The sequence below is a fragment of the Colias eurytheme genome, chromosome 21 (genome assembly GCF_061535395.1).
Source record: "Colias eurytheme isolate Ceu_HAF_F1 chromosome 21, ilColEury1 Martin Lab GWU primary, whole genome shotgun sequence".
NCBI lineage: Eukaryota > Metazoa > Arthropoda > Insecta > Lepidoptera > Pieridae > Colias > Colias eurytheme.
The window spans coordinates 4933988-4994295 of NC_143000.1; the positions used below are offsets into that span (position 1 = coordinate 4933988).

Sequence of the window (60308 nt, forward strand, 5' to 3'; positions counted from 1 at the left end):
GTTTCTGTAAAGATAAAAGCAAGCTTTAATTTACTATTGTCACTTTTGAATATTGTAAGTTTCATAATTTTCAAGTTATACTTATTTTCGGGAATATAAGTACTTAAATTAATTGTCATTGGTTTACCTAACATAGTATCGAAAATGTTATCCTATATAATATAAGATGATATTATATAAAATTATTTAGGTAAGTAAATTTTCTAAAGAATATCAATAAACTATAAAATATCAAGCATGCATATTGCATAACACTTTTTTGCCCACCATGCGGTCATTTATATACCCATAAGCGCTTTAATCCGCGAGATACTTCAACATTTTTACCTAACCGTAGCTCACAAGCTCTCCATCATATGTTCGGAATTAAAAAGAGTGTCCTGGTAAAATTAGGGACAATATATCCAAAATTAATTGTACATTACAATGCTTCTCCCTCAGAAGCAAAGCAACTGGCCACATTTTACGTGTGAGCACACCCTGGAGGGTATAGCGCGAACATTGCGAACAACTGTTACGATATTGATATGTTTTATATTGCGGATCAGTGTTGAATGGGACCAGCCACTCGGGTATATCATAAAGTTATCCGGACTGTGGTTTAATGGCTGTAGAGGTTGTTAATCAAGCGGTATTGGCTTCAGAACTTCTGGACTAAAAAAACTCTGTTAAGAAAACGAATAATGCTGTTTACAGCGTATTTGCATAGAAATCTATTCGATAATGTAAGATAGATTATTTAAATATTTCAGGAACTTTTAGTAAGTAGGTATAGATTCTGAAACGGCAGTAAGTATACCTACCTTTAATCGTATTCCTATGTAACATTATAATGTGACTTAGATCAATCTGTAAAAATAAGTGTAAAAGTAAGTATAGGTAGGTATGCGTTAAATGATACTCAAACATACCACAACTGCCGTGTGTTTTTTTGTGTTTCGAAAGGTGTAATATACTTCCAGCAACTCCTACCATGATTTTAAATTGAGGAAAAGTAACAAATTCAATATATAAGAATGTTCTAACCGATAACAATAAGAACGAATCAGCCAAAAAATAACACGCAATTTTTCAATCTCGTACTCTATTTGCGCGAACAAAAGCACACAACACAACACCATTACGAATATAATTTTGGCTTTCAAATTGTTCCCATTTAGTTAAGGGTTAAGAAGCCATACATTGTCACACAATGGGTGTCTTTTTAACACCGACTATTTTGATGGGACGAGTCTTTTTTGCCCCTTTCAATGGAGGGTTAGCGAACCCTAATATATATCATTTTAAAAAACGGAATTCGTAAATTGAGTTTGGATACATTGATTTAAAACTAAATAACGATTTCGTACCGTTAACTGGTAACTACGGTGATAAGTAGTGATCATCAATAAAAGAATGATTGAAAAAAGCTCAATTCTTATTTATTTTTCTGAAGCTTTCACAAAAATACCTACTGGTCAGTCATTGGTCAATTTATCAATTTAAATATATGAAGTACACTTTCATTAGATGAATACACTTCATAGGGCTTTTTTAGCAATGTATTCGAATAAAGTAAAACGAGAGACGATATGAGATTAATTTACATAATTTTGTAAATTACATTTTCGTAGATTTTTATTTCCAGACGATCTTAAAATAAATGTGTACATTTTATGAGCTATTTATTATATGGCCAAATGAATACGAGTTAAAATTGTCATTTAATTCCTCAAATCCCTCCTTGTCAAGTACTTTTGTAAACACACGGTTATTGCTTCTGTTTTGAGTCGATACAATATTATAATATGTATTTAAAACATTTTCATAAAAAGCCTATCATAAAAAGTACCTACCTTTCATAAAAAAAACCTTTCAAAAAAAGTATAATTTTATATATATGATGACAAATATGACTAACTACCTTTATTATTAATTTTATGGAAGATGTTGAAGTTTCTAGTTTGATAGAGTATTTTGCTCTACATAAAAATATTTTAATCTTACTTTTCTACCTTTGAATAAAAGTAACTATGTCTTATAGAAAGTTTACTTTTAAGTTAACAAGCTAAAAAAATAACATAATATACCTACATATAAATTTAGCAGTATAACCAAAACCAGAATCACGTGTCCGTGCACAAAATTGTTTCGAGTTTTTGCGTGATAAATATTAAGTAGGGGCAGCGTGCACCAACTGGCGCTTTGTTGATCGACAACACCGACTTTATAAATATTCGTTTGATGGCAACACAGATGCGCCAACGATGATGTATGATTAGATTTGCCGAGATTAGAGGGCACATTACAATGAAATGACAAATGCATAGTGTTTGGTAATATTTAATACCTGACTGGACTAGATACTTGTCGTGAGTTATTTGTAGCAAAAAATATGACATTCGTTGCACGGTTGATATGACGTGTGAAAAATACTCGCCAAAATGTTCCTAAGAGGTAATTCATACGCCTTTATTAATTTAAGCGCGTGAATATTGCATATTATTAGAACATATTTTATATTTATATACATGTATGTTAGTCTTAAAGGAGATCTTGTATGATAGATAGGCACCAAAATAGCCTTATGTACACTTATTACGAGTATATACTGGTATCTAACCGCACACTTCTAAATAATTAGAATAATCTGTATTTGTAAACATTCAATTTGAAGCATTTAAGGGTTTTAAATGGTTTCCAAATCGATTTTTTCCGATGATACAATTTGTCACATTGAAAGGGTCAGAATTAAATGGTTCCTTTGTGATACGACACTTGTTAGGGTGCACTCGGCTTGAATGTTTAATTGCTTGTTTACACTGACAAATGTTCAAATTTCACTATGAATAGTAGGTACTATAAATTAAATGTTTGCTCCTATCTATTTGTACGTAAACCGTGTAATGTTTTCTTATGACTTCAAATATGTGTGATTGAGTCATGCTAGCTTATGGGTGGACTGGTTGAAACTAAAGGGTATCTAAAATCTTAGTTTTTTTTTCTAAAATTAGATAGATAAGTAATTTTCTATACTGTGCCACTATATTCCACTTCTATATGCTCTGTATATATAGTGCTCTTTGAAAATGTATGTTAAATAATTTGTTTGAGACATCGTACAACTCCACGAAGACAGTGTTATCTACAAAAGCACCCTCTTAAGGAAAAGGGGAACGAAAAAGAAGTTTGTGTCCAAATTGAAAAAAAAAGTCGTACCGAAATGAATTTACTGAAAATTACATTAGAGCACATACACATGCTAACTTTTGGTAAGTATATTACTATATGTATATCATTATATTTGTCACCTTCAGGATTCAATCGCAAATTACATACTTACCACAGTATATCCAAGTTACATATTATAGTAGGTATGTAGCTGTGGTTTACCGCTAGACATAATCAATCTTTCGAATCTCGATACTCCGGAAGTGTGGACAATGGCACATCATAAGAGTGGCGACTTACGTCTTAAAATATTACTTTGAACAAAATAATCACATCAATCATCTCGCTTACGCACTGAGCAGAAAGCCGCAACTTCAGAAATTATTTTAATACGTGTACTTATTATATAGGTATAGTTATGAATGAATTTACACAATATAGTTGCTGAAATTGAGTGCGTTTTTTATTTTCTTTTATTATTTATTTTCTATGTTATTTTTTTGTAATGTTTTGTTAAAAAGGTAACATCATAAGCGTCATAAAATTACCCACATCTACTACAAAAATAGAATTGATGGGTTAGTTTAGTTATACTACTAAATCATCATTTATGTCTGCAAAGAAAATATCCTAGTTCTAATAGGAATGAATACCAATAAGCAAACATGTTATACGTCATCGCAATATTGTATTGCCACGTTTACTCGCACAGTGTGTAAACATGTCGATTTGTATCTCGTGTCCGGACGCAATGGCTTATGAAGCCTTCTTCATATAATCGCGTTTTTGTATTTAAATTCATACGATTTGAATACAATGTCGCTACCGAGATCGATCCTGCGACAATAATGGGATGGGCGAGACGCGTATTATGATGGAAATAAGGAATTTTCTTACACTGGACATTTTGTTTAAGAAATCGGAAGTTTTGGCACAAGTCTGTATTGGTGGGCCGGGCTTTGTATTGATACTTATCTTTTTATAAAATAATTGTATCGATGTATCCTGTTTATTTCTACATCTACACTTATCTACACTAATATTATAAAGAGGAAAACTTTGTTTGTTTGTTTGATTGTAATGAATAGGCTCATAAACTACTGGACCGATTTTAAAAATTCTTTCACCATTCGAAAGCTACATTATCCACGAGTAACATAGGCTAGGTTTTATCCCGGAAATCCCACGGGAACGGGAACTATGCGGGTTTTTCTTAGAAAACGCGGGTGAAGCCGCAGGCGGAAAGCTAGTACATAATATATCATATTTATATTTATTTATATGTCCTGTTTCGTGGTTTTATGAAGTAACTAATACCACAGATAATATAATATTCTAATATGTACTACCTAAGTAATACATAATATTTAAAGCTTAATTCAATCATTGCTTTTATAATAAGGTTGATAGGTAAGATTGTGCAATTTATTTGGGTAAGTATTTAACAATTATTGATAGTCTTTTTATTTTTGTTGAGTACATTCTTATTTTAATTCAAAGGAGGTTAGTAGAGAACAACAAAGCTTTAAAATGATATATGCTAAATTTAACACTAAAAAACTTACTAGAAAAAATTCAAGAATCGTCCAGTATTGATTTTATCATAATAAGTACCTATTTGTGTTTACAAAAACAACAATGTCATTCACCCTGAACATCGATAAAAACTAAAATCCTCTTCTACGACCTCACACATTTAAGGGTGTTTTCCCGAAAAACCGCGGGGTTTCGAGAAAAAATTCATTTGAATACAGTAGCCCTGGTGGAATCTGACAGTTGTTTTTTTTTTAATTTTTATACTTTTTAAAAGCGAAGGTGTCACAGATCTTTATCAAGCGGACGGGATTTAACGATGTCGTAAGGCGCAGCGCTGTCAATTTAAGGTTTTTTATGATGTTTTTTTCTCGTCAAGCCCGTCACATTGAATTAGGTAAATCCTTTTAGCTTAGTGACTGATCCGTGTGGGTGCCAGGACAAGGATCTTTCGCATAGCACGACAGGCTAATACTTAGTTTTAAGCTCTTTGAAATATTTTACATAAGTACTTGTACTTTTTAAATTGATTACAAGTTAGTTCTATTGCTATATTGATTCTTTGTAAAAATCTGATGATATTTGAAGGCGTTAGAAATCTTAGATAGGTAATATTATATTATTTCGTAAGTGCTTATTATCGATATATTTTATTGTTACATTAATCATATTCATATTTCATATAATTTTGTGTGAAGAAATTGCAAGTAGATATATAATGGAAATCTTTACTTAAATTTCATCAATACTTTATGAAGTAGGTTGGAAACGATTTTTTAAGATTCTTATTAGTCTTCATAGAGTTTCTTTCTCAAGTCTCATGTACTTACTATGAGATTACTGATTCTTGTTAATTTGCGTTTATCACTCTTATAAGAATTTTTTGAATAATGACTGATACAACCTTGGCTTTTTTTTGATAGGTATAGTGGGTTACGAGCTTATCGATAAAACTATTGTTTAAGTTGTTAAGGGTTGACAATACTTGTGAAGGCAATTATAAAAAAAAAATTAAAAGATAGATATTTTAAACAGGATGTGTGATCCATATTTCTTTGTTATTTCAGAATTGTTTATATACTTGAAGCAAAACGATCGTGCTAAAATATATTTTTATCAAATTTCTGATAAGAATCCGCGACGGAATCGTGAATAGCGTGAGATATTCGTTTGGACAGCTCCCTTGCACCTAACATTTAAAGATTTTTTGCTTAATAAATTGTGCTAATTATTTGACATACGGATTTGAGAGTAGGAGCGTTTTACAGCGTGTTTCTGCATATTATTAAGTAATTTAAAATTTCTGTGTTTATATCATTGCAAATCCTGAAATTAGGTCTTCTTTTTGAACTCTCTAGAGTCTTATAGGCAATCTTATTCATGTTCATCATGTTTACATAAATAATTTTAATATAGGCCAGAATTTCTAAATCTATTGCATTTGGCCGTCAAATGCAATCAGCAATGACATAGGTATTATATTTTCATACCACTATACTACTGCGCTCCATGGAAATCCACTTTTGATTGTCGAAGGTTGTAATATCTTGCTGTTACTGAACCGATTTTATTTTGTTTTATGATTAAGATGGTAACTGTTTAATGCTATTAACCGACTTCTTTAACACTAAAGCCTTAAAAATATTTTTCTGCTGTTTAAGATATCTTAACATATCGGCATAAGATCCTCGATAATTTCCTTACGAACTCTTTCTTTTTTTAAGTTTACTTATCAAGTGGCAACCCTATGCCTTAATCCACGTCAGTTCTAGTAAGACGGGTAGCGTGTGAGAACGTCTCTGACAGGCATTTTCCACGTCTTATTTCGAAGAAGTACATGAGATATGATGTAAATAGTACCTATGTGCTGTATGAATATTGCATATTGAATACAAAGAATGATTATTGCAAAGAAATCTAGTAATTTCGAGTCTTAAATGAGACCCCGTTCTAATAAAAGACTGTTTCAGCTACTATCAAGAGTCGTTACTCTATATTATGTAAAATGAAAAGTGCTAATGCACCTATCAAAATCAGAAATATATATTCAGTACGTATTTTTTAACTCTTTCTTCAGTCAAAAACATCTCATATTTTAAACATTGAAATTCTTGTGATAGAATATCAATGTTAATCTTAATAAATTTAAACCTACTGGATGTATGAATTTTATTACCGTCAAAAGTGTATAATATAACTTACTTTGACGGTAAAAAATTAATACTAAAGATTGTAATGTTTTAATATAGGTTACATATATTAAAACATTACAATCTTTAATTGTATTAAAAATTATTGCTTGAGTTGTAATTTTGTGTGCAATCAATAATTTTGTGCTAAACGTAATGGAAATATATCTTCTAATTATCTCAACAATTAATTAATAGGGTTAGGTCCGAAAATGGAATACAAGAGACCTTTACTAAATCAGACCGAGCTGCCTATATCAATTCATCAGTCTTTAAGGCTAACAGATAACTTTGATACCTACCTAAATTAAGATTTTTTTTTTATAAATTACCTCTATAACAATATCTATTAACATGGCAAGACCTCGCAAACCCTAAGCACAGAAATCTCACCAGACGTGCTCCTGACGTCGGCTGCCAATCAAAAGGGCTTTAACCTAATCCCGGTTTGGATTAAGGAAAAAATAAACCAACGGACCCCTTGTGTCCCGCGCAAGCGTTCATGCTTCACCGCTTACGGCTCAGCTGACAGTGTGACATGTACCTCTCATTACACACATCGCAAACCATTTTAAACTCTAACCCAAAGAAATAAGAACTTGGATAAAGTTTGCATGCGCATGAACAACATTGCAAAAGTTAGTTCAGTATTTTATGCTTGAGGTTTCGCGTAGTGTAATTGTTGTATGCGCTTGATAAAGGTGTTGTTTGTTTATTTTTTATCGTGTTCAAAATTTTAAATGCGTTTTCAACTTTTGAAATTAATGCCAAGATTTGAATAAAATTGCTCTATGAGAACGAAGCCACTGTTTTATGGTTTATTATCGTAAATGTAATCATGATTTATGTTTTCTTGGTTAGGTATTGCTTAAAAAGTTTTTATGAATTTTTATACCATGTAACTTTTAAATTTATGGTTTAAAATAATGTTATAATAAAAAGTAATATTGTCAACATTTTTATTATACTATTAGGTACTTTTTACAAATATCGTAAATAAAAACCACAATATTGAATTCACTTTCTCAGACTTGCGGTCGCTTTGAACGCGGAAAGAAAAAGGGAACGGCTTAAAATACAATTATTTACAAAGAATTGTTCTGTTGAAAGTAAAATTTTGTAGAAGCTCATTGAAATTTCCAAAAATGTCAACCGTCAATCCCAGGACCACACAAACGAATTATACGTAGATCAACTTATGTATAGGCTTACCATCCCTTCCTGTTAAGAACACCTTTATTCAATTCACGGATAAAGCAACAAAGAGGCGTCGAAATCCATACCTTTGCTAAGCCGCTAAAAAAAACAATCGCGCCAAAGTTGCCAGAGCGAAAAGTAGAGAGATGCATCCAAAAACAGATTATGACAAGCCCCTATTTTGTTTGTAAACATATCTAAGATACCCACAATAGCAGCAGTAATGTGACACCTTTACTGATTGGATGGATAAGTCATTGATACGTGAATTTTGTATTGTAGCAACACTGACGTAGTTATGGCGGCAAAAGACGCAAATTGTTGACGTTTCGGGGTATTAAATGGACACATCTGCGTAAAAGAGGCGTGTTTTTGTATAATTCGCTCGTTTATTGTTAATTGGTTTTGGGATATGGTCGGGATTCGGATGTATGGATGAATTGATGGGATTACTTCAATATTTCAGAAGCATGAATCGGATATATTTTTTGTAATCATTTGTCCAATCATTTTCCTGATATTGTAATGGTATTATGTGATATGTTAGATTTTCTAATTTGCAGTATGTATTAATTAGACATATATACAATATGAAAACATACAGCCAATGTACAGCCAGGTACCCACAATGCATTACATACCTAGGTACATACTAAATGAAACAATAATTACAATTGATATTATAAATGACAAAATTTAATACAGACTGTATGATTAAACAATAAATAATCATAAATTATTTTGTATCATAAACATAGAATTTTTATAAACGATTTTTATTTATAGTTTCTTTAATTTCCACTCGTGTTGATGCAAAAGTATATCAGGTTATTCTACCCAGGATAATGAGATTCTGTTTGTAAATTGATTTTCGGGTATATTTTTAAATACCAGTAAATTGAGTTTTCATTTTCAGCGAAGGAACGATTTTATTAGCTGTATGTAATATGGCTGTAATTAAGAAGAAAATCACGAAATAAATGATTAAAGCCTACGTCAAACAGCCCCTGTAAGTATATGAGCTGAAATGATGTGTTAACTTTATGAAACCTTAAAAAATTAATTACCTACCTACGTTCCTCATTAAAAAGTATGCAAGAGCACAGTAATAACTAGTAGCTAGCAAGAGGAAGGTTCTACGAAAAAAGAAAAAAACCAATTGTTCTTTTGATTTACAAGAACATAAGTAAAAAGCATTAATAGTGGTCATTTAAAATCGACTTTAAAACATGGAACTATAAGTACCTACATAGTACCTTTTCACTAGATACACATTAGACATGTTACAAAAAATGAATACTTTCATACTTTTATATTTCAAAATTTTAATAAAACACATTAATGTGTTTTTACGCGTTTCTACATACCTTAAAAAAGCCTTACCCTAAAATCCTCTAGAGTCAAGTTAGTTTTGCAATAAAAAGAATATGACATCTTGCTGAAGCAGCATTTCAGTTACGCTAACCGTAAATTCATGAAGCGAAGCTATAAAAGTCTTTAATAGTTAAAAATTCGCGGCAACAGCATAAAAGTCATTAGGTATTGGTCAGCAAGAGTCGCTGCTGGTAGCATGCAAAATTTTGCCAGCCTGGGACTAATGATCGGGTAGATAGCAGCCTCCCTTTCATCTCGGGATAGGGTTGGCACCTAATAGATATCATACCTACTTGTTCCTGGCAATTCGATGAATAAGTTTTCTTCAATATTTACAGGAAAATGTGTCTGTTTATTTTTCATTCTGATATACATATTTCGACAAGGTTTTCTTGATTGTAAAATACCTATCATCATAATTATTTTGTTTATTTAATTGTCTTTCAGTTTATCATTAGTCTTAGCAAATCCAAAAAAAATACATGAAAGGATAAAGATAAAAATGAGCTTAGCCTATAATTAATATAAATAAAATACGCATAGTGCATACATGACACATCGCATAAACTGAAATTGAATTATATTATTTGATTGGGATTGTATTAACTTAATAATTTGTTAAAATCTGATGATAATAATTTGTACGTCAACGCAATTACATTCTATAAGGATTGTAGAGAAAAAGAAAGTTGACATTAGTGGCAATTTTAAACATTTGTATGTTACAAAACTGTATACGTAGGTACTAGGTATACATACAATTTTCTAAATAAAAATAATGTCTTAGAATTAAAAAAAAGAACTTCACTGCATATAAAATTTGATTATCTGCAATCTCAAGAGATGCTGTTTACTCGTTATTTAAACAAAACTTTAACTTAAGCGAGTAAACTCTATTTTTTAACTCGACAACCCTAGATTCTGATAATGAAGCAATTTAAATGCATGAGGCAGGGCGCGAGCGGCGCTTGGTGGGGAAATTCGTACATCGCGGAGAAAGGACCTATTTTCAGGAGTTGTCAAAATATTATGCATCTTACATCTCTAGTTTGAAGTCCTATTTTGGCGCGTCAAAGGAGTTTGCTTAGAATGACGCAAGTTAGAAAGGGGTTGTAGGTATAGATGATAGTGGCTGTGCGGGGTAAGCATGGTATATCTTTGCAGGTAGAAGATTATACGAGGGTAGTGTACTACGTAGGCGAAAATGTTTTCGAAACTTTGTGAAAGCAAAAGTGGCGAAAGTGGCATCAGTTTAGTGAGGTCGGCGTTGTTTATTAACTAGTTAGACTTGTACCGATTATATTAGATTAAGGGGTTTAGTTTGGTACACGTTTGTTAAAGTATTAACTCGAATCTGGACTGTTATAATAGTTTACTGTTACCTATATCTTTATTATATTGTCATAGAGAATGAATAGGCACAAAGTAAATGATTACTATTATACTATCTAAGAGAGTTGATTAATTTGATTATAAAATAAAATACTTATGTGTAGTTTTTACAAAACTCAGAAATGTAATGGTAGTATACGTAGGAATCGTAGGAAACCACGATGATTACCTAGAGGCTAGACCACAGTCTACAGAATCATGGTTATGGACTTATGGATAGACGGGTAAGTCCATCCAACTACCTACGTGAGGTCACTTTGAAACGTGCTTACTTCTACTTTCGTCCATTTATTAGCCATTTCATATACAAGTATTGCAAACCCGACTATTGCTGTATATTACGCGCTTTCTTCATACAACATATGAAGTCAATGTATTAAATAAATTCACTACGACTACCATTATAATAACCTATTGATTAAAATATCTACTAATTATACATGCATTCTGCATTTCTTTAAAGAAGTGTCCAAACATTGATATTATTATTTAAGTATTAAATATAACGACTTATAAACGTCCCGTTTAAAAATAATGATACGAAGACAGTATTATTATAACTTACATAATATACAGGGTGTCCCACTATTGGTATACTAAGCGCGAAGAGACTTGTAGTTTTGCATACACTGATCACGTAAAAAATACTTAAACAACAAAATTACGTCAAAAATTTTTTGCTTAATTTTTCCTGAAAATCCATGTTTTTTTCTCTAGCTTCGCGCAGCCGGCATATACCGCTTCTCTAATGTGAGCATTTTGTCTATGAAAACATAATCTTAAACGATAGCTCACGTGCTGGTGGCAAAGTTGGGCGGGTTGCTTGTTATGGGTGTACACATAGAGTTTTAAGAATTCATCTATTTGAAAAAAAAATGCGTCTGGAATTTTATAAGTATTTTTTACGTACTCAGCGTATGCAAAACTATAACCTCCATTGAGCTTAGTATACCAACAGTGGGACACCCTGTATATGATGACAAATATGACTAACTACCTTTATTATTAATTTTATGGAAGATGTTGAAGTTTCTAGTTTGATAGAGTATTTTGCTCTACATAAAAATATTTTAATCTTACTTCTACCTTTGAATAAAAGTAACTATGTCTTATAGAAAGTTTACTTTTAAGATGCTTTTAAGTAAACCTCTTTCTAGTTTCTACATGATAAAATATTTACATACATAATTATAGCTCTATAGTTACGTATACAATTTGTGAATATAAGGAATTGTTTATAAGGTTATATATATTTTAACTTTGTGAAATCTTAAATAGTTCCTAACGGCTAACGTTATAATACAACCTGATTAAAATTTATTTTACGTATATTATATAGATATGTTAATCTTGGTCTTTTATTGTGTCGTATTAATTGAGGTATACAGAGATAGATTATATTTTAAGTATGTATAGGATTTCGGAAATTATTGACCCAATTTCGAAACGGCTCAGACTAATAGAATGTTTCATAATCTCTGTGTTCTATGGGTTAACCCTTTATTAGCCGATAAACTTACTATAAATACATAAATAGGTAGCTTCATAAACATCTAAAATAACATTAATTTAATTTATTCTATTAATTTAATAGTGCAACGTATTATAGTCATGGTACAGATATTTTTCATGTTTGTATACATTTATTGTCATCATCATCATCATCAAAAGAAAAATAAAAATAATATTGATATATTAATCATTAAATATTCGTTATCAACACAATAATAATTAAATATATATCTTCTTTCATTTTAACAAGAGACAATATCCCGTTAATTTAAACTAAATATTATGTACATTTTTGTAAAACTACACATATTTTATTTTATAATCAAACTAGCTGCTCCGCGCGGTTTCACCCCCATGGCTCTACTCCTGTTAGTCGTAACCTTCCTCGATAAATGGGCTATCTAACAGCGAAAGAATTTTTCAAATCGGACCAGTAGTTCCCGAGATTAGCGCGTTCAAACAAACAAACAAACAAACTCTTCAGCTTTATAATATCTATTAGTATAGATTAATCAACGCTCTTAGAAAATATAGAAAATATACTACCTATAATAGTAATTATTTGAACATGAAGTTAGGAACTTCTTAACAATTTAAAGCAGGTGAGGAATTACAGAAATTTGGTTATGACAGAATCAAAATACGTAGTTATGTAGGTAATTCAGATTAAAAAAAAAACCTGAAGTCCTGTGTCTTCTTGTTATACGGGAAGAAACATTATAATATTGTATTTCACTGTTAGATTTTTTTTACGGACACGTAGTATTTTTTTTCACTAATACCGGGAATCGTTAGCACACTCGATTCTTCGCTGACGCGTTTACCACTCTACCAAAGAGCGGTCTTACTTTATAACATCTTTTATTAAAAATTCACCTAACAAATTCCAGTTCGAAGAGCAATATTTTCACAGGAGAGTAAAGTAATTGCTGAGCGACTTGACGCTCTATTTTATAAGACGAGTAATTATACCAATGTTCTCCTTACCAGAGCATCCTTCCTAGGTGACGTAAAGGCTGTTACAGCGTGGCTCCCTTATTTATTACCACTTGTGCTAATTAATGGAAACAAGAAACAACATACTTAGGAGTACATCACAACATACATATACGACTTATGTGTGTAGAGTTTATTTAAATGTAACAGATGGGAAAATTCTATTGTAAAGAAATAAAGCTTAACGTATCTACAAAAGTAGATTTATTCTCTATATTGATAATTCTTCATTACTCTATTCACAGGTCGGTATTACAAATTATTCGCTTTGATATTTTTTCCTATCTTGTTAAACTTAATGTTTTGTTTTAATGCTCTGCAGCGTACTCTCACAAAGACAAAAGGTTGCATTTCACAGTATTTTTTTAGATTTTGGTTGAATTTTTGTGTCTTGCATTTATTTTAAGACTTTCAAAAGGATTTGTTCCATCAACGGTCAATTCAAATTCGTTCTTTCTATATTTTCAAGCCACTGATCTTTAAGATTGTATATTCAATACGTGTTTTAGCATGAGAGAACAGGCTTTGCACACGTCCTATAAATCATTGCAGCCGCCCCTTGACTGTAGGTTCCGCCTTCTAGCATCAACCTCCATAAATAATATGTACGATAACTACTATAAATATGACTTTCCATTTCCAATGAAAATTGGATTTTATTAACGGACTAATGCCTGTGTGATTTGTGTGAATTTTTATAATATTCGAAGATTAGATATCATCACCTGGTTAAGGGAAGTAGCCATTTGTTTGCAACAACTTGTATATTGTTGTATACGTAGATACTTGAAACTTTTTTTATACCTCGTTTACTTACGGGAAAAATAAAGCTGGTAAATGTACCTACCTAATATTATATTATGTAACTATTTGATGTTTTTATTGTTTAACTCGATTTCAAGCCCAACATAAAATCCATATATTATTACCTGTACTATGTACTATAATTTTATGAATACTAAATAATGAAATCAGAACTATACAACTACTCCTTTCAGCGAAGAAAAATGTGGTGAGAAAACTAGTAGGTATCTCTATCAACGCCCAACTTGCATGTTCAGCGTGGTGGATTATGACCTAAAGCCTAGGAGGCGTATGGGGAAACAAACATTATTAATAGGCTTCCTTCAATATAAGATACGCATGGTTGTAGAAATATAGCATACATATTTAACAAATACCTCTAGAGCCCGTGATGACTTCAATACATCCTAAACTGTCACACATTTCCATCAGCATCGTTTCAAACTTGTTTCAAACACACCTTAATTTCCATTGTCTCATTCTGCCTCTGAAAAAAGAAACAACACAAATAAATAAAAACAAAAGCCACACATTAATGTATATATGCATTATTTTTCTTAGTCCCCCGCTTAATATACTGCCACTGGTCTGGTCATTAACCAAGCAATGTCATTGATATAACGTTGGTAATAATATTCCGCCCACCGATTTTACTTATTCCCAAGATACGCATCGGTGGTCCGAACACGCCTACATAAAAAACAAATGAACAGCTTTTTTTGATCACGCGACTGCTATTTTACGGTTGGAAATGGTGTTTATGAAAAATTGTTTTGATATATTTAATTAGAGTACAGTGTAGGTAGTATGCACCTGCTTCAAACTCTTTGTTAATGAGATGAAACGCCTACTTTGTTATCACTATCATTTTTAGGGGGCACACCCTCGTCATCATGAAATTTCGTTGTGTCAGAATATTTTGTTTATCAGAGCTCTAATTATTATCAGGATCAGGAATTTCCTTTATTGGATACTGCCTAATGCGTGATTGTATGACTCGTTCCATGACGATTTATAAACGCTCATGAAAGATCAGACCATGATTGTCTCAAGGAATTATCTCATTAACACGTATCTTAAGAAAATAAGCACAATAACAGCACTTTTTTTTAATTTAACAACCATTAAAACAAAAAAGGCTTCATCTATAAAATTTTTGGGAGCCGAACTTGTATTTTTACAATATTATAGGAGTAGATAAAGTAAAAATACTGACATTTTTATCAAACTTAAAATTACGAGACAGTGTCGTATGGGAATTTTGTAAGAGTGATTAAAATTAAATTTTAACGACCACGACAGTTACAGCGACACAGTCGCATTGTTTTCCCCACTATACGATACGTTTACAGGAGCCAAGATTAAACCAAAACATTGAAATCAAACATCAAATGTTCCCATCAATTGCCTATATAAAGCAGCACTAACTGGCCGATTAAAGAGTTTTAAAATGAGGTTTCATAACCTACATCACATAGTATTGCCTTGCCTTTTAAAGGCTCTTGTAATAAATGCATTAAGTGTGAAACCACAATTTTTTGAGAAAAATCATCAAATGTGTTTGAAATTAGCCAAACAACCGTATTTTGATATAGATATAGTTGTAGGTAAACCCTGGAGAATATATTATACGTGGAATCTGAAATTGGATACAAAATGTTTGGATATGGTGTTTAGGAATGCTACGGTAGAAGTAAGTAAAAAACGTTTAAAATTACTAGTTTTAGAATATTATCTATGTACCATAATTTTCTATAGACAGGTCTTAAGAACTACTTCCTAGCTATCTACAAATAAACACATACAATATTGGTTTCAAAATTGAAATAAAAGTAAAATTTAGGAATAAAAATTATAAATCATATTTTTTAAAACATAATTGTGATTATTCTGCCAACTGAAATCTAGACAAAATGAATAGTTCCCAATACATACCTATTTATAATAGTATTGTGAGACATAAAAATCCTTACCTAATATTACAGATAGTCAATCGAGTCTGGAACGACATGAATGAATATCTAGAACAGCAGCCGGCGTGGGAAGCAGCTACCTTGAGCGTGACCATGGGATCAGCTAAGCATGAGCTGCTGCTCTTTGCTGACCAGGGGCCCGCTGGCAGCTTCGTCGCGGTTCCCAATGTTATACGTGAAGGAAGTTAGTACGAGTCAATGTTATTTTTGTTGATAGGAATTTGCTGGTAGAGTCAAAATAAAATTTTATAAAACACATTTTAACATCTATGTAGGTATCGGGAAATGAAAAAATGTTTTTAATTTTCGAATTCAATAGTTTTCTAAGTAAGTAAGAATAAAAAGGCTAAATGATGGAAATAACACATGTGAATTATTAAAATTCATGCAAAGCAAGTACAGGTAAATTAGCTTGGAGAAATTTTTGCATATGTAGTGGTGTGTATATTACTCAGATCTTAGAGCGCGTTTCCACTATATCGTTCTGACTTCTGGCCTATACAAAAATGTTTCGATATCCTAACATTACTATTTAATTTTATACTTATTCCTAGCAACACTTTTGTTTTCAATAAAAACAAGTTTTTATTTGAAAGAAAATGGTTTTGACTTTATAAAAAAAAATATATCATTCAATTTCACGTCCTTGAGCAAACGACAAGGCGACTACCGTGAAACAATAAAATATCGTGTCCATAATAATTTGTTTCATAATTAATATTTGACCATAATAATTACGAAACAAAACAAATAAATAAATCGTCACTTGATAGTGGAAAGTGGAAACACGCACAAAACCAGAATAAACCAGTTTACGCTGTCCGCAGGTGCCACGTGCAGTCGTTTGGTACCGTGAACATAAAGCACACATTTCATTCAAAAATTATAATTATTACGTATAGACCGGGAGATATTGACACAAAATTTCGAGTCATTTGTAACAGGATGGCGGTTCTACAGGGGTCTTAGTACGCAATGACAAAAAGAAATAGTTTGGAAAATCCAAAAGTGCACGCCTCATAATTTTTTTTTTAATAATTATTTATTAATTATTATTTTTGTTTATTTAATAACAATTAAACCACATCGAATCAGACCCTGAAAAATAAAAGGGTTCTATTCCTGAGCATACTCAAGCGTAAGAGAAAAAAAAAGACTCGATTAGTAAAGTATTTCGGTCGCTATCGTGTTAACAAGAAAATCCTCCGCACATACAGACACACGGACGTCCAAGACAGAACTTTTTTAAACTGTTTTTTAACTAGTTTAAATAACAAAAATGACATCAAAAATATCATGAATGTTAAAAATAGTGTTTTTTCTTAATATGTGTGTGTATGTATTATCTTACAAGTGCAATGTATGATACATAAAGACATTTTAAGTTTGAAAAATCAGATGTTTTGCGCGAAGTGACAGTAGTACCCACCTCAACGCTTCGCTTATGAGGCGTGCAAAACGATGGTGTGAACACTGGTACCGGCGGCTTAGTCGCGTAGGCGTTAGTCGAACTCGTCGGAAAAATAGCGAAAGTCAAACGATTTGTAACACAAAAATTTTAGAATTTACCGATAGCCCATAAAAAAGAAGTAGGCGGTAGTGTCATGCCATACTTTTCCGGTGTGACTTACAGCCCGCCATACCGACGCGAATGTGTTGATTAAAAAAAAAACAATTCAACCATTTGTACCAGGCTAACTTTTGCACAGGTAACCATCGTCGTGCAGCTATTTACGAAAATCGCCATGCCATACTTTTCGGACGATTCCAAATGGTCGCCATACCGCCGAAAATCTGCAAAAATTTTTTTTTTCGCCAAACTTTTTGTACCAGTATTGCATTTGGATTTTTGGAGAGTATTTGATAAAATGTGACCATTATTATATTTACCATACTTCTAGTAGGGGGAAAAAGTGCTGCCATACTTAAAAAATTAATTTAGTATTAATTTATATAAGTGAAGATTTCCACCACCTAGATCTTTGAAATTTTGTATTTATATTCGTTGAACCTCAAACTTACAGGAAAAATTAGTGCCATACTGTTACTAATCGTTCAAAATACGAATAAAATCTTACAATAAAAAAAAATCTTATACACATTCGCCACCTCCCACAGGTATGGCATTATCACACTTCTATTTATAATCATTCAGGAGTTGTTGAAAAAAAAATTTAGGGTGGTACAAATGGTTCGGCGAAAAAAAAAATTTGCAGATTTTCGGCGGTATGGCGACCATTTGGAATCGTCCGAAAAGTATGGCATGGCGATTTTCGTAAATGGCTGCACGACGTTGGTTACCTGTGCAAAAGTTAGCCTGGTACAAATGGTTGAATTGTTTTTTTTTAAATCAACACATTCGCGTCGGTATGGCGGGCTGTAAGTCACACCGGAAAAGTATGGCATGACACTACCGCCTACTTCTTTTTTATGGGCTATCGGTAAATTCTAAAATTTTTGTGTTACAAATTGTTTGACTTCGCTATTTTTCCGACGAGTTAGACTAACGCCTACGTGACTAAGCCGCCGGTACCAGCGTTCACACCATCGTTTTTCTTTTTGTCATTGCGTACTAAGACCCCTGTAGAACCGCCATCCTGTTACAAATGACTCGAAATTTTGTGTCAATATCTCCCGGTCTAGTTAATGTAAAAGTTATACGTATGTTAAATGTGCAAATATTAAAATAAAGTCTCATCTTTTTCAGAGGAGAAACACATATAGTTTAATTTAAAATCCCTTATATATATATAAAATAAAAACTAAAAATAAAATGTTGTTTTATTTTATTTGCTGACCATACACTACTACAAACGCAAAAATTTCTCCAAGCTAATTTACCTGTAAGGTACCTATTTTTTAAAATTTCAGCAATGCTACGCAATCACATTTTTTTTATATTTTTCGATTAACAAACACTCGTTCTTTATACACATTAATAATAAAATCTCAAACGAAACGTTTTATTACAATATGATCGCGGTCTAACTCAATACAATACCAAACTCCTGAAACACAGATTTGGTGCCAATACGGCAAGCGGTGCCGCTCCTCAAGTTCCACCTGAAGTTACTCCGCGGCGGCAAGTTCCTGCTGCTCATGGATTGTCACGTCGGTGGAGCGTCCCTCGCTGCCAGGCCGGATACAATTCCATACAGATCGGAGATAGCAGCAACTGTAGCTGGCCTCGATATTGGTGATGGCTTCCCCGCGTGTACTGATGAAAAGAATAATGATGAACAGATTGCAGAATAAAGTTTTGGAATATTACGTGGTTTTATTTTTTAATGATTAAAAGGTTGCTCTATATACTATTGCCAGATTTTACAAAAAAAATATGTAATATGTATAACCAAAATATCAAGATACTTTGGTATATTTTGATACCACAAATTTGTTTTTGTTGTCAAATATTACAGAAATTCCAGTACAGTCACGAGCAATAATATATGCCTAGGGGGCGATGTGCAAAAATATCTGTCACTAGAACTAATTCAATAATATCTGTCTGCCCGTATACAGCAAAAATATCTGACATTAGTAGGCAGCATAATAAAGTGGCATCAAAATTATATGACGAAAATGTTACAGCAAATAATTGTGACAACCTCTCATGGCATAAATATGTGACGTCAACTAGGAAGCAATAATATCTGACACAATTTCATATTTCTGTATTTTGCATCGATTCCTCATACAAATCTATACTAATATTATAGAGGAAAGGTTTGTATGTATGTATGTATGTATGGTTTTCACGCATAAACTACTGGACCGATTTTGATGAAATTTGGCACAAATAATCTTTAGACCCTGAGAAAGAACAAGGGCTACCTTTTATTTCGAAATATGTACCACGGGTGAAGCCGGGGCGGACCGCTAGTCATAAATATGTGACATCAACTAGGTGGCAATAATATCTGACACAATTTCATATTTCTATATTTTGCATAGATTCCTCACAAAAAGCATAAATATGTGACATCAACTAGGAAGCAATAATATCTGACACAATTTCATATTTCTGTATTTTGCATCGATTCCTCACACAAAGCATAAATATGTGACACCGACTAGGTGGCAATAATATCTGACACAATTTTATTTTTAATTAAATATTGAATTAATCTTCTTATATCTTATATATATATATATAAAAATGAATCGCAAAATGTGTTGGTAAGCGCATAACTCGAGGACGGCTGAACCGATTTCGATAATTCTTTTTTTATTATATTCCTTGAAGTACGAGGATGGTTTTTATGTAGAGAAAACGTAAATATGTACCACGGGCGAAGCCGGGGCGGACCGCTAGTATATATATAAAAATGAATCGCAAAATGTGTTGGTAAGCGCATAACTCGAGAACGGCTGAACCGATTTCGATAATTCTTTTTTTATTATATTCCTTGAAGTACGAGGATGGTTTTTATGTAGAGAAAACGTAAATATGTACCACGGGCGAAGCCGGGGCGGACCGCTAGTCAATAATATAAAAATGAATCGCAAAATGTGTTGGTAAGCGCATAACTCGAGAACGGGTGGACCGATTTCGATAATTCTTTTTTTATTATATTCCTTGAAGTACCAGGATTGTTCTTATGTAGAGAAAACATAAATATGTACCACGGGCGAAGCCGGGGCGGACCGCTAGTACAAAATAAATAAATTTTATTTTAACTACATTGTTTTAAAACATTATTACCATATTAATTAATATGTGCCGTCGTTGTATACTACATATATGTCTAGATATTACATATATCCTACTAGTTTAACACCCGCGGCTTCGCCCGCGTTTTCAAAGAAAAACCCGCATAGTTTCCGTTCCTGTGGGATTTCCAGGATAAAAGCTCTCATAAGCGTTAATCCAAGTTACCTTCTATGTGTGTGCTAAATTCCATTTACTCTTTTATTTGTGTGAAAGAGTAACAAACATCCTTACATGATACTCACGAACTTTCGCATTTATAATATTAGAAGGATATCATATCATGACAAAATTAAAGTATTCATATACTTATATGAATGCCCACTTGGGTAGATTTATTTTATTTGAAGGTTCAGTGTAACCTTCATGTATTATTTAGAAATTGTTTTGTCACATGTTTTGTTATATTTGACGTTAGCGGCGTTTGACACGATTGCTCCGTTATTCATTTTCATTTACCTATAATAATTAGCCTATAATATTGCTATTATTTTATTGAGTATCGAAAATTATGGCAAGTTATCATATTATCGTAATTTTATTAAAAAAAATATTTACAAAATATAATGTGTCTTTTGTTCATATTCTTACCCCAGCAAAATACATAACACTAATTCAATAAATAACGTTTTGCCTTTTTAAAATCCTATCCTATCTTATCCTACTAGTCCTACTATAATCCTACTTCCTATCCTACTAATCTAGTATTATTAATGCGAAAGTTTGTGAGGATGTGTATGTGTGTGTGTGTGTTTGTTACTCTTTCACGCAAATACTACTGAACCGATTACAATAAAATTTAGCAGACAAATAAAGGGTAACTTGGGTTAACACTTAGGATAGGTTTTATCCCAAAATTCCCACGGGATCGGGAACTATGCGGTATTTCTGTGAAAACGCAGGCGAAGCCGCGGGCGGAAAGCTAGTGTCACATATTTATGCTTTTTGTGAGGAATCAATTTTATTTTACAATATAGAAATATAAAATTGTGTCAGATATTATTGCCTCCTAGGTGACGTCACATATTTATGCTTCGAGAGGTTGTCACAATTATTTGCTGTAACATTTTCGTCACATAATTTTGATGCCACTTTATTATGCTGCCTACTAATGTCAGATATTTTTGCTGTATACGGGCAGACAGATATTATTGAACCCGTTCTTATGACAGATATTATTGCTAATCTGCAAATGGTAATATATTTATGCTTCTGACTGTACCTAGGTAATAAATACAGCTACTTGTAAAGCTATTGATTGTAAACGTCTTATGTCACGTATTATGTTATTGTTATAATGAATAGTAAATATTTATAAATGAACAACAACATTGAAGCAACACAAGTTATTAATGAGTTTAAATCATCACAGTGTCTCCACATTGTGTGGTTATAATTATGGAACAATTAATTAAAATACTTTTTCTCTCCGTAATAGTGAATAATGTTATAAGTAATTCAAAAAATACATTAAAAGAAGTGCCAATGAACTACAATAGTTTAGGTATAGAAAACTGGACAAGCTGTGAAGAATTTCTGGCCAATACAACCTTTGATCCGGAAACTGTTATTGATATCGACTGGAAGATATTTTATTTCTGGCATTTTGAAACTGATGAGTCGTACATATTGAGATTCAGCATTCCATATCCTGTAGTATGTATATGATTTTTTTGGGTATTTTTATTTAATCCTGTAGATGGTCATTGAAATAAATAGTCAACGATATACCTAAGTAAAAAATTAATTAGCTCCTTGCAAACTTTTTGAACGACAAACGTCAAAAATTACCGCACAATATACCAACTTTTAACTTTAGTAGGGATTTGCGAGCAATTGGAAGAGGGCGCGGTATCTTTATAATTATTAGATATCATCTATAATGTCGGTACTAAATTAATAATAATATGAAGTTTTTCAAAAATCAATAATTTGCTAGTACTATATTTTAATAACACTTTGACATATTATTTAGTAAATTTTCCTTCTATTCTGTGTTTATTGCAGTTGATTGATCGTTTTCGAACCGAACTACACGACGTATACCCTTCTGTAAATTGGAACGACTCAGTACTTTTTATGGAGACGTCAATAGATTTCAGCGCTTTATTTATCCTTACGGAGACACCCGGAAAGTTTAAGATTGTACCGAACTTGGCATTCCACTGTAAGTTTCATGATTTTGGTTCCATAAATTCTTTGGTTTGTTTCAATTGAAATACGAATTGTTTTGAATGAAAATTTTGTATGTATTATAGGCAGGAAACTACTGTACATTATAGATAACTATTACCTATTGGAATTTTAGAGAAGGTCTTCCTATACTTGTTTGATAATATGGATAACCAATTTACTATTAAACTAATAATTCTATTAGAAAGAAACGATATAATACAATAATATGGTCGATATAAGCGTAAAATTTCAATCGAAATCAAATTTATACTTTAAATTGTGAATAAAACGAATTTAACTCGGAGTATGTAGGTACCTACGGTCTATACGAGTTCTTTCACTTTTTTGCTCAAACTGTTTGTTAGTAGCAAAAATCGTAAATGTACCTAGAAAATAAACAATTGTCAATTGTCTAAACCCTTTGTCGTCATTCATATTAAACCATAATAAGAAATGGGGAATTCAAAGTGGATAGCTGTTTACATTGCTGCATAAGAAGTATTCTTTAACATTTGTATTGCTAGCCGGCGAACAGTGTAATGCAAAAATGTGGTAAAATGCGAAAATCCTAAACAATGTTCGTCATTGTCGTGATAAACATTTGTCTCGAGTAAAGTATAAACTGTAAACGTTACTTGACACGTCTTTAAGTAACTAAATTTAGTATGAAACCAAACATTGGAGATAGAATATACGCTGTACCTTATGTAATATGTACTAACATGCAAATAGTTTATTGTGTTTTAACCTCCAAGTTTAGCTCTAAATAAAAATACTACCAACCACAAAATAATTTTACATAAAACAAATTTCAGATAAAGATATACCTCTCGCTGAATTTGGGCTGAAACTCGTTTATCCAGGGTATTTAGGAATACTGAATTGCAAATTTAGGTTCTGTTATGCTTTGGCACCTGTCGACAAAATGCCTACTGAAAAAAATGTAAGTAGTTAGATCTAAAAATATTTACCTTTCGCGATTTCACTATAGCTTCTTTATTATAAAGACAAACGCACAATTAGGCATAACGCTGTGCTGAATTTGATTGGATTATTAAAACCTTGTTCTTACAGATTCACGAAGAAGCCCAAAGGCTCGGATTTAAAGGTGACTTCAACCGATCCTACTTGCTGGAGGAGCAGATGACACCGGACCTCTCAATATTTGACGACGACGATATTGAAAGAGACCCGGAAGAACTTTATGATGAAGATGGTGAAGATTAGCAAATTATAAATAAAAAATTGTTATTTTAATATTATTTATTGATTTAGCGACGATACAGATTGTAATAAGGTAATATTACCGACGTTGTAGAAAAACATCGGTACGAACACATAAACAAAGTCGAAACGACAAAATACACGCAATAAATAAGGATTTTATTAATTTCAAAATAAAAAAAAAAATTCAATGTTTTCGTAAAATGCATGAATAAATATACCTACTCTTTTTTAACAAATTAGACTTACTAGATGAACTATACATAATTATTATAAACAATTATATGTGAAATCATAATGCTCTAAAATATCTTTACCATTGGCCATGTAACAAGAATACAAATGCACAAACATATAACTGTTTTCAACTTACGATTCAAGCAGTGTCCATAACATCAATGTGGAAATTGTTGACATAACAATGTGTAAGGCAGATGTAGAAAACTATGCTGATACAATAAACTTGAAAATAAAAATTTAATAATGTCAAGATATGAAGGTTTACAAAAATCTTATAGGTATGCTCTGAAAAGACGGACTCATCATTCAAGTCATGTAATATAATGGTTAAATAATAATTAATTGGAAAACTACGCGTAAGTATAATATTTGAAACATCAAGGTCGTATATTTTAGAAATAATTGTTTTTTTTTAGTAAATATATCAAAACTTCATATCTGAAAGAGTTCTCTCTTTTAGTTTATAAGAAAAAAAATCGTTATGAAAGTTTATAGCCCCTGCTTTTCTTTGAACTTCAGTTTAAATAGGAAGAGTAACCAATCAGTATCGGTAATCAGGAAAATGTTTGCTTTAACATTTTTTCTGTTCATTACCATTGAGGCCACAAGAAGAGATGCAAATTTTTTATTTGAGAAAGCACGAAATGTGAATTGTTCTAAGATGAATCCTTCGTTGAATATTGGTGCAAATAAATTAAAAAATGTTAAATATTACAATTTTTTTCCACCTAGTCGCAGCCTTAAACCAAATAATATGGTGATCTCTAAAGTTAATAGTGTAGATACGAATGAAATGAATGATATAAATAAAACAACAAAACTAAGAAGAAAGAGAGCTATTTACACTAAAACAGAAGGCCAGGAAAGAGATAAACCTATTGGATTTCTCAGTCCACGTGATGAAGTGTTTTATAAAAATGTATATCAACAAAATGTCAATGCTGCGCATCTAGAAGAGCAAGAAAATATTAATTATAGAAGCCATAATACCAGTAGAATGTACTTTGATTTTGAAGCAATATTAGAACGAAATTTGGCTAAAGCTTGGCCTAATCGTCTACAACATCCTATGCATCCGGATAATAGGCGATTGAATACGCAAGATTCTGATGCACCAAAATCATACAACGTAGAACAATTCGAAGATAATAGTTTCTTCTTAAAATCAATGATCCCGGTACTAACGAATTGGACAACTTGTGAAGAATTTGGAGTGAAGGCGTCTTTTCATCCTGACGACATTGTTAATATTAATTGGATCCCATTCTATATGTGGTCTGTATCAGGCCCGAGTGCTGCGATTGTACACACCTTTACTTACCCTACTAAGAAGGTACATAAATTACTTTATTTAGTCATTTGAACTATTGCTACTATTTAAAAAAAAGTATAAGTAACTTTTGAAACAAGGTTCTTTAACATTAATATATAATCATTAATTTTTTCAATTACGATTTTAAATTAATTACATTATCTTGAAATGAAAAATTTAATACAAATTTTAGTTAGTGCAGCAATATAAAGCGAATTATAGTTCACATGTTCGTAATATTGGATGGAATCAACCAAAACTTTTAATGACAAGTGACATGGAAATGCTTCTAATAGCTAGAGATAGAAAAGGACTTTTTTATGGTATTCCCAGAAACGAAATCCCTGATTCAGTAAAAGGTAAATTCAAGTTATTTGAATTTAATTCATGATGCAATATATACAATTTACAAATCCTAGTTTATATGGAATATTTTATTTTACCTGAGGGTTTATAAAAACACGAGATTAACGTGATCGTCACAAGAGTAAAATTGCCTAGTTTTGAAGTTAAATATTTATTTAAAAATCCAAAATTATAGCAATCTCTTTAATTTATATTTTGATTATTCTTAACGTTTAACACTAGACATTTTAATTTTGGATTAAATTACGCATTTACCTTTTCTAGAGTCCAACGCAACTATGCCCACTGTGAAACTGCGATTGAAAATCGTAGATTCATATTTGGCAATGATGTATTGTGAAGAACTATACACAGTTTTAATGTCTATTTTGGGAGAAGAACCTGAGACAGCAGAAGATAGAATGGATGCGGCTGCAATTCTTAAATATAGGGGCTCAGGAAAACCTGTTTTCAGAGATGTAGCCGCTGAAGTCATTAAGAAATCATTGAGAGATAGAAAGGCACAAGAAGAAAACCAAGACAAAATGATTAGGGTTGAAATGCAGCGCTTTGATCCAGATTCTTTAATAACTAGGTTTTAATGCTGTAATCTAGTAGGTACATTTAACGTTAGCCACTATAACGAATATCTTCTATTTGTTAATAAGCGTTCTTCTTGTATGTTATGAACTTCTTAATGAAGTAAATTTCCTGTTGTTAAGCAAAACAAGCGAAACAACAAACACTTAAACATCCGAATGTACAATTATAAAACCTTGGAAGACATTTCGTTGAAAGTGAATAAGGCAGTCATATTTTCAGTAATTATATTTGATTTGTAGCAGTTTTCATACAGAAAGAAAATTACGTGTGTGTATTCGTATTTTATTTTCGTCTAGAGATTATAATTTTAGAGATTATATTGTTTCAAATATACCTCTAGGTGTTTTCTTTTGATTGATAGTATGTTACTACCATATTATTCTGCAGTGTTATTAATTTTGTGCTTGGATATATCGTCATTTACATTAGCAATAGGGCCTGTACTGCATGAGGATAATAGAACTACTTGTGAAGAGTTTGGTAAATATGCAAGATTCAATCCACACTCAATATTGAATGATTGGTGGATGTCTTTCTATTACTGGGGTCCTACGCAACCTACGCTTCATTTCAAGTTTTGTTTACCGACACCAAAGGTATTTTTACTATATTATATTTTGTAGATATTAGGTATATATGGTGGACATGATCATTTAGACTTAACTTTATAAATTGTGACTAACTTCGTGCAATTTGGAATTTTGGAAATACGAGGTCACATTTGCATTTGGTACAACTTTTTAATTTTGCGATTGCATGGAAAATTTTCAAATGAAATACTGTGACTCAATGTAATTGACTTCGTAATATAACTAAGTGTGTAATTGAAAACATGTTGAAAACTAAACATTTTGTTACAATTTTTTGATAACATTATTTATGAAAAGAGAAGCAAAAAGTGTGAACATATTTTTATTCCAGGAAATCGCTTATTTGAAGTACATTTTCGAGGGCCATGTATTACAACCAATAAATTGGACAGCTACATTATTATTGATGCATGAACGAAGCAACTATACGCATCTACTGGTGGAACAAGGGGACAGAGGAGAGTATTTGTCTTACACCCCGTATAAAGGTTAGCATTTACAATAGATTAATTATTTCACATCAGTCCACGCGGCGTTTTCAAAAACAGATAGGTATTTAAAAACTTCAAGATCTATTTTGTTGAATTCGGAAGATATTACAAGTGTAATATGTAAGGATTGGGTAATAAGGAATGTGAATATGGTTGAAATAATATATTTGTTTTGGTATATTTACTATTTAGTATATACTATTCAGAGTAACTTAATGCTTGTAATTTTATAGATTTTAAACCGACTGATGTAGCTGAACCACATGAACTTAGACTTAAGCAAGTTAATAATGGACGCTATATTGGCTTCATGGTTTGTGATGTAAGTAAAAATACATTAATATTATTTTCAATGCTCATAGTAAAATCAGAAAGGGTTATATTCAATAATGTAACACGTACAAATTACGATTGACAACGCCTGGCGAGACAAATAATAAACATAGTTGTATAAAATATCGAGAAATTTCTTTACAAATATGAACTATAAATCTCGAAGTAATGTACAAGATGAATAATGGGTATTAATATTATCAGTTCCTCAAATAAACAAAATTTTAGAGTAATGCGGCGTACGCGTTCGCGAGATATAAGGACGTGCCAAGGAAGAAAGATATTCAAGACGTAGCTGCGACAATAGGCTATAAGGGTCGTGGGGGCAAATCATACCTGTACCAGGGGCATGAGTGGATGCCCATACCAGAAGCTGATGATACCATGTTGGACACGTTTTTAAATAACAAAGAGTGAATATGGGAACGCTTTTTGAACTTGGTAACGATTTGGTCACGACTTACGAGTATGTAATAATTAATTATAGAATAAGTATTACGAGCTTTGATTTTTTATTTATTCCTGCTTTACCGTAATACTGAAGACAAGAACTACATAACTAAAGACTTTTAATTTCTGATTTTTGAATTTCGATTACTTCGTAACTTAAATCTGACTCTACATTCTGAATTTTTCGTAAATTATATTTTGGAAAAGTCTGGAAAATTCTTGCGTATTATTTAGTATATGAATGTACAAATAAAATATCTCGCAAGGAATTAAATGATTTCGGTTATTTTACCTTATATTATTAAATACATATTGAAAATACTCTATGAAAAAATGGGACTTTAATTTAACCTCACCTTTGTTAAGCGTAACATAATATCTCGGCGGTTTTCCTTTTCGATGGAAATTTATTTAAGTAATTAGTATAAATGGGCGTCTATTAGCTGTATAAATATTTAATGGTATTGTTCCAAGTGCTCCGGGCCACACTTACCGTTCAGTTAATTATGTATGTACTTTCATAAGGTTAGATTTTAGTACTTCAGATGAATACTGATTTGGTTCTTTTTAACCGTATTTGTAGGGGACCTCGATTCGATGATAGTAAATTTGAATTAAAACTTTTTGATTAAATGTTAAATCTATCATTGATACTTTTGCCTAATAAAGTAAGCTACTAATTACTATTTACATATTGTATCCGTATTTTTATAGATATAAAATGTTTTTTATTATTATGTACATCCTTGCAGTAAATTTCTCAACGAAACTTTTATAACCACCATAATAGAGTCAAGTACATTAAAGAGGTATTTAAAATAAAGATGACTATTCATAATAAATTATAAAGCAGTTAATACAAACGTCGACAACACTACTACTATATTGATGTTGTTGGAGATAAAAACGATACTTAATACAGTAAAACGTCGCATAGCAAAATTTCAATACAACCAGTCGTAAAAGGTAAAATCCTGTAAGTTTAACATAAAGGATTTCTGTATTGTGCTTTAGGAAAGCTATTAAGCATTTAAAATGGGGTCATTCAGCTTAGTTTACACCGACGTTTTACTATCCAGACTGTTTAATAGTGAGGAAGCGGCTCTCGGTAAAGCAGGCACACGGTTATAACATGCTATACGCGTTAACCCGTCTTCTCGACGTATAAATTATATAATTTATGAGATATTTTTTTGTGATGGCAACCTTTACTTGCCCGACGACTCGTACTATGTTTTCTCGATTGAATTTTAGTACCTGTGATCAGTTTTAATTTAAATAGCTTGTACAGTAGTACTTACTTAAATGCGAAATAGCTCTCTTAGGTATTAAATTTTTTTTAGTCCAACAAATATTGCTTATATGTATTTGTTTTGATTATCATTTAATTACTTATAAATACACCAATTCACCACCAAAACAAACAAGTTAATTCATATATTTATATAGCGTTTTGTTATAGCCTTCAATGCTGAGTCCAATATGTGCGATAGAATTATTTCGGTAAATCGATATATTTTAATAGCAGCATAAAATATATTTGTATACTCACCATTGGTACGGGTCTGAGGCCAAACGTGTGGTCTGAAAGTGCATGATTTTTTCCGCGGAGTTTTACATTTCTATGGGTAATTAGTGATCATTTGTGTGCATTCAAAGCGTATTTCTTCATTTGCTGACCATTCGCGAGACGTTTCAATTTTTTTCGCCAAGTTTACGATTCACGAAATATCGTTCTGGTCTGGAAACAATGGTGTCATATTCTTGAACTTTTAGTGCATTTTAAAGATACTAAAAATCAAGTCAATAATTGTTTGAAGCACGACCGCAATTTTGGTTTAAATACCTATATAAATAAATGTGTCTTACAATTTTACAACACACAAAAGTTGCTTTAACCTTGTCCACAACCGTACAATTTTTATTATCTATCTCTGAAAATTTGATAAAAATTATTTTAATTTTGTTACTTTAACAATAGCCGAAACAAAAAAGACAAACGGGTGCAACCTGCCTCCAAAAGTCCCCGTTCCCACACGCAACCAAAAGCGCTGACGTATAATCCTGATAATTTCCACCAATTCTATTAATAAGAAACACATTACCAGCTGATTGGAGGGTATAACAAAGAGTTCAATAATTATCATTTTAGTTCGGGTCCGAACCCTGGGCGTCCATCCATCTTGTAAGCATGACGTGCGTGGATGATTAACGATAGCAGCATGTCGTTTGACCTCCACCTAACATCAATGGTGAACTACATTCATTAACACAATGTTTATAAAAGATCAAGTATCTGGGATTCAAGTAGGCGTAGACGGGGATGAATTGAGTGAGGGAGGAGGTCATTTTAAAATGCTATTTCTTTTAGCTTTCTTGGATTATATAAATAGTGCCTATTTTGTTTGTGTATTTTCTTTCCATACGTCTGTACTTATTAAAAAGCTAGGATTAATTTTTATTAAAATTATTGTTCACCTGAGACTGCCTAATCCCTATGTATCTTAGTAACGCGAACGTTATGAGCTATGGACCACAAATTATAATATGTACTACAAATACAATAATTTTTAAATAATCCTTGGTTACTGCACTTTTATAGGTATGATAAAAAATAGTTCGCTTATCTTTATGTATTAGTGAGTCCTTTTTTATATGCTAGATAAATATATGAAAACAGGCTTATACCTAATATCGATTAATGTTAAAACTGAGTGCGTAGAGGAGTGAGTGGGTAGAGGGAGTGGGTAGATGGAGTGAGTGGGCAGAGGAGTGAGTGGGTAGAGGAGTGAGTGGGTAGAGGAGTTAGTGGGTAGAGGAGTGAGTGGGTAGATGGGTGAGTGGGAAGAGGGGGTGAGTGTGTATAGGGAGTGAGTGGGTAGTGTGAGCGGGTGGGTAGTGTGAGCGGGTGGCTAGCCTGAACGGGTGGGTAATTCACTCACACTACCCACTCACTCACATTACCCACTCACTCACAATACCCACCCACTCTGGGTACCTCTACCCACTCACTCCTCTACCCACCCACTCACTACCCTCTGACACACTACATACCCACTATCACGCTACCCACTCACTCACAATACCCACCCACTCTGGGTATTGTGAGTGAGTGGGTAGTGTGAGTGAGTGTGTAGAGGGAGGGAGTGAGTGGGTAGTGTGAGTGAGTGTGTAGAGGGAGGGAGTGAGTGAGTGGGTAGAGGGTGTGAGTGGGTAGTGTGAGCGGGTGGGTAGTGTGAGCGGGTGGCTAGCGTGAACGGGTGGGTAGAGTGGGTGGGTATTGTGAGTGAGTGGGTAGAGGAGTGAGTGGGTAGAGTGAGTGGGTAGGTAGTGTGAGTGAGTGGGTAGAGGGTGTGGGTGGGTAGTGTGAGTGAGTGGGTAGAGGGAGTGAGTGGGTAGTGTGAGCTGTGGGTAGTGTGAGTGAGTGGATAGAGGAGTGAGTGGGTAGAGGACCGAGTGGGTAGAGGAGTGAGTGGGTAGAGGTAGTGTGACTGAGTGTGTAGAGGGAGGGAGTGAGTGGGTAGAGATAGTGGGTATGTAGTGAGTCAGTGGGTAGTGAGTGGGTGGGTAGAGGAGTGAGTGGGTAGAGGAGTGAGTGGGTAGAGGAGTGAGTGTGTAGAGGAGTGAGTGGGTAGAGGGAGTGAGTGGGTAGTGTGAGCGGGTGGGTAGTGTGAGCGGGTGGCTAGCGTGAACGGGTGGGTAGAGTGGGTGGGTATTGTGAGTGAGTGGGTAGAGGAGTGGGTAGGTAGTGTGAGTGAGTGGGTAGAGGGAGTGGGTGGGTAGTGTGAGTGAGTGGGTAGAGGGAGTGAGTGGGTAGTGTGAGCGGTGGGTAGTGTGAGTTAGTGGGTAGAGGACTGAGTGGGTAGAGGACTGAGTGGGTAGAGGAGTGAGTGGGTAGAGGAGTGAGTGGGTAGAGTGAGTGGGTAGGTAGTGTGAGTGAGTGGGTAGAGGGTGTGGGTGGGTAGTGTGAGTGAGTGGGTAGAGGGAGTGAGTGGGTAGTGTGAGCTGTGGGTAGTGTGAGTGAGTGGATAGAGGAGTGAGTGGGTAGAGGACCGAGTGGATAGAGGAGTGAGTGGGTAGAGGTAGTGTGACTGAGTGTGTAGAGGGAGGGAGTGAGTGGGTAGAGATAGTGGGTATGTAGTGAGTCAGTGGGTAGTGTGAGTGGGTGGGTAGAGTGTGTAGAGGGAGGGAGTGAGTGGGTAGAGATAGTGGGTATGTAGTGTGTCAGTGGGTAGTGAGTGGGTGGGTAGAGGAGTGAGTGGGTAGAGGAGTGAGTGGGTAGAGGAGTGAGTGTGTAGAGGAGTGAGTGGGTAGAGGGAGTGAGTGGGTAGTGTGAGCGGGTGGGTAGTGTGAGCGGGTGGCTAGCGTGAACGGGTGGGTAGAGTGGGAGGGTATTGTGAGTGAGTGGGTAGAGGAGTGGGTAGGTAGTGTGAGTGAGTGGGTAGAGGGAGTGGGTGGGTAGTGTGAGTGAGTGGGTAGAGGGAGTGAGTGGGTAGTGTGAGCGGTGGGTAGTGTGAGTTAGTGGGTAGAGGACTAAGTGGGTAGAGGAGTGAGTGGGTAGAGGAGTGAGTGGGTAGTGTGAGTGAGTGAGTGGATGGGTAGCGTGAGTGGGTGGGTAGAGGGAGTGGGTGGGTTGAGTGAGTCGGTAGGTTAAGTGAGTGGGTGGTTGAGTGAATGAGTGGATGAAAGAAAGCATTTTCAAAACATGTGAATCGCACGCACGCACACACACACACACACGCACACACAGACACACACACACACACACACACACACACACACACACACATTCACTCACTTATACACATACATCTGCACACGTATTATATTTGTAAACGTTAAGGAAGAGCGGGTCCTCCTGACACAGGTTTTTGTAAACTTACTAGGAGGACTCATCCACTTTCTGTTTTTGAAAATTGTGTGTATGAAATAAATATATTTTTCATTTTCATTTTTCATTGTATGTTGTATTGTATGATACTTATATAGGGTGTCACTTAAAACTCTATGCGTACTTTAATTGATACTTTATTAAATTAATAACACTTTAGTGATAATTATAACTGTCAATATTAAAGCAACATACTATCTAGGTGAAATCAGAGACGATTGGATAGGAAGAACAGCAACCAGGAATCAGCACCTGAGAGTTTAATTAACAGTCTGCATAAAACTCTGATCTAGTTGTAGGTGACTGGTAAGTACTTCCACGTATACTTGACGACATTTTGTCTATAACCATGAGAAATACTAGTCATATTATAAAAACAGCTAAATTCTAAAATAACCTGTTTGGTAAGCCCGTATTGGAAATTATCACATTATCATAATTATTTAATGCAGTACCTACCCACTAACGTGTGTGTCAACTATAAACATCGTTGTAATTGTAAACGCGACATCTTAATAATCGACCAATAAATTCTCCTAACGCGCACGATGTAATGATAAAACCTATGATAAAACGAAAAAATGTTAATAAACAGCCCTTATCATACTATTTACCTAATGAAAAACTACATATTAACGTTCGACATGAAATACAGGGTGCAGAAATTGATGCTTATCTTAACAACACATCGAATACAAAATGATGCTTTAACATGAAAAAACCTGTCACCATTCAAGAGACCTGTTAGAGCGGCCACAATTGTCACTTTAAAGACAGCTACGGGTAATTCATTAGCCGTTATACAGCCACGATTATCATAAAATTCTAGTAGAAAATAATCTGAGCGAGGACCCAAATGAATAAATATGCCATGTGGGAATTTAGTATCGAAAGTTGTAGAGCCCCGCTGTGACAAAAGAACCCGCGGTTGCGTGGCGCTATGTTTTTTAGATTTGAATTATGTTGACCGATTTAGTAAACAAAGTATTACGCTTGTATCATGTATGGAACTGGTGTGTTGTGTTTTGTAAATTACATACGAATTAATTTTCAACTGCAATGCTTACGTCATTACTTAGGTATGGTTGTAACACTTGCAACAGTTTCAGTTTTTTTTTTTTTTTTAATTTTTAATATAATGATAATTAAAGCAAGCTATGAAACGTTAGAATTCAATGTTGCCATAAAACAAATATGACCATTAGTCGTGTACTAATGGTCATATTTGTCTATTTATGAAAGTAAAACTTTTTATAGCTTTTTAATCCACAAAAAGCCACGGCGGTAGAACAGTCGGCGCATCAGATATAATAAATTTTTTGATCTGTCATCGGGAACTAATTTTGAAGGTTTTGTGCTTTTTCGTCGTTTTTGTATTGAAGCGTCATTTACTAGTAAAGGTGCGTGCGTCTTTATTTTATTTTTATGCAGTGAATATTAGATACGTAGTATTACTACTAGTATAGTATATAATATGTACATATATAGGTAATATTGTGTTAGTATGTAGGTTACATCAAGTTTTTATTTTAGAATTTAATTTTGTAATGTTCTATAATGAAATGCATAAAAAAATTAAAAGCTTTGCTACATTTTCTAAGCTCTACAATTGCGTAAATTATTTACAGGTACTAATTGAAGATGTTCAAGGCCTGGTCTGATGTTCCTATGAATTTATACGTAGATGAATTTTATATGACAAATTCCAAAAAGGAAAAGGACCAAACCGTTGGCCCTCACATCCTTGTTCACGGGAAAAAATTACTAATAAGAGACACGCGTACACGTTGTAATACAACCCGCCCCACAAATATATAAACAATCAAACCCGTAGACAATCTTATTTATATAATTCATGCTTTTAATATTGGCTCCCTTGCATAAATAGTTGATACAATAATCCCCTCAATCTACATGGTTCTAGGGCATAAATTACGTTGAAATAATTTATTGATGCGGTTTTGATTTGCAATATTGGCGTAACTAAAGACGGCGCGTGCCAATTTTTGTGGGAAGCAATGCTGTGATGTGTTACATCTAATTTTAAATTAATATGCAATATTAGTATTATTTAAATATTGTATCATTAGGGCCTATTAATATTCACGGAATTTTCGCCTGATTTTAATAAAATAAAAAATTATGATTTTTATTAATTTCGTAGTTGTGTGAAAAATCTCTTCGTTTTTATGAACGAATGTTAGATGTAAAGTATTTAAGTAGAAATAAAAAGTTCCTGCAACATTTAAATAAGTAAGTAGGTATTATAAAGTATTAAGGTAGATATTACTTTTTATTCGAAGTAAATCTACTTTTTATATATATGTTATACTAAATAACCTACATAGATCTATTTATAAAAATATGCGAAAATTTCTAACTCGTCGATGTCCATCAAATATATTCCCGAAATACAAAATACGTTACGACAGAGGGTCGGTCTGCCCTCAGGCGTTTGTTTTTACATCTCCTGAACTCAATTTGTTAAAACTCGCAGAGAATGTAAGACATGTGCATTGCTTGCAGGCGACTAGCGATGTACAATCATACAAAAAATTGGCTTTCAATAAATAATTAATATAGCTGTTTTTATCAAAGTCTTATTTTCAGCGATTAATTTTGTGTAGCTCTAGGTACATTTATCGTTCAATTAGATATTAGACAGTAAGTGAAAGCAGCTTTATAAGTTGCTTTTTTGATTGTTTTATAATTTGTCTTTTAAATTTTTAAGATTCAGCACCTCCATTCTAACCATTGTTTTACACGTAAAACTTCCAAAGTTTTCATATGTTTTACTATATACAGGGTGTCTCAAAAGAAAGTAAGCCCTGATTTAACTCCCATGGACTTTTTCTTGTGGGGGTATCTTAAATGTAAAGTGTATGCCAACAAACCAACTTCTCTAGTGCATTTAAAAGAAAATATCCGGCACGAAATGGCAGCCATCACTGCTTCTACCTGCCGAGCTGTCATAAATAATTTTACTGTTCGATTAAATGAGTACCGTGAACGCAATGGACTGCATTTGGACGATATTATTATTAACAAATAAATTCCCATATTATGCACTTTAATAATTAATAAACATTTTTTCAATACACCGCTTACTTTTTTTTTATTCATCCACAAAATATAAACTTTCTTTTGAGACACCCTGTATTTAAATGATAGATCATTCTAATGAAAAAGAAATACTAGCTTTATCACACGACTGTACTCGTCACCCCAAAGGGCCGGACCCCACGTAGAAGGCGCGAGTGTCAGGAAAACGGCTCTGAGCCGCAATGAATAGCAAAAATTTAAATTTCACGCAACTATACTCATGGACACTCAGAGTGTGGCGCAATGTATAAGAAAACCACAATTTTGAAATGTTTTAAACGGAATCGGTTTGTTATAGGTAGCTATTTATAAATCCTACGTGTTTTATGCATATTATTGATATCGAACAAAATAAAAAAATAGGAATGAAAAAATATTGCAGAAATTGTAGCTTTGGCTGTATAAAAATAAATTACTCTGTGGTACCTGCATTTTAAAATCTTTTCACAACCGGAACTTGAAGAATTTATAATTTATATCATTACCCTACTACATGTACATTACATGTACAGTACCCCCTATAGGTACATGTTTCACTAGGTAATCTTGCACGGGATGCTACACAATGCTGCATATAATGTTTTTAAACGATGGAGGGTTTCAAAGCGTAGCATTTCATTCTCTTCATAGAACATGTAGTGTATGTACACTACTCTAGTTGTTCTTGCTAAAATCGCGCTCTCCCATCCCTTGGTCACGGGTTGCAATAACTTTATGCATTGAACCAGTACAACTTAATGTTAGCAAGGGTATAAGCCCTTGTTTTGGTTTGCTTATTCTTCTCTACACTACTTAATTAGGTGAAGGGTTCTATGAAGGTTAATTATTGTGGTTTCTATGACACTTTTAAAGCTTATAATGATTATTAATTACACAATATAAGATGAATTATCGAAGTTTCCTCTGTAATCTATTTTTAAAGTAAATAACGTAGTTATTAAAATCTAAAGGTGTTTGATGCGAGATTGCAAAAAATACTAAAAAGTATTTGTATATCATTTCTGTATACAATACAATATGTTATCTGAAGTTGCATGTATATTTATTTTCTTACCTATTAATTAAAATGGATATCACGGGTAAAAAACGGTAGGAAGGGGATGATTTTAAGGTTTTATTAAGATAGAGTTTGAGTTTTAAAATATATACATATTAATTACGAGGCAATAATAGATACGACTTAATTTATGATATGAGTGGATTAAATAGTTACCAACAGATTTATTGCTTATACTCAAATAACATATTAATCTGATCACAAAATAAAAAATGTATAAGTTGTAATAAGCGCATTATATTGCACTTAGACATAGATTAATCACACAGAGGCGTCCTTTAACGAAAGCCACGCGCGCGTCACGTGACATGCGCAGGCGCTTTCTCGCGCCCCGTCACACTGAATCGATCGGATATAGCCATAGAATAGTAATCGTAGATATGCCATATAATATGCCGAGAATGGCTTTCATACTTTTTTAATGGAAACGCTACTGTTTTGATAATTAAATAGTTTGTTATGCCAGTATCTGGTAAAATTGCTCTTCTAATTATTTTATATTGATAGATATTAAACATCTCTTTACCGAAAAAATGTATAAAGGCTGTTATAAAATTTACTTATAAGTACTACATATTTGACATAACATTTTAAATTTCTATTACATTTTATATTTAGTAATTTGTTTTATTTTGCTACCAAAATTTTGTGTACTTCCTATATATTAGATTAGATAGATTAATCTTTGACAACAAAGAACTTTAGTACTGTTGCCGAATGACGTCACGACAGATTATGATTTCCTGATAGGTACGTAACGGCTAACAAGCAGGGGTAGACGCAAACCCATTCTGATTAATCGCTCCTAATGTGAGAAAATCAACACCAACGAGTTTTATGAATACCTATAATCGGCGGGACAAACATTAGTACCGCCATACTAGATCGTGGAATGATTTCTTCTAAGTATTATTTTTTAGCTAAAATAATAATTGCAATATCTGGGAAAATTATAAAATACTTTGATTATCTTAATTAATAATTATGTAACTTGAAAATCGATGATTATTCTGATAGATTAAATATATCTATTATCGTGTAGAGAATACAATAGGTAACTACCTACTAGCAAGTTAGCAACTAGATAGGTTACAAAAACTGTAATGCCATACAAGTTCTGAAAGACTGGTAAACCTTCTAAACATTAAGTTACAAAAAAATACTACTACTGTGCAGTGTTTTGTGCAGTACCTATATGATAAAAAAATAATGCAATTATTGTTTACGCCTTTTCATAAAGTTACGCATTGTACCATAGTTGCTGGTATTTCTCTGTTTCGATTTGGACAATCAATGCAATGAGACGTAGCGTTATCATGGAACACGTGGTTAATGTGTTTTTGTCGTACGTAGAGTAAGTAGATACATATTAAATACTTTTTGCAGATATTTTCTAATTAAGTAAAATGTAAAAAAATATAAGAGAACAAGATTTTGATAAATAATTAAATATTACGTGTACCTAAATTATTTACGTAGTCGCAAAAAAATGCAATAAATATATTGCCGAAACCCGGGATTGAACCGGGGACCTTTAGATCTTCAGTCTAACGCTCTCCCAACTGAGCTATTTCGGCGATGATAATTCTTTTAAATTATTATAAAACAACATTTTTTGTCGAGAACTTTTACAAGGCCCTGGGAAATGTGTGAGATATTTTCAGTATCTACAAAACAATATGATAATATACGCATAATGATTTATTTCCATTATTTGTATTTACAGAATTTGACTACGGTGTGCACTAGATTTAGTAGCAAAAAGTAAAAACATTATTATTATAATTAGTAATTACTTAGTACATATATAGATTAGGTATTATTTTAATTAACTGGCTCAAAGAAGATACAAGAATAATTAATGGTGAAAATCATTTTTAATTTATCTGTGCCGAATAAACGAGATAAATAAATTTTCACATTCCATTAATTGATAATTTTAAAACTTATGCTTATTTAAAGTATTTTTTTAAATACACGATTACTTAATATAAACAGGAAAAGTTTGGTGTTTGTTAAGTACCCGATTGATTTTAAAAAATAATTTATTCTTAAAAAAGATATAAGAAAGCTTTATCTTTACCGAGTAACAACTACAATGTGCCATTGTTACTTTTATCCCGGGTTAATCAGGCGCAGCCAGGACAAATATATATATATTAAATTACATAATGTAGTGAATATTGCAGCTAGGTATATAGTAGATACATAAAAGGCAAAAGCTCTTCGTTGTTTTAGTGAGTATTCACGTACGTAAAATACAAATCTCACGTAAAAAGTAAAGTTCAAAGTAATCCAACAGCACTATAATTTGAGATAGGTAATATTGACCGCTGCGGTAGCTTGATTAAAAATTTTGATAAAATAATTAGCCAGTATAGCTAATGAATGTAGTTGGATATACGAATGAATAAAAAAGCCTTTATTTATGGTTCTTTTATTTCTTAATGGGTAAGATCTATCTTCTTCTACTATATAAAAATAAGTCGGGTTTTCCTTCCTGACGCTATAACTCTGAACGCACGAACCGATTTCCACGGTTTTGCATTCGTTGGAAAGATCTCGGGCTCCGTGAAGTTTATATAGCAAAGAAAAGGTGTCTCTGGTGGCGAAACGGAGTTCGCTCGGTTTGCTAGTTGGCTATATAATTAGCCAGGTTATAGATATAGGTAGTTAAATAGTTAATAAACTTTGAGAACTTCTGTCTTAGGCGAAACTCATTTGAAATGCCTAACAAAATAAACGTATTTTTTTGTATTAATACTTATACAATATTATGCAATGATATAAAATTCTCATTCTATCTACCATAATTGAAAAGTCAATGACTTCAAATATTAGATTCGCGATTTAGGAATTACTTGAATACCTAGACTATCATAAAGGTTAAGACGAATTTTCCATGACAAAAGTATTAACTCCAGCTCTTGGTGATTAACCATGAAAAAAAACCAACGGTACACGAAATAAATGGGATAAAACTATACTACAAGTGCTTAAATATGGCTCGAAATATGTTTAATTTACATGTTTTTTGGTTGCTCTAACATTGACAAATGAAAGTTTATGGAAAGTAATATTGTAAAACATCTTATCCATTGTGAAGTTTGTGTTTCATAATCCATGTTTCCATATCGCATTAAAAATTGTATGCATCTCCACTTGTAATAAAGTTCATGGTCACAGGTTAACTGATTGATAATGATATATGTAGTTATTTGCATGTGCTGACTTTCTTGATAAGAGATTGTTCATTAATAATTTAAAAACTTTATCATCGCCGAAATAGCTCAGTTGGGAGAGCGTTAGACTGAAGATCTAAAGGTCCCCGGTTCAATCCCGGGTTTCGGCATTTCTTTTACAACTTGAGTCTTTAATTTTGGAAAGAATAATGTTTTTGGAAATACTATTTTTTAAATAAAAAAAAATATTTAAATTACCTAGGTACCTACTGCTTGTTTATGCATTGTTTATGTCATAATAATATGATTTGAAGATGATATTATAATAATATGATTTGAAGCCAAAAACGCTTCAATCAATTTTTTTTATAATTATGATGTATCCAGTGTTGCAAAATAAAGAAGTTTACAGTATACATTTTATTATATCACGACGCAATATAAAGTTGAAATCTATAACCCTCCCTTTGCACAGTCGGGTAATAAGATAACTTACACTTGACTTGCATGACGTAAAAATCATTGAAACATATCATTAGGCATGTCTAAAGTACACTTGCGTACATAATTGTCGGGACACGTGCGATATAATGTACTTATTACATGCATGTTATTCGCAACATTCACAATTATTACGACATCAAAAAAACTTGTTGTTCTTCTACCTATCTAATATAAAATACTTACGTACGTTTGTAAAAGATAATGTTACTTACCTACACCATAATTCATTGAACAAATTTTTGTTTGTTGGACTGATCACGATTCGCTATAACACTTTTATAATTATAAACTAGAAAAATAAAAAAAATAAAAACAAAAACGTCGTAAATACACCGTACATTTAACTTGAAAATACTAAATAACAACATGTATAATTAACTACATTACTTTCTATTTACAATCTTACATATATTCTCTCACCTTTCGTTCTTGACCTTATGAAATACAAACATACGAACACAAAAAACAATAATGTCATACACCGCTACTTTCAATACACGATCGGATGCGCGCGCGCCGCCCACAACGCTTCCTGCGAATAACTTCCGCCCGATATAATCGTTTAAATTACTCGTATTATGTTATTATAGAGCCTGCGGTTAAGTCGATTTTTTGTCTCGATTATTCGATTAACTGTCTGCCACTACGTTGAATATAATCATTTGGTAACTGTGGTATCCGATTTTTTTGATAATAGCTATACGGTTTTTAGAACACTTCTGTAGTTTACTATTTCTGTACTTTTATATTGGTTGAAAATAAGATTGTTTAATAATTTTGCAAAAACTATGGCCTATGGGTATTTAATAAAATTGTTAACGAAAATACCTAGTCATACAATAATGTAAATAACAAAGTAAATATATACCTACTGACTTTAAATCGCTCTATTTATGAAGAATTAAAGTACATACATAGTATAATGATAAACATGTCGGTATCATTATCTACGATATTGATTAAACATGTTCGAAGCCAATTATAATATTTATAATGAAATATGAACATACTCAACATTATTGATTCACTGAATACCTCGTTCAAGAAGTGCACTTCAATTTTGCAATATCCTCTTAAAATGTCTTTGACAGTCCTTATAAAGAAATGAGATTAGGAAAAACAACAAAGGGCCCTAGTAATCGTAGAGCGATTAAAATTTCGTTTTCAAACACGAATGGGTCTGCCATATGCGCACGTCAGAGTCACCGCAGGGCGCCACCAACCCTCGAACAAATCTACCTTCATCCGTAACCATTGTACAAATCATCACAAGCAAACTTGCTTCATTACGCGAGGGGATAAAGACGATATTTCCGTAACTGAATTTACAATTGGATTCAAACATTTGCACCGGTTGTATCTTAGTAATTGTATCCCGCGGTTTTAAAAGTTGCGAAATTTGTAGCAAAATTGAAGTTTGAACATGACGTCGAAAACGTTTAGGGTGCTTAGAGATGATAGAGTGTGTGTAAAACAACGGGCTACACAATATGTTGTATTGTGACGTCACCGAATTTCAAAGGTAGGGTTAGATGCCTGCAGTAGGTACCAGGAAAGTTGAAAAAACAGCAGAGATAACAGTTTTATTTTTTCTTTTTCAACTAGGTATCATTTTAGTCTACCTGTAGTTTTCGCAATCCTATAAAATATAGTAAATTCCTTCATAGCTAAAAAATGAAATATTTTGAAGATTTTACATGTGTGTTTAAGTCTAATATATAGTAAAGTCTACAGAATACTAGTTTATAATAAACGATGGTAAATATAACACAGTGACAACTTGGGCAAATTTTTTTTTTTTGTTATTTATTCAACAATGTTTACATAATATTTTCCTATACTAAATTATCTAATCTGTAAGTCACGTCGCAAATTCGGAAACATTGCGCAAACACTAGCAATATCCAATAGCGATGTAACATAGCAATTTTGCGGTTAAACCAGTGTTTTCCTTATATTATGCATGGTTCATATCGACACCCAATCGGCTCGGAAAAAGTCCGACCACAGTCCACAGCTCACCGCAACGTTTGTACTACATTGCAGATTATTCCCAAGTCTGGTGAGACTGACGTTGAGTGTACTTGCGGTTCTCGATCGTGCTTTTGGCGATATTTATAAGTAAATACGTATTGATTTTGTTTAGAGTTTGATGATGGAATGAAGACAACTGTGTATTTGTATTTGAATACGTGTCAAAGTCTTCTTATTGTGTTACCAAGTTTTATGCCAATTTGGACGTCGAAAAGAGGTGATACTGAGTTAAGGATATTATGTAAATAACATGTATTATCTGCAAATGATTGCGTTTTATAAATTAGCACTACATGCCCATGTAGTAACTTAAAAAAATCTTGGTATCAAAGTTAGATTGAGTAAGCGTAGAATGTCTATAGCGAAGCTGTAAAACATAAGTCACATTGCAGTGAGATATTCGATCGAAAACCCATAGTAGGATGTAAAATAGGGTGGTTTGGGTGCTCACTCGACCCTGAAATGAGATCGCAGCAAGTTGTGGATGAATTTGCAGCGGTGAGCGGCTCTTGAGTTTTTTTGCATAATTTTATAAACATTGATCAACTTGTTGATAGACTAACAAATTGCTGATGCCTTGTATGTACATACGCATCGACACCGGCTATTATACCGTTTGTAGTTTGTACGTATTTTAAAAACCATCAATAAGATGGTAATGTTTTTCTACAACGGCTTTTTGTTTAATGAATACTGATCGTTTCTTGTTCTAGTGGTTTTGCTTTCATATTTAAAAAAGTTATTATCTACGACTATGTTATCTATTAATACTATAACGATATCTCTAAAATTAAATGTAATTTTAACACAATATGCATTATACATTATATTTTAAATATATTTCAATTAAATCAACTAAATTTAGTCAAGAAAAGCTTCTACAGTTCATAAACTACGTGTGTACTACGTTAATCGCTAACAGTGAAGACCCATCTCATCACAAGGAGTCTACCGCTAAAGCCTTTCCAAATTGGGACAGACCTTAGTGCCTGTCCTGTAACGTGTACACAACACACCGTCAATTTGTCGCAAACAATGTGACAAGTGGGTTTTCAATTTTATATCAAAATGATAATTATTAGATAGTATCTAGGTATTACCTCTTAATTGTTCGGAGCAGGTTCGGTTCATTGGATGTCACAAATTATGGTACGAAACTTCTACGAACTTGTTTATAACTCAGTAATAAATTGCAAATCTAACTTAAATTAAGTATGTATTTATTGCATCATTGCTAACTCTCCTTTCGCTAACATATTTTTATTGCAATCTCAGACCTTTGCATAAATTATTTAATAGTTGATAATAGTTTAAACAAAATTAGGTTAGTCGCACGGTCCTAACCGTTTATAAAAGAACTAGCACGGGTTTTATCGCTTACCGATTATTTTAATAGAGCCGGTCCGGGTGTCCGTCTTCCCGTAATAGTCGTAATCGGCCGCTAATCGGCGCACAATTTACAAAATTGTCGATCCATGTCGACCGATCCGATCGAAACAATAGTGATGCGATGTATCGATGTCGATATAGATGATAGGAAAGTTTTGGACACGTCTGTATTGAATGTTATGTATAAACTATATTAAATGTCGTTATAGGTAGGTACATATTTACAAGCCAATTTACTTGCTCGAAAAGGAAATGGTATTTCAATATTCAAACCGGGTTCTAAAATAATAGAACCTTCCTGAAAAATTATTTAGTCCTTCTCTGTCATTTGGTAAATTGCTCAATGCAATTAAGAACTCAATCAATGACTGAAATAAAACTTTTTCTATTTGATAAATTTTCACCAAGTCATAATACATATGTGAAATAGTAGGTAAGTTTAAACATGGACTTCCTATAGACAATCTTAGTTTAGCCTTATAAAATATTAGGTCTAAGTATAGTATCCTTTTACTTAACGATGAAATGTGTTTAACTCGTATAGAAATTAACCAAACAAAATAAGTTAAACAAAAATCAATAAAATATTATCGATGTATCCTAGACATGTCAGGTGTTTATCGATGAAACGCATCAACCGCATTATTTGTAACAAAATTATAAAAACGATATAAAATTGGCAGCAAACCGCCGGCCGTCTAACCCCTGTATTGATCACAATAATCGATCGTGTGCCACGTAATTGCGCGGGATCGAACCCGCGACCCATTATATCATTATGGTCGATCGACCGAAACAATAGATTCTCCAATTATTTTATTTCAGATCTTAATACCACTCCTATATGAATCATATTCGTATAAATATTTAGAATCATTACATCACTTTTGTGTTGGATTTGAATGTAAAATTGTTAAGACAAATTTACGACCGAATTTACGAGAATTTAAAGTATAGTTTTGTTTTTAAGGAATCATCTATAATTCTCTAGGTTTTATCAAAATTCGAAAATTGAAATATTATAACGTCTAAGCGGCGCCTAGGCGCATAATTACCTTCCTACAGCTGTAATGTCTTCTCTTATTTAGATATCTTTAACTGAATTATGAATGAATAGTTTGATTGTGAAAACATTTTAGTATGGTCCTACTGAGGTCTCTTTTAGAAGTAGCATATTTTATGAAATTTCTTTCTTAAGGTCAGTAGATCAGTAGGGTCTATAAATTATAAAGGCTCAATAATAAACAAATAATTCCAGAGCCTACATAAATACCTATATAACGAATGTAGCTCGTTCTAACCTAATCGAAGGTGAAAAATTAGCATCATCTCATATGTCTGAAAATGAAGCTTAAATATTTTTCCTGATAGGTACAAATATAATTTCCAAAAGCTCACATAAAATCACAATCATAAGTTACATAACGTTGCATTCATAAGAATATTCGTTCAGTTTTTGTTACACATATAATATTTGTAAGAATATAAATTCGACGGCTGTGGTCACAGACCGCAGACACCATCGACTTTGAGCACACCGACGCAAATATTATGAGATCCAATACGTCGATAAAACATTCGAGAGACGTCCACACCGCAACTTAATGCATCTCAATATGTCGGGATTTGGTGACAATGTTTTCAAACCTTAAAAGCTTTGGAGTAGTCAAGGACCGAAATTTATAAGTGTTTTTAAGGAGAGTGAGATTAATGCTGTCCATAAGATAATTTAAATAGGCATTATGATTGTAAAGAGATTGCGGAAATATAGATATTTAAACCCTTAGCAAAACAAACATTCTTAGTGTCATTGAAATATACGTTAGATTACTTTTCGTCGTCCAATTTCAATACCAATTGCAGCAAAAGTTCAAAGTATCAAGCTCATGACTTGACCAAAAATAAACTACATTCAAAATCACGATCATAATATAATTGAGCTAATGATAAAAATCTCCACATATCTAGTTCGAATAAACCTAAATAAATAGACAACAATAGCATTGACACAAATCATAATCCAGCTAACGAGAATAAAAATAAAGGAACTGTTAATTCGTGGTTAAAACTAATCAAGTCTATCGGAAAATCGACAAACAGATTAAAAAAATAAATGAATGAGGCGGACTGTTCCCTGGCACATAAATCAACTGGACGGGATCTGGGATCTTTTAATATACATGAGAAGCTATCTCGACTCCATTCATGGACCTTTTTTATTGTTTTAATTGTTATTCCGGTGTAAAGGGTTATTGTTAAAAGACTCTGTTACTATTGAGGCCTGAGGCTACATTTTGGGTGATTTAATCTTAATTGTGGGAAATAGATGAACGTTTATGCTGTGTATGTTTTCTTGTGGTTTTCCTATCAACACTATGTACATATACGTCCTTCTCTATAGAAAAGTACTAAACTAGACTTAATTAAAAAAATGTTCTAACTCACTTTATTGTAATGAAAACTATTAAGGTCATTTGGTGGTTGGACATAAATATAAATTAATTGGTTTTTGTTATTCAAAGGTACCTATAACACCGCAAAAACTTTAGTAATCGATATTATGAACGTCGTAAATTTATTTATTTCAAAGTCATCGTGTGACTATATAAAAGTTGTAAATTTAAAAAATAAAAGAATGTCTATGGAAGTCTTGTGGGCGGCGCGCGCACAGCAGCCTTAATTACGGGGTAGCGCGCATGCGCGGCTTCTTGCCTCTCCGTAGTCTTATGGTCGGATATTAAAGCTAACTACATAAGGCTTTGCACATAATATTAATATTTATAAAACAAAAGCACCACCTTACTTTCCTCTTATAAATATCCGTATTCTTACAATAGGTATTTTGTTCATGGGATAAGAACGAACGTAAAATTTTTCGTATAGAGATCATGAACATTAAAACTAAATAGTGCTTCTATGACTTATCATATTCAATAAATTAAAATACTCCGTTATAAACGTCGAAAGTCGAAAAGATCATACTTACAGAAAAATACCTCGTTAGTATTCCAAAAGAATAAAGAAGAAATAGAATATCATTTCTATCCTTTTTCTCAATTAATTGTAAGATAATTTGTTCGAGCCCTATTTCTTCTTTTTTTTCGTAAGTAAATAAATTTGATCCATTTTCAACTACAGTACACCATTCCACACTCCATTTACACGAAACTCCGTAGCAGCGATTCGGCACATTCTTTGTAGACTCATTTGTCTTTCTGTAACAAAAATCATGTATGTATACAAAGAACATGATGCATGTAGCCTAAGTATTGATAATCTCAGTACAGCTATGTACTACAGCATTATCTGTAAAATCTCCCGCCGATGCTTTTCGAACAGGTTATTTTAATATTTCTGCTGGCTTTTCTCTGTAATTTTGAATAGACGTTCTCATGGCCACCGATGTTTTTGATTGATTTGTTATTTCGAGGTGTATCTACCCACCGTATAAATTTGCTAGAAGTTATTGATGTACGTAGATTGGAAATGCTAAAACTTCATGGAATTTTCAGAAGCTTGCCTGATTAGAATCCTGCTGTTTTACCTACATTTGGCATATCCTACGTAGTGAGTAAAGTGTCTTTAGCTAAATAGTTTGAATTAAATACTATTAATAACTCAGGCCCCGGAACCATAGACACAATAGAAAATCTATTGTGTCGTGGACCGATCGGGCCACTTGGGGCTCAATGGGTTAAAAGTAATCTTATCTTGGTCATTTAATTTCTGAAAGATACAACATAAGCAAATGTAATCATTATTTCATTTCACAAGAGTACGCACGAAGCAAATAAATGTTAATTAATATAAGAATCAACTCCAACGAATACGCAAAGACCTCCGCTACGCTATTTTTGCACAATGTAACTTATTACCAAAGAAAAATACTCAAACGTAACTGAAAAAATTAAACACAACAGAAGTCACATAGTCTAAACTAACCAATAGCACCATGACACAAAAACTAACCTATTGAAACAGTAGATTAAACTACGATTAAATTTATTTCAAATAAAAAATTGAAAGGTTGCAATGACCAAGCATTTCTTATTGGGCGGGGACATGGCGAGTTGTGGGAAAGGTACAGATAAAAAAAAAAAACGAGTCCATGTAGGTTGGGCGCAAGGAGATCGAATGGTAGCTATGTATTTTGATTCTGTCGACTTTTTGTAGAAAGTCTGATTCCATTTGCCGGAACATAAAATTGATTCTGGCCTTTTATCAGTCGCTATGTAGATAGATTACTTTATGATTACAGGCTTGACCAATTACTTTGATAAAAGTCAATCAAAGCAACTTTGGTATTTGCTAATACATATTACTTACATTTACTGTGTACAGACGATTGCTATTTCTAATTGTAAAATTATAAGAACTAAACTAAATGCCGGTGTTTACTTTTTAGGAACTTATAAAGTCTCGTCTTTTTTGGTTGGGTATGAGGCAAATACATCACTTGTGTTACTAGATTTGGAAATTGGTTTTAAGGGTCAGTACAGTCCTTCTACTCTAACCCTGCATACTACACAAAACTTTGTTTTAATCCTTGTTTACCACTACCCTTCTTACGTCTAGACCACTAAAAAATCTCAACTAACTAACTATATAATTTTAAAACATTCCTGTAGGTATATCTCTTCTCTAAGGAAATTCCTTCAAATCGTTCGTTATTGATTTGATATTTTAATCATTGCTTTTTACTAGTATATTATTATATTTGTTGTGCTTTTTGTGTGTACGTGTGAAGATTACCCAAGAAATCTCAACCATCAATGCAACTTAAACTGCGCAATAACACCCAATAATCAATAAATAAAGCAAGCCAATAAATTAACACCTACATGTATCACGTATTACGTAGGTAGTACATACTACAGTATCGTAGTTGGCTAAATATTTATGATACAAAAATAATTTCATATAAGGGTGTGGACTGTGGCCCCAGTGCCCGCGGCGTCCGTGAGCTGCACTTATCAAGTAGCGCTCACGCCCGCGCTCTGGGCAAACGTTTATGTTTTCAACGCAGTCAATAACTTCAAACGGACTATGTTTAAAATTAATAAAGGTGTTTGTAACTTCTGCTAGGCACGTAATAAGTAAAGAGGGTTGGAAGAAAAGTGAGCTTAGCTGAAAAGTGAGCTTACAAAATATGAAAACCGAGTTCAAAACATTCGTTTTCAATTTAGTCTATGGTCAAGTTTTCGAATGCAAATTTCATGGGTCATTTACATGTAAATTTGTCATTTTCATTGGTCATAGAAAAAACTATCGAAATTAGAAAAGAAGATCAATATTGTGTATGTGTTTTTTCTGCAGTTTTTAGCATACTTTTTACTAAACCTCAAAGTTATCCAATTAAATTATTGCATAAATTGCATAAAGTCACATATACAAACTATTTGTTGTCATATTGTTGTGTTGGCCTAAATTATTACATTTCCGTGAAGTAATTTTAGTGGAAATTTCACAAACGAACAAGAAAAAATAAATAAGGAGCCGTTATAAAATCCTAAGCACTAAAATGTTCTCGGAACATTTAGGAATAGCGCTAAAATCACCGCAAAACGCTCGCAAAAAAAGATGTTTCTGGTTCATCTAACTTGTCCTATTATTCGTCGTACAATTACTATTAATTCGTTCGTTGGCCATAAATTTTAGTCACCCATCAGTCAGATGAGAGTAGTGACCGTTAGACCGCGTCTCCATTGCATTTGTCTACACGACACGATTTTGTGCATGATTTTTACATTAATGTATATTTTTACATTTTTTACCACTTTCAATAATACCATAAATATATATATACCATAACATGGGAAAAGGCTTAAAATTGCACTAAGTAAATCTTACAACAAAAACTTAGAAGATATGTACCTATTTGGAAATAATAAAAAAATAGTTTCAATTATTATAAAATTAGAATTATTGAATGCTTACAAATGAAGCTATGTGTACTGGAGCCTGAATATGTTAAAAGAAAATATAATCATTGACTCTTTGGTTTAAATTATTAAAGAAGCAACCATCTTCTTATTGTAATTACTATATTTTATAAATTACACAAAAACATTATAAAATATAATAAATATTTCTTTTTCCTGAAATCAACACGCCCAGTTCTAGAAACCATAAAAAATTAAACTTTGATAAGATAAAACAATGGAAACACGCATGATGCTCCGGACAAAAAATTTCTTAATATTCATATTGCCGCTTTGCCTGCGGCGTCTTCGCGAAATTATAACAAAATAAAAACAAAACAGCTTGAATTTATAATGTAAAAAGAAGCAAAATCCCGTCCAATTTAGGATGATCTTTACACACTATTTGGCATGGTAGTATTTGGGGGTTTTGATAAAATAGTTATAGTGATAAACAATACAAAGGAACGCAGTGAGGCGTTTGTACCGGTGAATATATTTATCTGAATGTCATTAACATATATACGAAGCGACCGGCCGTAAACAAGATATGTTAATGCGGGTTTGCCTTTAGGACATATTGGGATTGCTCTGATTTTGTTCACTTCCCTTCAGACGTAACTGAAAATTATCCGTAATCGGGTAGACGTACCTACAGAGATGTTGAAACGTCAATTTGGTATTCTTGATATACTTAACCGTTTTCGGCGTTTACGTCTCTAAAGATTAATCATCTTATATTGAAATTTATCGTTTTTCTTACCCTTACAACGTAAGTACGTAAGAAAACATTGTTTTGGTGAAATACAATATAGGTACATAAATACCTATTACGTGCTGCTCATTTAAATAAATTACCAAAAGCGTACAGAGTCTTTCATAAGTTATTTTCCCAATGAAAATGAAAAAATTCATGCGATTTTCATATTATGATCATTTAATAAAATATACCAAATTATAATTTATAGCAATCTCATTTTAACTCACTCAGGAATACTTGATTCAAAAATCTATCTATTTCTTAGTGTGGACACAGATAAAAATGAAATACTATATGGAGTTCTTAAATGCCTTCTTTTATTTAAATTACACAGTTTATCCAAATGAAACGTTATATCTCCCGAATCCCTAAGTATTAACTATATGATTAGAATCGGCCAAGTAGCCATGGCTAGAGGTGATGGGCGGTCGCGACTTCCTTATAATACCAGCTCGAGATTCCCCATGGGCATTTCACGTTTACGCCTTCTGGACCCGGGAAAAATTACTTTTTAATTTCGGTAAACATCCCAGCCTGCGTCAAAAGCGCCTAGGGAGGAATTCGCTCCGTTTTCAAATTTGTTTTGTTTTACACAATTCTTTTTTAATATTTATTGTGGTAGCGTTAATGAATTTTTTGGAGCATTATTTTACGAGTAGGTAATAGTTTAAAATTATCTTTGTTCAATTTTCAACCAACTAAATAATGGAAATTAACCCTCTAAATTCTAGAAAATATCAATGTAAAAAATTTGCTTTTTATTTGTCAATGTCCCGTTATGTTCAGTTAAAATATTGCATGCATCTAACATTTTATAAATAGCTATTAATATCTTAAGACTGCAGATCGTTCAACAAAAAACAAATTACACAAAAAATACTATCTATCTTCTTAAACTGGAATATCTCACAAACAACTAATCATTAGTTAGTATCTGTGGATTCCGCGACTGTACATTATACATATCAATAAATATTTTTACGCAAAAGTAGCATAAAACTTGTTTAAAACTCTTTCCTCTTGTTCGATGTTACTGAGAAATCGAAAGGAGGATTTTTAATCTATTAAAAGGCAATTTATTCATTATATGGTCATAAAACTAATGTACGATTATTTGTGGGCTCAAAACCCTAGACTTTATTCCGCAGACAATGACAAATGAGATTAAATGCAAATTCCCGGAGATTGTAGGCGTGGCTCATCTCCCGACGAGGTCCGCAAAAAGATGATGCCTTGGGAACTAAATTCGTTATTCGGCTATAGACATTTTATTGTTTTAAAAATAATGGTGCATTTTAATGTATTTTTATACGAAGATTTAGTATGAATCGAGAAGATCTTTTTGTTTTCATTGTTGTAGAGTTTATGATATTTCTTGAACAGTGTTTATAAAGATTAATATAATGAAAACGTCTAACGAACGAAACTTGTTACGATTTTCTTAAGGCAAAAATAATGTGCTTACTTTCCATTATAGATACCCCTGAATCTTTAATCAACTTGCCCATAAGAAAATTGAGAAAAGCTTATTTAATCAAGAGTAACACTAACATACTACCAATGAGGTAGGTACCTACTTACTACTTGGCCCTAAACCCAGTTCTACAATCTAACTCGGTGTTCAAGAGTATACAATATCGTACTACACTCGATTTAAAAACCATCTCAATATTATTCTCTTATTTTACGCAAGGTAATGGTCCAGCCGAAAACAAGAATCGGTGGCGGGCAAGCTCATTTAGGTTTTTTCATAGAAATATATTAATCACATCGCGCTCCGCCCCTCGGCGGCTAAACACCAAATAATTTCTGCTATAACATTCCCGAAGGGCAGTTAAAAAAACAATAATTAATTTTAGTCTATGGCCTTTCGTGGGGCGGACGTTTTTTAAGCTTTTCGGACAGGTGAACCTAGGTGCAAGATAAAATATATTGCAACGATTATTAATGTTAGTTTTCGGCATGTGGCGTCTTAATTTTAATGGCTGTGAAATGTTTTGGGAATGTGCTGTTGAAAAATTTACTATGAATGTCACTGTTCGCTTACGAACTTAAGAACGATTGGATGAAAACTATTTAAAATTTAAAACTTTTTTACCAGTTCGTGTTTGTATGCTGATTGCTGAACGATACGAGCTAATTATTCTTAAGTTAATGGTTTAATGGTAGGTAGAATTTTCTCGTGTTTGATTTTTAGGTTGAGAATTTATTGCATTGCTACTGTTAAAATTTCAATGGTGATTTATTAATTACACACCTATTGTACGTTAGATGTTAGTAGATATCTTTCATCTACTTGATTATGAAAAAAAAATAGAATTAAAATACGTAGAGTACCTACTGAGTATAAAGCCCGTGCACCGACATCAAACCTTTTTAGTAAATAGCACATCTAAATAATATGTAGTTATTAATAATATCAAATCTTTTTTATTTTTAATTTTCCGTTTTTGAAGTCGGTTGTTTTTAAAGTAGTTATTTTTATATGACATAGAAAGCCGGTTCCCTATCTTTCTCTAAAAATAACATATTTGGAAACAGTTATTCATTGATGAGTCAAATCGTATGTAATTTTAATGCGTAACCTTTCCAAATACGACAAATAAATAATGTGGGTAATTTTCCGATCACGCGTGTTTCGGCAAAGATCACACGATTGACCAATGGGGTGCGCGCACGCAAATGTCAAATATAACACGTGCTATTCACGGATCTCTATGGAGCTGTTAATTTTTGGAACAAAATTTAGTGATATAGACCTACGCAACAAAAACAAAAAATGTAAACTTAATACCTTTAAATCTAAACTTCAAAAATATAAGAAAATTATATAGGAAATTTTTTGTACTAGTGCGTGTTGAAATTCATACATTGACACTTTTCAGCAACACGCTGCAGCTGTTATCAGCTACTAGCCGCGCTCCGCGGTTTCACCCGCGTGGCTCCGCTCCTGTTTTTCTTAGCGTGATGATATAATATAGCCTATAGCCTTCCTCGATAAATGGGCTATTAACACCGAAATAATTTTTCTAATAGGACCAGTAGTTACTGAGATTAGCGCGTTCAAACAAACAAGCAAACAAACGCTTCAGCTTTATAAAATTATAATATTAGTATAGATTAATAATAAATCGCAATATCATATTTCTACTGTACTACTATCATCATCTACTGCCATGGTTAAATTAATTATTAATATAATATTATTATATATTATAATATTACACGCATCAACCATTAAAGGTATTAACAGCTCCATATAAATATTCCTAGTTTCGTAGGTGTCAGCAGTCGCCCCTACACAATAACAATTGCTCTAATTAATGGACACTTGAGGGAATTTTCACGTTTATTTGCCGTTCACTGCTTATTTAATGAGTTGATGAAATGTTCAAATATTGGTGTGTTTAGTATACTTGCTTAATTTTATATTTTCTTTCAAGAGCCAGATAAAATCTATTCATCATTGTTACATTAAAAATTCCATATGCCAGTACAATTATTTATTTTGAATGGAACTCAACACGTCATTTAAAAAAATAAAAGATATAACACAATTTTCGCTTCTACTTCAGTACCTAGATGTAAAAATTTGAATATGGTTTATGTATGGTTTTGATAATAGCAGCAGTTTCTACTACAAATTTCCAATTTCATCAAGTGAAGTCAAAAGTCCCTTTATCGATTCGGCACCTCAAAGCAAGAGTCATACAGTTAAAACTTATGAAACAATTATTATCAACGAAGTTTTTCATCTACAAAATTGAAATGAAAAAACATCTATAAAAATGAAACAAAGCCGGATATAAAATACAAGTACAAGTACATAGGTATGTAATAGAAATTCCAACACTTACCGCGTAATGTTCATATTTAACATAGAACAAGATAAACTCCAAATAAACTCTTAGATGGAAATTTTGAATTTTCGAAAAGTTAATCATTAAACAATATCTTAAAAAAGCACGTTTTAAGAATACAAATACTTTTTAAATGTTGAATGGTATGAAAAACAATAGATACATAATATTTTTTTTTTCAGAAACATCGTCAAGACCACAGAGTAAAATAATAATTATGCAGGTAGAAAAAGTTCTGTTTTGAGGAAATTTTGTTTTTTTTTTGCCCCAATTGAGAACTGAATATTTATTAAAAATAAAAAATTAAATTAATATCGAGATATATGTAAAATGTAAATGTAACTTTTTTCTTTAATTTTATTGTTCGATTTTTGTTTAATTTATTTTGCAATTACCATAAGCACAGGCCATAGACAATCACTTTTTTTCTTTTCGGGTCGGTGACGGTAGACGGTAGTTATTTCTAAATTCAAATCTAACTACCAACATTTTTTTTATTGATAGAACATGTGAACATACTGATGCCGCTGAAAACCTGTGATGTTATGATATTATTTTTAAATTCATTATGTTGTGTTTAAAATAAAGATATCTACACATATAATTTAACCACGTACTCAAAAGACAAATTTGTAAAGTACCTATCTGTGCAACGGTAAGTTTTTGATATGCTTTCGTTGTTTTTAGGTGTTTGTAATTTTTATATCCCGAAAATTAAGGTACATATTAGGTACAATGGAAACTGTAGGATATGTGTGTAATCCTTTAATAAGTACTTTAATATCCAAAATTATTAGTCTAAGTTACTATCAAAGTTTCCATACACTCGACTGTTGATTGTTATTAACTTTTTCAACGTTACAAATTTATCTTTTTCTTGTTATATGGCAAAATTATCTACCTACGTTTAGGTGTTCTGATTTCAAATATCAACCTCATGCCATTAATCGTGATTTATGTTTCATTAGCGATTTTTTCAAATATATTTTTACTATTACAGTGTAAACTAATGTATTGTAGGTAGTATGCCCTTGAAAAAAAGAGAACATTATTGAATTTTATGCGATAATGTCTTTATTTATCCTTGTTAAGTATGTACCTTAATATTCTAACATACTCTTTCTTTTCAGCATATACTGTTAATCAAAATCGGTTCATTAATGATTACGATTTATTTATTTTTTAGGTTTCTACGGTAACAATTTTATAATTGCAGGCTTAAGGCCTACAGCAAGCCACATCGGGCTTCCACTAATGGCGTCATGTCAGACCTCTCGATGGCCGTAACAAATGCTGATTGATTGAAAATCTCCTTCCACCTTGTTACTTGCTACAGATAATATAAGCTATCTGATGTTTAATGTGCTGGACTGTTAGTAGAGAAACTACTGTATTGGAAACTTGGTAGAGTATTTCAGTTTTACATTATTTATTTTTAACACGCTCATATTTTAGCAATTGCATATTACTAGCAGTAGGTAATACACACACTTTTCATATACTTTCTCATAATATACTTCGTCTTCTCTTAATAATTAATGGCTCCACCCGATAAGGAGGGACTTCGCCAATGCTTTCTTATACAATTTAGCTTCCAGTAAATTATGACGTTGATGTGACGTAGCCTTCCTGTGTCTACATTCTATATGTAACATCCTGTTTTTATAAATTTTTATTTAATGCTCTAAGATTTTTATGTAAATATCAAAATAGAAAAAGGACCCTTCACTAGCTGATTCCATATCGATCTTGTTACGTAACTTGCATAGACATCCACATAGAAGGCACACAGTTCAATACATAGCACACAGAATACATAGACGATCAACAAACAGCACATAGCCATAACGACCGTAGCAGTTCCAATTACAAGCAACCACGGGAATAGTTGATTCGAGCGTGCGAATCACCATGTGTATGAGCCCTCACAAATTACAATTTTCCTTTACGACGTCGAGGCACGAGGGTTGCGGTTGCTAGAATAAACTGTTGGCAAATCGAAATAGTATTTATCACCTGTTCTTATTACTGTTTTGGAAAATTTTATGAACTTAATTTTTAATGTAGGTACATATTTCAGTTTGAGCAGTGTCTTTGGGCATGCAGTTGTGTATAGAAAACTGAAGTCATTGCAGAAACGATTAATTATTATTTAATTTAACCATTAATAATGTGTTCGTAATATGATTAAGTAGTGTTTGTGATGCTAATCAAAAAACATTTAAATAATGGTAACACATATAGGTATTTTGTTTTGTAATTTTATTTAATGCAACATTCTGTTCATACTTAATGCCATTCAACATTCAACTAATTAAATAAAAAGTTTTAATGTAAATATTGTAGCTCGGTAGGTATGTAACTATTTTTTATGAATTGTGTGTAAATATTTAATTATCATTTCAGTCTTAATTTTTAAACTCGACAAAAGAAAGACCGATTCACCATTAAAACTGAGTTCACACGTACCTACATTATTCATACCTAAAATAATTTACAAAATATCTATCAAACAAGAAACGACATTCATCACAACTTACGTGAAAAATTAAAATTAACCTTAATTTAATCGATTAGTTATTGATATTAAATATTTCTAACAGCTCTTTACACTTGTTCAAATTTGTTGAAATAAGTTCTGGATGTGAACTTGGTTTTCATCAAACTGAGTTTACTTTGATGAAGTACAATCGCAATTGTTAAATTACGTTTAAACGTTTTAAAATCGTTGATTAAAATCATTGGTGTAATCGACTGTTAGACTTTGTAGAGTCAAAGCCAGTCTTTGCTCGATTTATAATTCTTATTTATAATTATTTTTTATCTTCAACAAAGTGTAGAACTAATACCTATGTAAATTTTATATTTCACTTCAAATGAAGTAATGAAAACTACGAACTTAGAACTGGTTTTACGGGTTAGTTATCTTTTGTATACCTACTATACTATTTATTATCAAAAAGAACAGTCACTTTACTTTTATTACTAACTTGAAGAAGGTTTATCGTACAACAATTACCTAATAATAGAATGCAAGATGTAGAATATACCATGGCCAAGCAACAAGTTGTTGCACTCCCATCTAGTTTCAGAAAGTGGTTTCAGCGATAACGATTTTACATGAGCATTTAAAATAGCCCACCTCTGACTTCAGCCGGCAAACAGAGTGTACAACCTTTGTAGCAAACCAAAAAAAGAATTTTGCTTGGACACAAGACGATGCTGCATCTCCTAGGATGAGATTCCAGCTATGACTCCCACATGGTAAAAAATAAGCAAGTGGATTAATTTCAAGAATACGTTTTTGGACACCACTTTTTTCACCACGCATATTCGCACCATTATCATATCCTTGGTCTCTGCAGTTTTGCAAGGATATACCTAACTGTTCTAATTCAGTGATTATATAATTAGTCAAACTCTCAGCTGTGGTTTTTTCGACGGCTAAGAATCCAATAAAATGTTCTTCAATTTCAGCTGTATTTATATTAAAAAATCTTATCCGAGCGAGCGAAGCGAGCGAGTTGCAGCAGCGGCCGGTGTAAATATAGCGATGAGTGAAGCGAAGAGCGTGTTAGACTAACATATTTCAGTAATATTGTATATAGTAAATTATTTTTTTAAAAATAAGGACATAAAGAAGTTTCACTTCTTTACGTGTGTACTCTAGTACACGCACACATTTTCATTTTTTTAAATTTGCTTGGGTGGGTTGTTGCGCGAGGCCCCTGCAAGAGCGAGGCCCCGGGCGATTGCCCTGTTCGCCACCCCCTAAGGCCGCCGCTGGCAACAACTTTATGCACTTTAACTAATCTGCTTTTTAAGTTCTTCAATATAAAAAATAATTTTCAAAATGGGTCATGTAGTTCTTGAGTTACATCGTAATAAAAAGAAAATCTTTTCTCTTCTCTTTAGAATATTATCAGTTATGTAGATTTAAAATATTGTCTCCGATTCACTTACTGTTTTAGGTAACTGCTGACAGCAAAAAAAGCAATAGTTTTGAATTACGAAGGTTGAATTACATTAAAACGTTTTTGATGAAATGGTTAATCATTCAGAAGGTAAGATTGAGCACTATGGGAAAAGAAGCCGACAAACAAGTGAAGCTCATCATAGCAGAATAACATCACAGTATACAGTAACATTCTGGAGTAGAGCGCGTAGATCGGTAGCTCTGGGCATCAGATCGTAATCACCTAAATGCATAACATAAATGATAAATTGTTCCGGAGAAGTAAATATCATTTTTTGAAGGAAATTAAAGTGAAAACATCTATCAAATGGTGCCATTGGAACTTTCGGCTCTACCCAGCTCTAGCTACAGCGCTAACAGAAAACACAGATGTGATACTTTATCATGCACTTGCGGAGTAACTACTTAATTAAGTAAGTAATCCCGTTGAAGTGAGTTAGGTCGATCTGGTTTTGAGTTTCTATGTTGGTGTTTAGTACTCTATTTCAATGTAACTATACCGAAGCGAAACATCATATAAATCAAATTACTCTCTGATCATTTAAATATATTCAGTAGCTTAATCCATAAATCATCTTTTAATAATGAAATACATCGAATAAGCACCTATTCACTTTTTGAATATCTCTCAGGTACGTATAAAGAAGTAGCAGTTAGCATTAACCTATTTAAAAAAAAAATATTGTTGGATTTTTGAATAGCTGCGTGTGAAATTATAAACATCTATTGTTTATGTTGATTTTTTCCTTTTTCGTGTTTTTTTATTAAATAGAGTTTTCATTTATTGCCATAAAAACAGTGTTTAATAAAATAGTGTAAAAGCGACATTTAAAACAGAATGTTTCTGTCAAAAAACAGGTGAAGGATATCGATATAAAATAAAATAAACCCAGTTGTCGAATAGATTTTAATCTTACAGACAATTCCATTATATTTTATTAATTTACTAAATACAGATAGACAACAGTATGTAAGTACTCGATATTAACACTTATAGTAAAGTACAAACATACATACAACTATGCGATCCTGTTTTAT

General features: G+C 32.7%; 2 protein-coding genes and 2 non-coding genes across 4 annotated transcripts; 3 read left to right on the plus strand and 1 right to left on the minus strand.

Annotated features, from left to right (window-relative positions):
- Positions 1–15597: 15597 nt before the first annotated feature.
- On the plus strand, positions 15598–19375 carry LOC149899093 (uncharacterized). Its single transcript, XM_090114615.1, has 3 exons — positions 15598–15844; positions 16137–16304; positions 19140–19375. Exons 1-3 carry the CDS (start codon positions 15598–15600, stop codon positions 19373–19375), a joined length of 651 nt encoding a protein of 216 aa, XP_089970741.1.
- Positions 19376–25131: 5756 nt separating this feature from the next.
- On the plus strand, positions 25132–26729 carry LOC149899094 (uncharacterized). Its single transcript, XM_090114283.1, has 3 exons — positions 25132–25803; positions 25976–26141; positions 26413–26729. The coding sequence occupies exons 1-3, from the start codon at positions 25132–25134 to the stop codon at positions 26727–26729; spliced, it is 1155 nt and encodes a 384-aa protein (XP_089970409.1).
- A 12419-nt stretch (positions 26730–39148) lies between these two features.
- TRNAF-GAA (transfer RNA phenylalanine (anticodon GAA)) lies at positions 39149–39221 on the minus strand. The gene has a single exon. It is a non-coding gene; the product is annotated as a tRNA-Phe (tRNA).
- A 1702-nt stretch (positions 39222–40923) lies between these two features.
- Positions 40924–40996, plus strand: TRNAF-GAA (transfer RNA phenylalanine (anticodon GAA)). Its single transcript has one exon. It is a non-coding gene; the product is annotated as a tRNA-Phe (tRNA).
- Positions 40997–60308: the final 19312 nt, after the last annotated feature.

What these genes read in the sequence shown, in the direction of transcription:
- LOC149899093 (XM_090114615.1), top strand. Translation starts at nt 15,598, where the DNA reads ATGAGGTTTCATAACCTACATCACATAGTATTGCCTTGCCTTTTAAAG. An exon ending in GAATGCTACGGTAGAAGTAA is followed by an intron (nt 15,845 to 16,136) that starts GTAAAAAACGTT and finishes TATTACAGATAG; the next exon opens with TCAATCGAGTCTGGAACGAC. An exon ending in CAATGTTATACGTGAAGGAA is followed by an intron (nt 16,305 to 19,139) that starts GTTAGTACGAGT and finishes CCTGAAACACAG; the next exon opens with ATTTGGTGCCAATACGGCAA.
- LOC149899094 (XM_090114283.1), top strand. Translation starts at nt 25,132, where the DNA reads ATGAATCCTTCGTTGAATATTGGTGCAAATAAATTAAAAAATGTTAAA. An exon ending in TTACTTACCCTACTAAGAAG is followed by an intron (nt 25,804 to 25,975) that starts GTACATAAATTA and finishes TACAAATTTTAG; the next exon opens with TTAGTGCAGCAATATAAAGC. An exon ending in AATCCCTGATTCAGTAAAAG is followed by an intron (nt 26,142 to 26,412) that starts GTAAATTCAAGT and finishes TACCTTTTCTAG; the next exon opens with AGTCCAACGCAACTATGCCC.